We start from the raw sequence: 72,089 nt of genomic DNA, 5'->3' as shown, positions 1-72,089 counted from the left end.
GCTGAACCTGTTCTGGACACTCATATATGAGCCTAGCCACAAAGTACTTGATATAAAGTATTAAAATATTCATGCTTGTTCCTATATCTATTTGTAGCCCGGAGATATGGAGCACTCTACCCAATGAATCCTGAAATCAGGAAATGAGCCAAATGTGCATGTCTGGAAGATATGCAATTGAAGGCCTTTTCTCCTTGACATTACAGTAGTTGGTTACATTCCTGCATCACATTGTCTGCACTGGCCTGAAGGCTGCTGAATATATCACTGTTGAGTTGCAAGAGTGAGATTAGAATTGCACAAAAGAATTACATATTGTTATGTGCCATCAAATTGCTTCAGATTTAGGTTGACCTTCTTTTCCAAAAGGTCCTGTCATTAACAACCCTGCTCAGGTCTTGCAAATTCAAGGCTATGGCTCCTTTCTTGAGTCAGTCTATCACCTATTTTCCTATTGCCTTCTATTTTTTCCAACAGTATTGTATTTTCAGCAAGTCACTCCTTCCCATCATATGTCCAAAGACTCTCTCAGTTTGATCATTTTAGCTTCTAGGAAGAGTTTAGCCCACCTATTTTGCTTTCTGACAGTCTTTGGTCAAGTTCTCCTCCAACACTAGTGCTAGAGGAGCACTTTATGATGTTTTTCTGCCAGGCCAGGTTTCTTCATTGGCCAACTTCCAGATACACACAAAATGACTGAAAATGGCAAGCAACCTTCATAGCTGCCTGTCCAAGGGATTGGCACAGCAGTGGACTGGCAAAACAGTGATGCTGAAGGACGCCAGTGCTGCACAGTAGCCAGTGAGTGGATCGGCTGGTTGTGAGGGGGAGAGGGAATGGGTCTCCATCACACTTGTGGTGCCACTATTCATATTCATATCCCCAGCGATACGAATACGAATAGCTGATGTCTAGCTGTGACTACAGATTCAAATACCCTGGGGTTGTTGTGGTTATAGTAGTGTCAATTTTAATTTTCTTTTTCTTTCTGATTACGCAACAGAAAGGCTGATTCGAATCAGTCCAGCCCTTTTTGCTCTCAAGTAAAAGATGTCCCTATGGTATGTGTTAAGTATTTCTGTATACATTGAGAAGAACTTTAGAACGTAGCCACCTTTTCTGGAACTTTCTACAGCCCTTTCAAAACCAACCAGTTTGACAGCGAACTGAAAAAGGATCAGCAGAGATGGGGCCAGATGAAGGAAAGAACAACAAAAAAAGGGGGGTGCTGTGTGCTGGAATGAGGATCACATCGCATCCAGTGTGAACACCAAACTCCCAAATCAATCCACAGCCCCTGTGTAATCACCGACTATGTGTTCACCGACAGCTACAACACAGGCTGCAATTTGATTTGCAGCAAAGTCAAATTGGAGTGATTTGGCCTTCCAGTGTAGTCACAGCTACTGTTTCTTCTTCTTGATTTCTTAGCTGCAGTCTCCGTTTTGACAGATGACCAGGCCAAGGTTTAGAAAATCGTTAACCATTTTCATTTCTTCATTGTCAACCTTGAAGTCATAATTCTTCTGCCGTCATGATTTCTCTCTTCTTAGTGTTCATCCATAATCTTAGCATATCTGCTGCAAAGGAAGGCTTCAGTCCTGCTTTCTCCAGCCTAGCGCCTTCTAGATGTCTGCCTGGGGGTGATGGGTGTTGTAGTGAAATACAACTGCTATCATTTCACTGAAGGGTGCTAAGTTGAGAAAGGCTGATTTAGGCAACTAAACTAGCCACCTTGTTACAGGACACCCTCTATTACCCTGTGGTTTATCTTCTTACTCTTCTTATTCTAGACACCTACTGCAATGTCGTGGTTACAATGTTCCTGGTTCAAATCCCCACTTGACCATAAAGCTTCCTGGATGGCCACGGACCACTTTACCTACTCTCAGCCTGACATGCGTCACAGAGATGGGGTAAGGATAAAATGTAGAGAAGGAGAGACTTGTAATTCCATTTGGATCTCCTCGGAGGAAAGGTGGATTATAAATGTAGCCAATAAAAATAGAACATCAAAGTTAATCCTCCATTTGATTGCATGTTAGCATTGTCCTGCATTAGCAACTCTCACCCAGAATAGACAACGTATTTATGGGGAAGGGGGCCTGCCTTCTGCGTTGTGCTTCTAGAGGGAAAAGAGAATAAAGTGAACAGACTGGCAGAATGTTTCAATAAGCCGATGTCTGGAATCTGCCTGGACTCGATGCCTGTACCTTGAATTAAAGACACTGCTGCCAGTCTTTTGATTTGTGGAGCCAGCCAACTCTCCCTGAGTGGCACACGATATTTCTCTTGACAGACACAGTTCTTTGGTACAACAAGCCCCTTTGGGGATTTTTTTTTGTCACTCACCACCTGCCAGCTTTTATCTTTGTTTGTGTAGGCAGAGAGACACAGGGCATCAATTATCCCTTCCTTGTGTTGCCTGTTCTGGCAGGAACTCCAGCTCTCTCTCTTTCAGCAACCAGATCATATCCTCTCTAGCTGGTTATGACTTGAAGGTGCTGCAGGAAGGACAACGAGCTCAATCCGCTGTCGGTGGTATTCTCAAGTGATGGAAGATTGACCCAAAAGGATTGGTGAGGCCAGGCTGCAGGAATAGTCTAGGGCAGGAAAAGAGTTTAGAGCTCTTTCCACTTGCCACCTTTCTTCTCAGCCAAGTGCCTGGGGTGGCATCTTGACCCTTAAGGCTGGAGGGCAGGGAACTCAAATGCCATTAGAGATGGATGGGCAAAGCCAACAGGAGGCAGTATGCCTTCCAGACGCATGGTTTTGAGTGGGATCTGGGGCTGGGAGAGAGCACTGATCCATAACATACTCCAAAAGAACTGTGTCCCCTGATAAATACTGTATCTGCATTGCCAGAGCTCGGTGCTGACCAAGAGCTGAGGCATATTCTCCCTAAACTTTTAAAAATGAGCCCTTCTTATCTAATTGGACAGCAGTTGGGGGAAGCAGTTGCAGGGACCTGACGCAAAGTTTGCTAAAACTCATCAAGCCCACTGGCCACCACCTCTTCCTTCTGATCCATGTGGAAACAAACAATACTGCTAGGTACGGAACGGAGTGTATTGCTAGTCAGTGTGAGCAAGTGTGCCAGTTCATTTATCAGCCAAACAGGTGTTTGGTGCTTCAAGGTCCCACCTCCTCCAACAGCCATGCAGCTTCCACAGTTTTGGAAGGGAGATGGAGCTGCACAAAGGTAAATAGTATAGGTTGTTACTTCCAAATGGTAACTTCCGATGAGGTAAGCACTGTGTATTTAGAAAAACGTTAAGATCTTTTTTTTTTTTTTTTTTGGTAATATTCTCTTTTTACTACACAGTAAAAGTACAGAGATCCATAGAGGAGAATTGCTTCAAGTTCCCCATAGTCCACCCTTTACTCCATAACTGGCACTTAAAGTCTCAACAACTCACTCCAAGACATTTGTAGGAGAAAGAATAAAAACATTTCTTTACTTACACTTGCCTGAAATTACAGAATTGTGCATGCTGCTTTTACTGTACACATACCTAGCAACCAACTGAACTGACCAACAGCAGACAAACAACTGCTACCAACCGAAGAAAGAGAGGGAAAGAAAACACTCAGCAGAGAGGTGGGCCTCTCTTTGAATTCAAAGGCTGGAAGAAACAATTGGTTAGTGCTGGAGAAAAAATAATCCCAGCCTGGAAAAGTCCCTCCCAGTCAAATAAACTACAGGCAGCATGCAAGGTTTCAGTTAGAACTCCAGCAGTGATTACCAAAGGCTCAGTTGCCAAAAATATCTACATGACTCCAGGTATACATTTGGTTGGTATGGAGTAAAAAGATCCACTGGGCTGGAGTGTAGGTGGTAAGGTAAAAATACCACAGGATGGGTTTCAGTTGGGCCAAAAGATAGAACTCCAGCTTCCCTTCCTCCCAGGCACCGTAGCAATGCCCATGTGAACTGGGCTGCTTTACAAGCCTTTCCTCACCCTGGGACCCTCCTGCCTCTATCTTGGCATCCTTGTTTTTCCTTTCATCTCTAGTCCCCTTCAGGCACTCCAAACAGGCTCAGTATGAAAGTTGTGTAATTTCTTGAGAGATTCTGAAGGAATGCTGTTCCTGGCAGCAGTATCCACCGTGGCTGGTGGAGGAGAAGGCACAGTACAGGTGGGCAGAGTCAGAGTCAGGGGCATACTGGTCAGACACGCAGGAATGCAAAGGAAGATTCTCACATGCATGCATAGAACACATGTGGTGCCATAATCCTCTGCCTCTAATAAGGCAAATCCAAAAAAAAAAAAATGGCTTGGTGCTCCATTTATAGAAAGTAAGTCCTGGAATTGGGCAATCACTTTAATTGGGATGCTTTTAGTGATGCAATTGTTTTTGAGCTCTCCAGAAAACATGTTCCTAAAAATCCTTCTGTTTCGCTGATGTTAAGACTGAGATTTTGCTTTGTGTTTTTTCTCCTCCAAACCTACAAAAAGGGTCTTCAAGCCTCATCTGATATTGGGAGGGGAGCAAGCCAGTCTTTTGCCTGGATGCCGCCTGAAAATTGATATTTTTGTCACCTCTGCCTCACATGGAAACTAAACTCCATTTTCATTTTGGGGGGGGCAGTCTGCCTTTAAGAATGATGGGCATTACAACCTAGCTTTGGATCAAGCTGCATCTGACCCAGTTTTTGAACTCTTAAGTCCAGGTTTGCCTGATGAAAAGTTCTGGAGAACATGAAAGTTCTCATCTGATTTGCAATATCTTCATGTTCTAGTAGAAGTATGGCCCAACCTTAGCCTTCTGTCAGTGATGGGGCAGGCAGAAATTAGCTGGTCAGGGGTCGACTGAGGCTGAACTGGTTTGGGTAGACTGAGGCAGGGCCCATTTGCCTTTACAAATGAGACTCCTACCATGTTGATACAATTTTGGCAAGGAAAATTAAGGCTCTTGTGCAGTAAACTGAGCAGAACAAATCCAGGCATGGATATCTCAGCAGCTTGCACAATGTTCATGAAGTAACAGCCTTCTGGAAAGGATCCATAATATCCGAAGGACAATATAGATAGGAAGCTCCAGTTTCACAGGCAAATGGCAACCTGTCCTAAAAGGCAGGGAAGAAGGAGCTGCCAACCCAACCTGCTTCCTTCTTGGGCAAACCATCTGGCAGTTAAGAGGACCCAAATCTGATTTTCACTTATAAAATATGTTTTTGTCACTGGTTCCATCTTGTCACTGTTGAATGACCTTTTGAGAGTTTGACCATCTTGATCAGCACATGAATGGCTACTTGATGAAGCATCCAGGAACTTTCACAAAAGGATCTGAATGAATGGGAGCCAATAGAGAGTTTGAAGCCAGTTTTAACTGAAAGGGACAATCAGAGAGGCAAGGAAGGAACATTTGGAGCAATTAGTGGTCCTGAATAGGGAGCACAGGGCTCTTCTTGTGAACTGGATGCAGTAGGAAGAATCTTCTGCCTGATATCAGAGTGCTTCCTTACTTCCCTTGGGCTTTATACTCTAAATGAAACCAATATTGCAAGGATAATGTTTTCTCTTTCAAATGAAACTCAGCCTTCCTGCATGGCCACTGAACTGTCTTGCCACCTAGTGAAGTTTGTGGGGAGCACATGTGGGACCAGCTGCTTTTATAAGGCACTAGCTCAAAATGTGGGGGGGAAATGGAGCAATCATCCTAGCAGGGACACAGATAAGGAAAGACTCATTCTTTAGAAATAAGTTGAAATGTTACTTTAATCACACAAAGACCACTTTATTACCTATTTTCTCCTCCGCAGCTGCATGTTCTCCTCAGAGGAATCTGCCTTTTGTCAAGACAGATCATCTAGCCCAGAATGATCTAATCCAGTCTTCCCCAAGCAGATGCCTTTCAGATGTTATGGACTACAACCTTCATCATCCATATCTGAGTTGGTTGCAGGCAACTCATAATTACAGTATAGCCCAGTACATCAGGACCGTGCCAGGTTTGGAAGGCAGGTCTCACTGGGCTGGTAATAACTCCTGGGTCTTTTCCTAGCCATGTCCTTGTGGTCCTGTGGGAGGATGCTAAGGACTACTGTGGAGGCCCTTGGACTGAATGATATTTTCTCTACCTGGCACCAGGAATGGGAAGACCCTTCAGGGAATAACAAACAGAACACAGAAGATAAGTCCCATACCTGCCAAGGGGCAATCTAATACCTGCCAAGCCAGATTCCACATATTTTGTGTGTCAGCCCAAACTGTTTGCTCATGCCTGCCCCTATGTTGCCTGCTGCCCTGGAGTACCAGCTTCTAGTACTCCAGGGTGTATCTAACTTTCTCAAACATAACACTTTTTAAGATGCATTTCATTATTTTTTGCATGAGATCTTCAGATTGAGAGGCCCTCTTGCAGCACCATGCTGTCAGCTACCAAGAGCTGCTGTTCTGCGCTTTCCATCATCTAAATACCAGGAACTCCATTTATAAACATTCCACTTTCTATTTTCAGAGCCACTTTCTCTTGCCTTCCAGAAAGGCAAGACAGGCTGTTACGATGTACACTTTTTGCAAGAGGCAAAACAGAAAAAACTGGAGCAGCCAAGACTGTTGCCGGCTGTTGAAATCAAGGAGGAGCTTAGGGCAGCTGCCAGTTTAAGGGCAATCATTACTTTCCGTTAAATCTGCCTTGCCTTGCCTTACCAATATAAAAGAGGTCAGATTAAAAGATGTTTACAGCCTGCCTTGCAAATAAGATTTCAGCCTTTAAACCAGTGCTTCCCAATCTTGGAGCCCCAGATGTTCTTGAACTACGAGTCCCAAAGATCCTGGCCAGCACCGCTAGTGATGAAGGCTTCTGGGAGTTGCAGTCCAAGAACATCTGGGGACCATTGCTGTAAGCTAATATGTAAGGACTGTAAAGCACCAATGCCCCCAAGTAAGAAGAGCAAAATATAATCATATATTGCTTGAGTGCTAGGTTACTGAGGCATTGATTGGAGGTAACAAGATCAAAGAAGCAAGAACCCAGGCATAGAAACTATAATAGTTTTGAACATGCTTTCTTCCACTTTACTCTCCCAACCTCATTTTCTACTTCTCCTCCCTGACTTCTACTTTTAGGCTTCTATTGAGGCCTCGGGTGCAGAACATCACATTAAGGAGTGGATTCAGGTCTTCTTTTTTTGGAGACTGGCCCAGACCCCTGAGATCTTTGTGCCTGACCCCTTCCGTGATCCACGCCATATTTTCCGAATGTCCTCAACTAAGCACAAAAACCCCACCCCACTTGGTGTACAGTATTTCACTGGCAAGGTAAGGGCAGTCTGCCTGTGGGGATCATGCCAAGAAAGAACAATAAAATAAATTATCCCTCTTCCAATCTCGTTTTAAATCCAGATTTTTATTTCCAAGGTTCCTAGGCCTCCAAATGCAACAGGGTCCTCTGGCGCTGAGGAGAAAGAAAAGGATGCTCCCATCTTGGTTTTCAAACGAAGTGTTGCCGAGTGCATCGGGTCCCTCTTAGCCCCTTTCAGATGGGGCGTCGGAGTCTGGGTGGCCGCCTATGAAGTCTCCCCTGCTGTGGGAAAGGGCACTGGGGGAAATAAAGGCAAATGGACACAGAGTCGAAGTGAAACCTGGCTGACCAGGAAATAAGGCAACTGACCAATGTGGGGGAGACACACAGAGAGAGTGAGAGAAATGAATGGCTTTTCAATAGCACCCTGAACAAAACTTCTCTCCCTTTCGGTGGAGCAACACTCTACCCCGGGGACACAGAAAGAGTACCAATTTTTATTTCCCTTTCTGTGGAGTAACACAAGTTGCTCTACCATGGGATAAAGAAATAAAACTGTTTCTCAGATCTTGTCCTAAAAAAAAAACCTTCTTGAGACTGGGAGTGCAAAGTGGTGTCTCCCTGAAAGCCATTTTCCCCAGCGCACTACAACAATCACTCAGGATCATGCCCTAAAAGATACTCCTTCTTGACAATGGTGGAGGGGTTTGGCTCCTACAGCACACATGATGGATGATGGGGCTTGTGAACACTTTACAGAACTGTCTTTTATTTTAATTTTTTTTTTAATTGCAAGACCTGTGACAGGGTAAAACCCTTACTAGTCCAGAATGCTGATGCTGCCCTATCTAGTAGCAAGCATTATGGAAATTAAGGGTATCCATGAAAACAAAGCTAACAAGCAAAAAACCTGTAGAGCCAGATGCAGATAAAAAAGATCAGGGTTAGGGGAGCAGTCTTAGCACTTCATAGCAGTCATACTAGGACCGTGATACTTTCCTAAAGAGAACAAATTTCACCAGTTGCCTCAGGGCAACCCACATAAATGGTGTCTGGGCCTCTCTAGGCAAAGACTTCTGTAGCTGAGTATCACAATTTTAAAAAAGCAACACCACCCTGCTTCTTGTCTCCACAGTGAATGACTTGGAGGGCAATAAAGCTCAGAAGAAAGCTTCAGCCAAAAGGTTAAATGCCCTCAAAGAAGTAAATGGGGGGATGGTCATACTGTATTCCTAATAATGTTAGATTGTCACATGGTATTGGGATATGTGCTTTTTTTAAAAGTGAATAACCTTCCAAAGCAGGGAAGGCTGGAAAGCTGAGGCTGGGCCTTTCCATAGTTCAGAGCATGCCTCAGTTATACCTCAGTTCCACACATTGTAGTTGCAGTAGAAATAAACACACAAGCATGCAGAGGGTGTAGGTGAGTGTACACATCATTAATGCCTATGCCATTAACACATGGCAGTAGAATCAAGATCTTCTCTATCAGGAGATAGAGGAGGGAAGCAGTTCGGAGGAATGTTATTCCGAACAAGCCTATCAACAAAAAGCAAAACAAAAACAAAAGACGAGAAAAACGTGGGTGTCCCCTTAGTTAGTCTTTAATTTAGTCTTTAACTGCTTTTATTTTAATGTGAGCTTTCGTGAAACATGTCCACTTCTTCAGACATAAAGGGGGTGAATACAGGGGCAAAACGTTCATACCTGGCTCTAAGATTAAAAAAGACAAGTTGGAAATTAAACACAAGTTGGAAATTGTGTGACCATTGAGACATTTCACACCTAGTAATGACTTAAGTCCCCTGTTTGATATTCAGTGGTTTTCCTTTGAAGCTTTGTTCTGTAAACAGGGACAAGGGATCGTTGCTCAAGGAACCCCAGGCTATAGTTAACAACAGGAGGAATAACATATGGTGATGAGTTCAGAATTCCTGGCTCTACCTTTGAAGCTTGTTCTGTAGAGGTGGCTATGGATAGTTGGGAAGAGATCTGGGATTTGGAAAATAAAAACAGATTACACGAAGTTGCCCATCATAGTTGGCAATGCCTGGATAGCAAGACTCTCATCTGGCACACAGGTCACCCGATCACGGTCTTTCTCACTTGGCTGAGAGGCACTACAATCCTCTTTACATGCTTAAAATCATTTCCGATTTTGCATCTGTTCACACATATTAGCAGATACCATTTTTTATGTGAGCCATCTTTTACCCTCCTTTTGGTGTTGTGTTAAGTGCCTGCCTCTCCCCCCCCCCCGCCCCTGCTGAAGCTGCTAACTGGCACTGAACAATTCAGCTGGGTCACGTCAACAATAGACGGATGCCACCACCATCTGCAGCGAGGGTGTTGTTAGCTTTGGCCTCTCGGGTCCTCCTGCCAAGAAAACCTTCCACGGTTTAATAAAAAGCTATTGTTTCAGGGCATGCCCAGTGACCATTCCTGGATTCCAACAGATAATAGCAGCAGTGATTTGCCGTTCATTACTGTGATGCTACAGGTCACCTGAGGACACACATAACCCAACATTTTTTTATAAGCAACCTCAATGTAGCTGAAGGTGTGGCTGAGCCGCAGAAGCGAAGTGATTTCCCCAGCGTTTACATTTGCTGTGGCAAACCCTTTCTCATAAATAACATGTCTGACCTTCTGTAATGACCCACTGTCTCTGGGAAGAGGTATCCCATCAATAAACAAAGCCTTCTTAGCCGAAAGGGAGCAGTGGGAGTGCTGCAAATGCATAAACTGTTCTCCTGTAGACCAAGCAGTCAGCCTTACCTCACAGAGTCACTTGCTTAGAGATAACCCCACAGTTATCAACCCATTTTGGCTGTTATTACTTAATCAGGGAGGGTGTTTTCCATTTTTTTTATATAAAATATATCCAACATATCTCTCAATCACACAAAGACATTATACAACCAACCCAAACATGACCAGCAGAGAAACCAGCATGTAAATAGAAAAAGGGAGACACCAGGAGATGCTAATTTCTTACTCACTTTATCATTCTGTTCTCTCCAATGTATCTCCTAATCTATATTCTTCCTCTAGATAAAAAAAAGCTGCAGTCTCTTTTTCTCCTTCTCTGAAATCTTAGCTAATAATGTCTTCAGTTCTGTCAATTTTTTTTTGTACAAGTTCCAACAGATTTGATTTTCCCATCTTAAACATTCCTTTAAAAATTAATGGCACTTTGAGGAGAGAGGGGTCTTCAAGAACACAACAAGGAAAGAAAGCCTGCACAATCATCAACTGTGCCTGCACATCTGATGTTGTTTACTGTGAATTTTAAAAAACACACTATTAAACAGAAAAGCAATAAACTTTATTGTTATATTACTAAGATTCACTCTCTGTTCTGTTTTGCAAACCCCAGCGAACTGGGCCACACCTTCACTGACAAGGATTAAACTGGATGGATCCTCAAATTAATCCTGTCAGGTAAGTCAACATTATTAAAATTCCCATATTCTAAATGTGGTGGAGAGGGGCCTGATAAGAAGATCAGAGTAGTGTATTTATCTCTGAGGTGAGATTGTCTAAGAGAGCCTCTAGCTCACAGTTTAGTCACTTACGCACTTCTGCCAGACATGAACCACAAACTGTGAATAGCCACGAAGCATCCCCAGTGGAAACTGGCAGCAAAGGTTACGTGCAGAACCAAACCAGTCCCTCTATTTGCTCTAAATTGAAATACTGTATATTTCTTTCTACTGTCTATGAAGGGGCCAGGAGGCAAGGCTAATCTGAGATAGTTTTCACTGCCTTGCCTAATCTTCATAAAATCTGACATGATCCTGTTGGTGCCACCAGTTCTTTGCCTCAGAACAGCTAAGGCAGCGAGATAACCTTTTCTGGGGGTGCACCAATGAATGCAGGGTGTCCAGCAGCTAGCTGGCTAAGGGGGAGGTGGCAGCTGCCTGAGAGGAGGGGTCAGCCAACACAGAAGGGTGTTTCCCTTACGCAGTCTTTCTTTCTTGGTGCTATCACCTGGAAAGGAGATGGTGGCAGACTTACATATTCCTGTGGCAGTTCGCACAACCTTTTCTCTTTAGAGCAGGGACGAGATTCCCGTTCTTGCTGAAGTGAAGGGACTGGAATAAATAGCATTTCTCCTTCCTTTCTTTTTCCTTCTTTTCCCCTTTTCCTTCCCGGTTTGTTGCCCTATTTTTTCTCTCTCTCTCTTTCCCTTCCTGCCATCTGGAGCTTTCCTGCTGGCTGCACAAACAAGGGCTGCCTCAACAGTGTTTCGGTCGGTGTGAGAGAAAACACAGCTGAGCTGTCTCAGGGAGCACAGGAGCACCACATGCAGCTCTTTCAAACCACGCAAGCATGTTGTTGAATCCCTCCGCAGTGGAGCTTCTACTGCCTGGATGCACACACTTCTTTGACTTGACCGCACGACCGGTCTTTCTCTTAAAACGAGCGAAAAGGCTATCCAGTAAACAGGCAGATCCTAGGGAACAAAGTGACTATGAGAAAGGAGGCCAAAGAAGGCAGAACCAAGGCCTGACTGGACCAGCCTGGGCCAATATAATCTCTCTGGAGAAGAAAGCGCAAACAGCACTGCTGCGCCTCATTCATTACCAAGAAGGAAGACCCTGGCAAAATAATAATAATAATGCGTTGGTAGAGCTAATGGCATGTCTATTCTTGTAACTATGAGGCCACTCTGTAGAATGTGCCGCAGAAGCCCTCATTAAAGGCCGCAAGGGAAGGCATGTTTGGGCTGCCCGGGCAGCAGCGCTGCCTGTCCTTGGTAAATTCCATGGAGAGGGAAGAAGATTTGGAGCACAACCAGGAAAGGCCTGAACTGCTTCCAAGCAATTCTAACCCCCCCCACACACACACACACAGAGAGAGAGAGACAGACAGACAGACAGAGAGACAGACAGAGAGAGAGAGGAAATTGCCATGGGCACACATATCTTTCACTGGTGCTGGCACAGATTGTCTACCAAAGCTGGTTCCCTTCATAATCAGACTTGTAGCCAGATAGAAATGGATGTACTGTATATAATTCATGAGAAATTATAAAGCTGGGATCCCGCCTTTGTCCAAGAATGGAATATGGGACCCTTGCCAATGATGATGCAACCCAGGAAGGTTGCTTGGGGCAAAAGGACAGCCTGCCTGCATGCAAGTCAAAGGGGCACAGAGCTTCTGTTTGCAAGTGAATGCGGAGCGGAGCACAAGCCCCTTGGGATGGGATGAAGGAGCGGTGGGATCATGGCCATGTGACAAGGTCAGAACAGGAATGTCCTCAGGTAGATTTCCACAAGATTAATAGGCAACAAAACTGTTTTTTTGAGAATGTGCCTTAAACATTGCTTCTAGAGATCATGAAATCTTGGCTTTGAACACAAACTGCCATGAAAAAAGGAGGTTTTGAAATGTGCATTTATCACAGGGTGTTAAACACTACTTCATCATTTTTTTAAAAATGTAAAATCTGCATTAGAAACAGCATGAACTTCTGATCTGCCATTGGTAGAGAAAGACAAAGAGCACTTCTTTTACAGCTTAAAATGCCCCATTGCTTCCAAATGGTATCTGTTACTCATGTGCCTCCAGGGCAGCATTAAAAAAAAATCAACCTGGAATCTTGTTCCTTGGCAGTGGCAGTAGAAGAGTTAATTTAGGTTTTTGAATAACTAAGTAATAAATCTGTGGATGTGCTCCTTGAGAAAATGCCCTTGTATTGATATCAAGAAGATCTGTATAAGCTAAACTTTATTCATAGTGGGCACATGAAAGAAAATGCATCATGAAGACCATCGGCCAAAATGGAAATTTCCCTAGACTGAGGAAAGGAGATTGGCACACGCTTTGATCAGTAGAGTAATTAGCCACCAGCTCTGAAAATAAAGAGGGCAATTGGATGACTTGTGTTGCTTTAAGCACAATGGCCTCCTCTGGCTATGGAAAATATTTCAGCTGGCTTTCTTCCCTGTATGGAAATATACTATGGAAACAGGTAACTATAAACAGATGACAATCATGTCAAGTAATGTTGATGCTCAGGTGCAGGCAAACCCCATGACTACATGAGAGGCAATGGAGCATAATTCAGGGGACTCAGTTTAACTGCAGATACCAATAATTTAAATCATCTAGTCAAAAGGTCAAAACTTCAGACTTCCATGTTTTCCCTACCAATTTTCTTATCAACTAGCCTGGGGAACTTTTGCATGTTTTTGTGGATTAAAAAAGGTATTGTCTATCCATAAAATTTGGATTTTGTTCTATTCCTATGGATCATATCTTCCTTCCTTCCTTCCTTCCTTCCTTCCTTCCTTCCTTCCTTCCTTCCTTCCTTCCTTCCTTCCTTCCTTCCTATCGACAAAATGGCTTCTACTTCAGTCTGAGAGGTCCCCAGTGGTTTGTTTACATTGGCCTCTTCTGATCATAAATCAAACTCGTTCACAGATTATTTTTTAATTGTTTTTATTTTATAAAAAATTACACAACATAGACCTTCTACCACACAAAGAAAAAATAAACAATATACAATACAATTACATAAGTGTCACCGTCACCTTCAGGGCTAGCATTAAACTTCATTCAATCCATTTTCTCTCCAAAAATTCATTGTTTCTTCCTTCAGTATATACTCCTTCCCTCTCCGAAATACATATTCCAAGAATACACTCCATATTTTCTTAAAATCATTGTTTTCGATTGGCCTCTTCTTATCTTCATATCACATGTCAATTGTCATTAACTGCCATATCCCATAATTCTCTGTAACATTCCTCCAAGCTGAATTGATTATCATTTCTTCAGTTTCTTGCAAATATCAATCTTGCAGCCGTAATCATTATTACTATTAAATTCTTATTCTCTTTCAATAGTTCATCCTTGTTAACCAAGTTCAATAAAGCAGTTAATGGGGATATTTGAATATTTAATCCAGTTATCTCACTTATTTCTTTAAAGATTTGATTCCATTCTTGCTTTCTTACTTCACATAACTGCCACATATGTATATATATCCCCTTCTCTTTTTTACACCTTGAACATAGTGATTATACACTTTATTATGTTCGTTTTTACCGGCGTTAAATACCACCTCCATATCACTTTATAGCAATTTTCTTTTACAGACATGTTCTTCATAATTCTTTGATCCCATATTTTATCCCATTCTTCACCTATTACTTCTTTATGTAGATCATATTGCCATTGCATTTTTAATCCTTGTGTACCCTGTTCGGTTTGCATTAATAATGTATATATTTGACTTACAGTTCCTTTTCTTTCTGTCTTTTCCTCTAATTTCAATATTCTTTCTATAATCTCTTCAAATTTTGTCATTTTTCTACTTTTCCCTTCCTTACTATTCCATTCCTTTGTCCACCTTTCTAACTGAATCATATTTAACAATAAAATCCCCTCTCCTCCTAAAACCTTTTAAATATTCTAACATATTTTAAAGGAAAGGATTATTAATCTTTTAAATCTCTTCTCCATTTTTTCTTTAATCAATATACCTTCCACTTTTTCTTCCTTACCCTTCATTTCTATTTCTGTCCAAATTAAATTTTTATTACTTTTAATAATATCTGGGATATGTCTAAGCTGATTTGCTATAGAATATAATTTTATATTGGGTAATCCAAGACCCCTTTTTTGTGTAACATACCAATTTTTAAATTAATCCTCACTTGTTTATTTCCATTACAATAACAATTTATCCTTATCTGCCATTCTTTCAGTTGTTTTTCTGTAATCTTTATAGGAAGCATCCAAAATATAAAATTCAATTTAGGAATTATTTTCATTTTACATAATGCCACTCTACCAATCCAGGAAATCTTTAATTTCTTATATTCTTTTATCCTTCCATTTATCTATCTTTTTAATCTATCCAAATTTATTTTAATTATTTCTTTTAAATTCCAAGTAATATCAATACCTAAATATTTCATAACATTTCCCATTTTACCTTCAAATATTATTTTCATTTTTCTTTTCATTTTTCTTTTCACATCCGACTGATTTAACAATAAACATTCTGACTTTCTCCAATTTACCCTTAACCCAGTTATACTCTCAAATTCCTTCAAATGTAGTTTAAGCCTTTCTATTGTTTCAACTGGATTTTTAACCTTTAATAATGTGTCATCAGCAAACAAGTTTATCTTACCATTTTCTTTGTTGTCTATCCCTCTACTCTGTTTATCATCTCTAATTATCTGCACCAATAATTCAATTATCATTGTAAATAATACTGGAGATAAGGGGCAACCTTGTCTTCTACCTCGGTCTAAGTACGTTGTCTCAGTTATACCATCATTAACTATAACTCTGGCTGCATTCTGTGAATACAGCTGGTGGATTATCTGCCTAAAATTGGGTCCAAACCGTAAATATTTAAATAATATCTTTAATGAACCCCATTCCACTGAATCAAATGCTTTAAATATGTCTAACAATATTACTCCGGCTTTAGATTTAGTTTCTTTAGCTAGGTACATTAAATTAAGTACCCTTCTCATTAAATCTGACATTTGTCTACCTTGTATAAATCCCTTTTGATCTTTTTCAGTATATTTCCCCATAAAACTATTTAATATCTTTGCCATTATTGCCATGCCATTCACAAATTATTAAAGTGCAATTAGGAAAACAAAAAAGGAGAATGTTCTTAAACAAAAGTGAAAAAGGGGTATGTTCTGTTTGTGCAACGGAAGCAGGCAAAGCATGGCCATCTGGATGCTGTTGCACTGTAACACTGTATAGGGGTGGTGGTCCAGCAGCACCTGAATGGGATGTGCTTTTCCCACACCTGCTTTGAAATATGCCTGCTTCAATAAACACACAGGATGTATGTCAACTAAAGGTTCATACAGTGGTTCCTCATTTAACAATGATAATTGGTTCCCAAAAAATCGCTGTTAAACGATTTCATCACTAAGCAAAACATGGTTTCCCACAGAAATGCATTGAAAACCCGATAATCCATTCCAATGGGAACGGATTGCCATCCTTAAGCGAAAATCGCCATAGGAAACATCACTAAGCAAAACATGGTTCCTCAAATGAAATGCATTGAAACCTATTCAATACATCTCAATGGGGGAAAAAATTACAACAAATTTAAAAAGAGTTGGAACAAAGTCAAATTAGTTTAACAAAGGGTTTATTAAGTGCTCTTATGATTTCAAGCATTCTAAACATTTTTTAAACATTTTTAAACATTTAAAAAACAGCCAATATGAGGCTGTCAAAACCATCATTAAGCGAAACAGGAGGACCCAAACTGACATCTCTATGCGAAGCATGGTCCCAAACATCGCTATGCGAAAATCGCCCGTAGGAACCATCGTTAAACGGAGCGCAAGATTGCTCCGAAAAAGTCATCACTAAGCGATTTCATCGTTAAACGAAGCAATCGCTAAGTGAGGCACCACTGTATCTGTCTACATCCAACAGGGTTACCAGGTCTCAGAACACTGCCTGAGGGCTCAGAGAACTGCCGTGCTTCTTCTGGTCTCTAGGCAGAGGAGTGAACTTCACAATGACGATTACTAAGGAGGAGAAAGTTTGACTTTTTAATATACCTGGTGGCTTTAACACTTGGGTGATCAGCTCCTTCCCTCTCCCAGTTAACATCAGACCCATTCTCTCTGTCTGCCTGCCTGCCTGCCTGTCTGTCTGTCTGTCTCTCTCTCTCTCTCTCTCTCTCTCTCTCACACACACACACACACACACAAATATACATTCTGCAGTTGATACCAGGACTATGCATGGGTCCATCTCCCCAGTTCAGAATTCAGCCCTCAAATCTCGGAAAGGGGGAAGCTGCTGACCATAATGTTTACACATAAACCTGATACAGTGGACCCTTGACCTACAGAATTAATGCGTACTGGAACGGTGGCCACAGGTCGAAAATTCCGTAGGTCGAGGGTCCATTTCCCATAGGAATGCATTGAAAACCCTGCAATCCATACAGCCTAAGAAAAAAATACCCCCCACACAAAAAATTAAACACCTTACCTGTCCGACGCCTTCCAGGGGTCCCCTGCTGCTACAATTGCTGCTGCCCGAGGCCTCTGAGGGCTTCCTCGCCACTGTAAGAGGCCTCTCAGAGGTCCCCCACCCCTGCCGACACAGGCTTTCACAGGGTGGACCGGGCCTACCAGGGGAGGGCTTCTCCTCGTAGGCCCAGTCTACTGCCTGGGAAAGCCTGGTAGACTGGGCCTACCACGGGAGGGCTTCCCCCGTTAGGCCCGGCCTACTCCCCAGGAAAGCCCAGCTCTGTCACTTCCAGAGTGGAACACTTTGCAGTTGTCAGACTGAAAAAATCTCAATCCTGTGGTCCACTTTAGTTCACTAACACCAAGCACTGCAATCCTTATACATTCTATTTCTTGCTTTATGGTTTCTGGTTTACCTTGCTTCAGACTTCTCACATCCCATGTTCCGATTGTATGTGTTGTGCACCATTGGACTCTTCTTCCACTTCTGTGCAAATCAGCCACTACACGTCTTTTTGGCTTTAATCTAGTTGCTCCATTAGCAACAGAGCTATTTGTACCTGTCCTTTGCTCTTCCCCAGTATGACCTGGCAGTCTCATCTTCCAGCACTATCTCTTGCTTCATTTTGGATCGTTTCATTCCCAACACCTATCTCTTTGTAAGCTGGTCTTTTATGCCTCCCTCTGTGTGTTGCTGCAGAATTTGTGACCTACCTTTGCAAAAATAGCATTCTGTTTTATGTGATACAAATAAGTTGCCTATGGTTTAGATTTCTGGCTACTGTTTCATATATATGAGCTATGTTATGGAAGCCTTTTTTGGGGTCGTAAAACAGCCATATTTCTGTCAAAGGTCACCTCCTTTGTGCAAGGAATATCATATTTTTCTGTATATAAGAAGCTACTTTTTCCTAAAATTGTTAGACTAAAAATTGAGGGTCATCTTATATATGGAAGTAAGCCAAGGAGAAAACCACAAGCAAAACTGCAGATAGATTGTCTCTGCAAACAGGCTTCCTCCAATGAGGAGCCTTTTGTAAATGACGTAATCTGATGTGCAGAAGAGGGTGTAGTAGGCAGTGCGACAGTGATTGGTAAGATCACTGAGCCCATAAAGATGTCAGAAAATAAAAAAGAAAATAAGTGAATGTCTTACTCTGCAAACTGAAAGTAATGAGTTATGCAAATGAGGCTGAATAAAGTGATTGCTCAGCTAAGTATGATGCATAATATCATAGTACTGGAATGTAAATGTTGCCTAATTATTTAAAAAGTGTTCCTTTCTCATGTTTAATATATTGGTTTCTGAATTTTTGGTTAGAAAATTGGGGGGGCATCTTATACATGGGGTGTCTTATATACATGGAAATTATGGTACAGTGGTGCCCCGTATAGCGAGGTTAATCCGTTCCGGATTAACCTTCGCTATGCGAAAACATTGCTGTACGGGGCAGGAAAAGCCTATTGGAACGCATTAAACTTAGTTTAATGCGTTCCAATAGGCGCCAAAACTTACCCCTCCAGCGATGTTTTCGCGGTCCGGCGGCCATTTTGGAGCCGCCGATCAGCTGATCGGCGGCTCCAAAATGGCCGCCGGATGACCCGAAATGGCCCCCGTCAGTGTTTTCGCGCCCTCCCCTTGCTTACCGAGGTCGCGCGGATGACCTGAAATGGCCCCCCGCAGCGTTTTCGCGACCTCGGTAAGCAAGGGGAGGGCGCGAAAACACTGACAGGGGCCCTTTCGGGTCATCCGGTGGCCATTTTGGAGCCACCGATCAGCTGATCGGCGGCTCCAAAATTGCCGCCGGACGCCCCAATCGTCGCAAAGCGAGTGCGGCGATTGGGGCAGCTCCGTATAGCGATCCCCAAAAAGGGATCGCTATACGGATTCTTCGTTGTACGGTGCACTCGTTAAGCGAGGCACCACTGTACAGTATTTTGACAATAGGTGATTGTTCACCTGCCATCTTTTAAAACAACTAGTAACTGATTAAACTCTTCAACTTTCCCTTGCATAGAAGAACTGCTAATAGGATTCCAAATTCCTTCCTTTTGCACGTTAAACAGCATTCACAGATTTTGCTTGCCAATTTAGGCTTAAAGCGTCTTAGGGATGTTTTGTTTGTAATAACAGACAGTCACTTGAGTTATTGCACTGGCACGACCTGTTCCAAGAAGAAGTCCTCCAAGTGACCTTCCACTCCTCAACACTGCCTTGGAGGCAGAACCTTTGCCTGCTCGTTCAGCATCAGACAATCCTTAGGTTGCATACATGTTGAGCTAACAGAGAATCTTCCTGCACAGCCCTTTCCTGCTCTCTTTGTTCTCCCAGAATTCTCACTTGGCCACTCTCTACACAACCCACTTTCCTAACCACTCTCTTGCCCCCCCCCCAAAAGTGCACACAAGGGCAAGGTGTGATATTAGTTTGAGTAATAAAGTGAGTTTCCAAGTGGTTCTGGAGCATGCAAATAGCAGGGCCCTAACTGCCTGGAGCTGGCTCATGGTGGGACCCTTTGGAATCTTATCTCCTAAATCATTGCTCTCTAGCCTGAGGGCTTAATTAAGCTAATCTGTGAAGGTAGAAACCTGCCTTATAACAAACCAGTCCATCTTTTGGCAGAGTGTAGAAAGTGCTGGCTTAAAACCTACAGCTACATAGCAGAGAACAACCCAAACAGGGACCTACAGAGCGGATTATTATAATAATTACAAATCTCCCTCAAATACACCACACTTTATTGTTTGTTAGCTTTACCTCAAGTGGCATAACACAGCCTCAATAAATTTAGTCAAAGACTCTGGTGTTGAGAAAGAATTTTAAAAATGCTTCTCTTTTTTTCACAAATCTTCACGTGTTTCAGAATAACAAACAAAACATATTTGCCCGTTACATAGTTTGAGATTTCGACTGGTTAACTTTTATTATTTTGACTAACTGACTGGTTACTGCCCTCAAGAATACATTGATTGGTTACACTTCACTCAGACTCTTAACTGCTGACTCCATAACTGTTACTCCAAGATGGAGAACTTTCTTGTGAGGGAGATGGAGCTCCTATGAACCACAGAATCTGCTCCCCCCCTCTCCTCTCTAGCCTATGCAGGTGTTAACACAAAATTGGATTAGATCAACTCCAGCCGGATGGGTCTACCCAGGACTTACGAATACATGGCAGCACTTTCATCCATGATTAAATCAACAGAGCCCTGCGGTGAACTGAAAAAGCATTCAGCAACAACAGACCCAGAAAAGAAGGCATGTTAGAAGAGTAACCTGATTGCCTGAAGTTTGGAGGTAGAACCAGAGGATGGAAACAGTGTCTAAACCTGTCCATCTCTGCCTCCCAAGATGACCTCTCACTGAAGCCCATTTCCTCATCTCCTCAAACACACACTATGTAGCCCTAGCACAGGCAACGTCAGTAAACAAGCATTACACCAGCATCCACACAAAACCTGGTGAATACACAAAGAACCAATAAGTGTGACAACAACTTTTGCAACAACCGAAGAGAATCCTCACAATGGGCTTCCAGGAAGGGAAAGGTGGCCTCGATGGTCATCTGACTAGAGCAGCTGTAACCACGGATGGGCAATGTTTCTCTCCATCCTGATTAGAGATGGGCACAAATTGGTCCATCCCAGTTTGTAAAGGCAGCAGCACAGATGCAGCTGCTCCCCTCTCCTGCCTCCTCTGACTCAGTCACCAGGTCCAGCCTCCATCATCTTCAACTGATCTTCCGCTCAGACAAAAGGGTGGGACGGAAAGTCTGTGCTCTTGCTCATGACTGGGAGATTAGCTGAGAAGGTGGAAAAAACAAGCAAGCTGGGCTTGGTGAGTGGCTTAGATCAGCTGATGAGGAAGGGGAGGGGAGCAGTAAGACCTGTGCTCCTGCCTTTATGAACTGGGATGAACTGGGATGAACCAAGATGAACCGGTTTGTGCCCATCTCTAATCCTGATCAATCATTCAGTTAAGCAATCGGGTTTTAATTTAAGATGATTTAGGTTTTGTGGAATAAATATCAGATTAAATCCCAATATTTCAGCTTAAATATGGATTCTGTCCACAATGTGGAATGGTATTAAGACTGGAATCAATGCCTTCATCCACTACTACTCTAAGTCCCCTTAATACAGAGCTGTTGCTTGTTCTGTGGATCAAAGGCAGAAAATGAACCCCCCTTGTCTCTTTCAACATTTTCCTCGGAGACAGTGGCCTCCAGCTTTGCAAGTGTGTGTGAGTGGACATCACGTGCAAAGAAGATGGCTTCTGCCCCGTTTCCCAGGCTAGAGTTAATGAATCATCCTTTCTGAGTAAGAAAGGTCAGAGGCAGGCTTACATTTCACAGACTAGTTTGCATTGCTCTGAAGATGCAAGGCCTGCCTGCCGCTGGTAGATTTCCTCCTCAGGATAAGTGCAGGAGGGGGGATGGGGCGTCCTTGCATGGTTGTAACTATGACATTGATATCCTAAGGCTGATTGCCTTGCACTTGAAGCAAGTGGCTCATTAGAAAGCATTTGTCAACAGGAACTGATCACAATCCATGAGTTGGCTAATCCAAGTCTGTCAGACTTTGCATTATAGTCTCTAACTGCCTGTGCTACATCTTGCCTCAGTGTTAGAGCCACTCCATTTTCTCCTGAGTTTGTCATTTCCAGAATAGAACATTTCGCAGTTGTCAGACTGAAAAGATCCCAGTCCGGTGGTCGGCTTTAGTTCACTATATGCTTATACATTCCATTTCCTGCTTTATGGTTTCCGGTTTACCTTGCTTCAGACTCTTGATGGCATTACTCTTTAGCCTCTTGATGACATTGCTCTTGGTTTCTCTGACAGAACCAAATCCCTTTGCCATGTTTAAGGTATGAATCTAACAAGGGGAGGGCTAGTATAATGGGTGTCAAATACAGAGGGATGAATCTGGGGCTCAAATCTCTGCTCAGCCATCACACCTACTAGGGGGCTTTGATCGTGACGTCACTCTCAACCTACCTTGCAGGACTGGCATGAATGCAACCTGAGATTTCCCCAGGTCTGCTGTTTTGAGATGGGTAGGATATAAATATGGTCCCTTATGGATTATCTGCGGCAAAGACCAGGAATAAGAAAAGTTATGATTGAAAGGGTTAGATGGGAGTTAAACGTAACAATTAATTTTTGTTTCCCAGAGGTCTCTGCTATGTCAGTCAATAGCTTTGAGAAGTTTTTTGGTTCATATAGAAATGGGCATTTATAAAATCTTCCCAACGTAACAAGTGTGTCTAAGGCACATGTGATGTTGGGAGCCCTCTTTGCTGCTTCCTTCAAGGACTCTGCAGGAAATATTACATGTAGATTGTCTAGACCAGGGGTCTCCAACCCCCAGTCTGTGAATTGGTCCCAGTCCGTGGCCTTGCCAGGACCGGGCCGTGGAGACAAATCTCCTGCCTCCCGCATGTTCAGATGCATGCACGCCCCTCCCACACATGCACGGCCCCTCCCATGGCCCCTCCCATGCACACACAACTCCTCCCATGGCCCCTCCCATGCTAAACTGGTCCATGGAGACAAAAAGGTTGGGGAGCACTGGTATAGATGACATGAGAGGATCCTCAGCTGCAGCTCCTCCTCGTCCAAAGATCACACAGAATGGCAGATGTGCCTCAGCTTTCATTACACAGGAATACGGGAATCAGTTTGGGCTTCTACTGTTACCTCCTTGAATTTCCAAACCGCTTCTGGTAGAGGTTATTTTTGCAACCAGGGCATGGTCTCACAGGTCTTCTAGCTGTGGCTTCCTCCTGGCTTTCCAGCCTCAAGAAGGATTCCTCTTTTGAGGCCTGACCTCACATCACTCCTATGCCTTTTCTCGTGGTAACTGCTACAAAACAACTACAGTATTCTCCAATGACTTCTTGCCTGGAAATGGTAGCTAATGGCTGCTCACTTACTCATTTTCACTCACTCACTCACTCACTCTCTCTCTCTCTCTCTCTCTCTCTCTCTCTCTCTCACACACACACACACACACACACACACACACACACACACACCACACACCACACACCACACACCACACACACACACACAAAATTTAACTCTTTCGCTGGAGTTGTTCCTGTGACAAGAACAGGGCACCTGCTCTGCCACGGAATCCCTCCTTAAAGCCTTCCCTGTTCCATCTCACCTTACAACAAATTCTGTCACTAATCGATTTAGATTCCCTCACAGTTTGGCTGCATGGCTAGTTAGCCATCCCACCACTTCCAAGATATATTTTACACTTGGTTTAATTTTTACCAAAGGAACAAAAAAAAAATTAACAATTTCTTTACCAGACCAACACTTTAAATAATCACTTCAGCCTCAAATTAGCACAACAATTTAAAAAACCCACTCCATAACCTCTGGGGAGAGGGCCCGTTATGTCACAATTATGTTGTGATTCAGAATCATGTTATATTGTAATAATACCATTTCCTCTTTTTTTAATGAAAACTTAAAGTGTTATGATAAGCTAAGTGGTGGGATCAGGACAGGGGTAATGACACAGGAAATGGGTGGGGTAAGGGATTTGATTTCAACACGGATTTCATTCCTCTCTCCCCCCCAGCAGCTTTTGTGATGTTACAAAATTGTATGGCTTGCGAAGAATTGTAGAAATTATCAGTTTTAAAAGGCCTCCCTACTCCCAGACCTGTCTAGGAAAGGGGCCTGAAGTGAGGTACCTATGAAGAAAATAGCCTAAGCATTATCTTTCATCTTCACTCTTTTCAATGCAGTGTTGAATTTGGTGCTTTTCCTAAAAATTTTTGCAACAGGCAACCTCTTGGGGTTTTTTGCCTAGACAAATTGGTGATTGTCCAAATCATTGTTGTTTGCCGCCCTGTATATATGTCACTGTCCCTGCCAGTCCAGTGGTGAGTTCCAAGGAGGAAATTGGTGAAAACAGATGTTTATTAGGGAGTCAGCCCTATTAAATACAATGTCACTTAACTGACATAATGAGTGAACATCCCTGGAATTGACTGTAAACAGTCGGCCGTTTTTTCCTCAATGACCTGTCAGACGTTTCCGCACATGAACTGTTGCAAAGATCATCAGAGAATGGTGGTAATTCTCCACTAAGGAAGTGGAATGCTTGCCAGATAAAGCAAGGTGGGATTGCTCAATCTGTCAGTGAATTTCACAAGGCTGGACAGAAACAAAACGCTCAGAGCTGGAGAGGAGGAGCTGCACTCAGATTTCAGTTCCAGCAAGTGTTCCTACACGCCCACTGCTTGACCTCGAAGTGGATGCAGATTTACTCGAAAATGACGTAGCTGGTAACTAGCAGCGTGGGGTGGAATCATGTGGACCATGACCATGTCCTCATCTTGTAAAAAAAAAAAAACCTTCATGAACTACATTCCACAACACATGTACTGTACCTGCCTTTTTGGGGGTGGGGGTGGAAGACTTTCTGGTCCCATTAGCCCCAGCACGGTTAGTGATTAAGGATGACAATACGTAGTTGTATTATAAAACCTCTGAGGGGCACAATGCTGCGAACGATACATCACTGAGGGTGACAGCAGGCTAGGCCAGATGATAATCACAGGGCCTGTGGCTAACTTGGGCCCAGGAACAAAACCCTTGGAAATAGAAAAATAGCAGCTAGACATTCCAATTACAGGCTGAGGGTCCGGGATCATAAAAGTCCTTTCATCTTTTCTTTAACACATCATGTGGCAATTTGTGTGTCCCGACACTTCAGGGGGTTGGGGGGGGGGAAGGAGTTCCGTGTAGTTCCTGCTGAGCCAAAGAACTCACAAGGTTGCTCTTGAGCATGTCATCTGGTCATAAACGTACCTCTCATCAGCAGTGAAATATAACTTTTTGGATTAGAGTAAAATGGGAGCAAGGAACCTTACATCCAAATTTCTGAATTCCTGCCACTATAGGTCACCTATCAAGTAAATACAGTGAGTGAAGATGTTCCTTTATAATATGCCATCCTCAGTGGGTATCACTAGACTGGTGGCCAGCCTCACTCGCCTTGCTGCCTTTTCTGGATGATCAGCTTTCTGACAAACAAATATTCCTTCGAGAATACATAAATGTTCCTTCCCTTGTCCTTTATGGCTCTTGGTCCACAGTCTTCCCTTGAGGCTGTGCTTGCGGTTGCAGGGATACAGCATTTCCCCAGCAATGAAAACATGGTCCTTTTCACTTAAGGAAAAACAATAATGCTTTTGTTGCTCTATGAAACGCAGGTGTGTCTGTGTAACGGTGCCCGCAAGGCAGTTTCTTGTAAAATCCACTTCCCCTCCTATGAAGTACTCTTTGAGAATATCCCTCTTTGGTTTGTCGTTGTGCATTTGGAACCTTGGGATACTCTCTTGCTTTGTAACTCTCACACAGGTAGGCTGATCCACCAACGTTTTAGAGAAGAGATGAAAGTGCATTTTCACATTTTGTCTTTTATGTTAAAGATGCTTTGATGGCCGCATACATACACCTGGTTTTGCTTCTACAAAGTAAATATAGGGGTCTAGCAGCACGGTTGCAAAAACCTCCCTTTGCAAGCAAGACAATGCCCAGATCCCTGACACTGATATAATACATACGTTGCAACATTGTGCTGGTACCAGTATTATGTCAAGGAGCAGAGCTCAACATTTGCATATTATATCTTGCAGATCAATCTACCAAAGGATCAAAGGTTCCAGAAGGAGAAAGGACTTTGATATGTTTAGGTTCATAGGCATTCTATTGATCCTTGATAGGAATCTGGCAGGTAGGGGAGAACAGCAGGGGATGGGAGAAACACACCTAGTGTCTCAAAAATAGGTCTTAGCATGTCAAAACACCACAGCTGGCTAATGCATGGTGGATAAGAGACATAACATCTCATTTGCAGGAGGACATTGAGCAGGGAGTTGGAAGGACCCTCCAACTCCATTATCCTATGGTTCTATGACATGGGGGTAGAGGGAGACCACTCCTTTGGAGGTAGTGATAAACATGTTGTGTCCCATCTAGGGCACCAAGGAGGAGGCAGTTACACCAAGCCTTTCTGTGTAGCAAGGAATTACATTTCATGACAGGAGAGTCTTGTTCTCATACTGCGATGCAGCCATACCTGGCTAGGGCTCTTCTCTCGCCTTGTTTCCATGCTCTGCTAGCTCACTGACTCTCTTTTGTCTCTTAACTTGGCAGGAAGACAGTGAAATGTGAGCCGGGCAGGAGGGTATTTGCGTAACTGGCCTGTCCCATCCACCTCCCATCCTTCATGTTGAAGGGCTGCCCTGGAACAGAATGTGCCAATGGATAGAGCGGTTTTCTGCCTCTGGGCCAAAACATGCAGCAGCAGGAACAGCAGCAGCTCACATGTCGGGCTGATGCCTTGACAGAACACCAGGCAAAGGGAAGGGGCGGGTCTGGGTTCCCAGCAGAGAGAAAGGCATGCCCAGAGAGGCAACAGCTCCCACTGCTTGGACCGGGCTCAGCTGTCTCCCGAGGCAGCTTTTTTACGGCCCAGCCATGGAAGCGCTGCTGAGATCTAAGACTTTGGCAGAGGTGAGGTTAAGGTTTGGGGACTGCAAAATGAACAAGAAACATGAAGATTAAAAATTATACGTTATATCCTCTGGCTCTAACACCAGCTGTGGTATTCCCTGTCTTCTTTCAACTAAAAGCCTTACAAAAACTCGGGCATTCCTGGAAACTATTTGTGGGTGAATTAATGAGAAGTTGTTAATGGGCCGAGATTCACCCCCAGATATCACACTGGCTCCTGTTATGCTACATTCCTTAAGAAGCCTTTCTTCTGGACAAGTGCCAGCCTCTGAGTTCAACCTCCAGCAGTGGAAAGGTATGCTGAATGGTTTGTGGGATGCTCCTGAGAATCGTTTGCACAAGTAAAGCTACCCTACCTTTGCTTCAGACATAGCTGTATTGGCAAAAGAGCTGAATGTCCTTCTCTGGCCAGCTGCAAGGCAAAGGGGCACCTGTTTACCTGCAAGAGGACAGTAGAGTCCTAGAGGCCAGGATCAAATAAAGAAAATGTATTTTTGGATAACTGAAACTGATGTTTTCTTGAAAGAGGGTTAGGTAAAGGTAATGGTTCCCCCTAACATTTAGTCCAGGCATGTCTGACTCTAGGGCGCGGTGCTCATCTCCGTTTCCAAGCCGTAGAGCCAGCATTTGTCCGAAGATAGTTTCCGTGGTCACATGGCCAGCGCGACTAGACATGGAACGCCGTTACCTTCCCACTAAGGTGGTCCCTATTTATCTACTCGCATTTGCATGCTATTGAACTGCTAGGCTTCTGTGGTTTAACCCACAGTGCCACCACGTCCCTACGAAAGAGGGTTAGGGTTCACTTATTGTAAAGGAAGCTTGTTGGTGGCTCCCACACAGCTCTACATACATTTGCATTTCTTTCTCTCGTTCCCTCTCTTAATAATGTCTTGGAGTGCCTGTTGGCCTCACCATTCTAGATTGTTTTAGATGAAGCTAATCGTTTGCCTCCTGAGGCTAGCCCTGATTTGGAAGTGGAGACAATCCTGGTTTATGGATGATCACTGTCAGAAGCGGCTGTTAGACTTCAGTGCTGTATATGCAATACTGACGTGGTAGTTGCCCTGCTAGGTCTCATATTCGTAGAGCAACTTAGGAACTGTGTGTTGCTGAGCCTTTAATTCTCATCAAATAGGTGCTGACTCCCCTGGTTGATCTTTCATGTGACTCAGACCTTTACCTTTACAATCGAAGGCTAAACAGCCAGGCTTCAGAACTACAGTTCAACGCTAAGACCTCCTCAAATGAAGGCTGAAATCCTGTTGTGCGGTTATTCAAACAGTGCAGCCATTAGAGGAGAGTTACCGTAAGTGAAAGAAGTCTCCATAAATCTGAGCCACACAGTCAATCTGCAACAGGTAATATTGATGGAGTTTTATTATTCATTTATTTTATTTCTTTGCTTCATTTTTATACCACCCATCTGGCCCAGGGCCACTCTGGGTGGTTCACAACAAAGACACACAGCAGCATGATTAAAATAGATTTCTTAATGCACAGCGATCTGCTTCCAAAGTTTACACCATTTGCATTAGCGTGCCACAGGATTTGAGCCATTTACGCAGGGGAAGCCTTTCAAAAAGTAAAGCTGCTAACTGGTTTTAGAAGTGAAGCTGAAATAGCTAAAAGGTCACCTTGGGTGATTTTTTTTTTTTTTAAATACAGGACAGAGTATTTGAGTCATGTGTATGCAGAAAAAGAACAGTAGCAAAGTGTTCATGCCTTGGAATATACTGTATACCAGTCCCTTTGCTAGATCTGGATCTTTATTATGGAATTTTTCCTTAGCTTATCTCGAGCAATAAACCCTCTCACATGTTTGCTTAAGAAGAGAGTATCTGGGATTGCCAGAACAAAGAATGTACCAGACAAAGATTTTACTAGGATGCAAATTTGAACAGGTGGGCACAAGATGTTCCAGTTAAAACAATCAAAACAAAACCTGCCTTTTGTTGACAAAGAGAAGTACCAATGGAGAGATCAAGCTGGATACAAAAGGTCACCACCCTTGTGAACCCAGCTTTAGTGGCTGAAGGCGGTCGGGAATAATCTCTGCTAGGGAATAACCAGAAAATTGTGGATTATTTACAATTTTTCTTTCAGGAATGTCTCTCTACTTTTATGTTCAGTATTTTTCTTCTTGACAGTTCTCTGCCTTTCATGGAAGAACCACTGCTGAACAAGTGATATCCTTCTGAGCAATTGATATTTATGCCTTTGATTTATTCCCCACCTCTCCTCAGAGGAACCCAAATCAGCCAGATATACATTGAACTGCAGAGTTTCAAATGAAAAAAAAATTAAAATAATAATTAAAAAAATTCTTGATGAGGATGATTGGCTATGTGGCTTCCCCCACATTATGATCATGATTATAAAATGACTTTGTTCTCTGAGTAGCGGGTGTTGTTACTAGTAGAAGAGACGGTGGTTCCAAAATATTGCTTTCCTTCATGCTCATTGATGTCCACAATCTTAATGTTCAGAGTCTTCAGTTTCCTGTTTCTGCAGCATGAACTCCAGGGGTGAGGAATGCCTGCTTTTTTTTATAGTGACCTCCTAGCCCTGACTCTGTTGACCCTGCCCTTCACTTCATCCTGCATGGATGACATCAATACCTGGGTAGGTTGGATTGAAGACACTGGTATCAGTGGTATTAGAAGTGTGTGTGAAACACATGACATAGACATGGACAAAACAAGCATTCCTGAATTTGCATGAGAAGGTTGAGCTATTTTTTCCCCCTGGACTTCAGCCTGAGTGGTTAGTGTGAAATCTGTCCACACTGGTCTTCCCAGCTCAAGGTGAAAGCAACAGGTGGCACATAATGCATGGGGGTGGTTGAACAAACTGGATCAAGACAAACCCGAACGATGCTACAATGGCTATATTGGTATCAAGTAGTAGGCATCCTTCAGTCTCGAAAGACTATGGTAATGTGCTCTGTATGGAGGACTTGGAACAGCGTCTAGTGTGGCTGAGGAGGCCAATTTGAGAGTGACAATGTCTTCCACACTGAAGACAAATCCAATCTGTCCCCTGTCCAGCTCCCTGGTTTTGCTGCTTTTGTGACTTCCTCTTTGCCTTGGCCTGCTGGACAAGGGTCTCTTCAAATTGGGAGAGGCCGTGATGTAACGCCTGCCTCCAGGCTGAACGCTCAGAGACTGACTTGACTTTAGACATTTACAGTTAGAGTCAATGTTGAAAGTGGAGCTGAAGAGATGCTTGGAAGCAGAGGACTGCGACTAACATGAAGCCACTGGCATAGAACAAGGCCCAAGCTTGTCCAGTTTCCTTGGACAAATCCTCACCAGGCTCTTGATGCGAAATTTTTGTATCAATACAAAAATGTCCAAAGTCTGGACAAGCATGTACAAGCGAGACCAGTGATGGCAGTGAGGTGCCATTGAGGGGGTCCCTTTCCCAGGCAAAAAAAAAAAAGACACCAAGAATGACCATCAGTTGGGTGGTGGTACCTTACTCCCAGAAATCAACCCCAGAGTGAGGTTGTGAGGGAAAGTCCGAAGACACAGAAGAAAGTTAGGAAACTACCAAAAAGCTGCACTTAAGAAAAGAAGGCTTTTAAAAAAGAGAAGAGAGAACAAACAACTCAAAATGTCTCCCATGAAAACCTTAATGCAGAATGATTCTGCTGCTGTAGCAAAAAAGAACTGGAGAGGGAGGATGGCATTTTCTATTCTAGAGGCTCCACGCAGGTGCCGAACCAGAATCGATCATGCTAAGAGAGCACGAAGAAGCAGACACCATGCCAGCACAGATTTCCCACAAGGGTTCCTAGTAATTCTGCCTCTCTGCTGGAAGGTGTGCCTGAGGTGTGTGAAGCTAGAGGAGCGCTTGGAAACCATGCAGGGGAGACTAAAGGGAGGGTGGCAAGCTGATAACAGCCTTTATCAAGATGTCCTTTGTTCTGGGCTCCTGAACATTGGGCGAGCATGTCCGCGTTGATCTGGGCTGTAATAAAGAACTAACAGAGTCTGCAGCACAGCAGTTTCAAGTTTTATGATTTTAAAAAAAATCACCTACAGAGCAAATGCTGATATTCTCCCTTGTATGTATTTGCGCTAGTAATTGATAATAAATAATCGCCTGGTCTTTGTTAAAAAACATTAAATAAGATTTACTGTTTAGAACACACGTCAAAGAGAATAAACTCATAGTGCTTAGACATATTGCTACTTGTTATACATGTACTTGCACGTGGCTTAGTTATATTAGTATATCATCGTTAAAACTTGACAGACATAGTTTTTCTAATAAGCAAGTAACTCTCACATCCTAACACCATTGAACATTTAACCCTGTCTGGCTCTATCAAATCCTGTCAGCCTTATCTGATGTATTTAGCCCTATCAGCTAACATCAGTCACGTATTTGTCCCTATCATGTGTTTGTCGCTATCTGAGAGACCATTGACACCTGCTTTATCTGTCTGGCTGATGCCAGACACATTCTGATTGGTTTGAATGCTTCACTATGCAAATAGGAAATTCTAGTCCTTCCCATGCACGCACGCGCGCGCACACACACACATACGGCACACACACACACACACACAGTTGTACAATTATATATACCAACAGTCCTTCCTTCCTTCCTTCCTTCCTTCCTTCCTTCCTTCCTTCCTTCCTTCCTTCCTTCCTTCCTTCCTTCCTTCCTTCCTTCCTTCCTTCCTTCCTTCCTTCCTTCCTTCCTTCCTTCCAGTGGTTCAACCAAACAGCTTTTTCCTTGCAACCTGTGATAAATTATGGTTTTGACACTGTTTCAGTTCTGGAATTTAGCCCCTTCCTGACTTGGCCAAAGCTGTCCTTGCCTTATCCTGGTAACCATCAACAAACCCTGGTTACTCCCGAGGTGCTGTTGAAGATCCACTTGCAGGCATCATTTGAGGGCCGTCTTCTTCAGCCTAGCACCCACCATGCCACTTGAGAAGGATGATGATTTTATCCCCCTGGAGAGCACCAGGCTTGGGAAGAATATTTCCGAGGGCTCCTTCTCTTTAAAACTGTATACTTGGGGGTGGAGTGGGGAATGTAAAGTTATAGTTTCGTATCCGTAAACTAGACATGCTAGTTAGTTATAGCACAAGGGAAACTAGTAGTCTTGTGGCATCTTTAAGACTAACATATGAAAGAAATGTTCTTGGGCACACAAAAGCTTATGAAAAATACATTCTAATTGGACAGTACTTTGTCCTGTGGTTTGGGAATGGGCTGGTTCACTCCTCTTTCCAGTGATCACATGACTTAGAAGCAATTTTGAACCAGTCTATCCTATATCCACGCCTATCGACACCTTTTTGGGTCCCTACCACAGGCTACTGTTTTTTTCAGTGCATGTAGGATTACTCTGTTTCAGTTTGGTTTTGGCATGTGAGATTGCTGAGACGGAACTAAAACTGATAGCTTGCTGTCATTTGGCTTAGCCGCTAGTTATGCTCCCTAGAATATTTTTTTAAAAAAACTGAAGCCTCCCATTCTCCTTGTGGAGGATGAGGTGAAGGCAAAGAGGGATATCTCCCAACTTTTCCTTTAAAGCAGAGTTCCCCAACCCCCAGTGCTAGTCAGTGGCCTGAGCCAAACCGGGCTGCGGAAACAGACTTCTCACCACACCCGTGCACGCACTTGCCCCACACATCTGATTTGCACATGCTGCATGCGCCCGTGTGAGTGCCACGCCGCTGTTTGCACATGCGCACAAGTGAGCAAACGTGCATAAGCGCTGCGCCATCGTTCGCTCATTCGCACTCTATTGTTCACACATGCCCACGATCTTGGGGGCGTGCCCCGCCTTCCCCAGCCAGTCCGTGGGGTGAAATAAGTTGGGGACCCGTACCATAGGGGATTGGTTTTATGATCCAAATAGGTGTGGCTCCTGTGCGAAATCAGTGCAGGAAGCAACTGTTGTTTTGGGATGCTATTGTTTGGGGACTGCTTGACCATCGGACCGGACCTTGATGGAAGTCATTCACAATCATTGTTGTTGAAGAGTGTATAGCATGGTCTCTGGGTCCCTCAGTTGACCGGTTCTAGTGATGCAGGTGAAAATACATATACTTGGATTTTATTTTATTTTTTAACCATGCTAGGTATAGTGTTCACGATTATCCAGAGTTTTCAGCATCTGCAAGGGGGGCGTGTAATCATTCCCCTGCAGATATGGGGGTCCTACTGTGCTTTCTGAATCAGAAACTTTACTTCTATAGTGTGTTATGCATACCCATACAAATTGCTTCCTTACCGAAATGCTGATATCCGCTCACAGCCAGCTGAACTCACACACCTACTCATGCAAATAGAATACACTAGAAGGAGCTGAAATTCCCAAAGCCTCCCATAATAATAATAATAATATAGGCACATTCAGAGTGAACACCTCTGGAGCAAAACATTAACGAAAAATCACCTTGAAAGATGATGCACGTAATTGTGAAATTCATAGAATCATAAAATAATTGAGTTGGAAGGCCATGGAGTCCAACCCCCTGCTCAATGATGTAATCCAAATCAAAACAGATCTGACACACAGTTGTCCAATTTTCTCTTGAATGCCTCCAAAATGGGAGCACTCACCACCTGTCAAGGTAATTGGTTCCATTGTTGTACTGGTCTAACAGTTTAGAGGTTTTTCTTTATATTCAGCCTAAATCCAGCTTCCTGTAGTTTGAGCCTATGATAACGTGTCCTGCACTCTGGGATGATCAAGAACAGATCATGCCTCTCCTCTGCATGACTGATTTTCAAGTATTTGAAAAGTTCTCCAAGAAACGAACAGCTCAGGCAAAAAAAATTTGAATCTACTTGCCAACGGAACTCCTGGTAGGCCCTGTCTAACCCCCTGGGAAAGCCGCCTCCGCCTCCAGAGGACTCCATGGCCTTCCCTGCCACCTATTTCAGTCCTCAAACAGAATACTTTACCTGATGTTGGTATCATTTGAGCTGCCTCAAAGGACTCTGGGAATCGCAGCCCCACCTCAAGCCCAGAGAAAAATATTGCGGGCAGTCAGGGAACTTCTTTGTCGGTGCAGGAGGAGGAAGGAGAGGCGGGGCGGCTCCGGATCGTTCACCGTTCTTGTTCCCTGGTGATTCCCTTGGCGGGCTATAGACGCAGCTGCAACAGATGAAGTATAAAACCCTTGGGTTCCTGACCCCAGTTGTTTTATCTGACGAAAGGTCTTTGGTCTTCCCTGGTAGGCCCGGTCTAACCCCCCCCCCAGAAAGCTGCATCCACCTCCAGAGGACACCCTGGCCTTCCCTGCCACCTATTTCAGACCCCAAACTGTTAGAATACTTCACCTGGTAATGGTGTTATGCCTCTGACTCTTTTCTCTCTTTGGAGTTGTTATCAATTGCCAGCCCTGCTGGTGATTTCGGTGGAGAGACACAAATGCAGCATAAGCAGCAAGTTAGAATGAACTTTCCCACCCTGGATCTCTTGCTTGGGGAAATGTCTTCTGGGGTCTTTTCCTCTCTCTTTTTTGGTTATGCTGACAGCGAGCCTCTGCTGTTTTTCAGATTCTTGTCTCTTGAGGACAACATGGCTCTACCTCAGAGAGGGGCAAAAAGTCTCTGCTGGACCAGATATTTATAAAGGTGATGAACTGCATCACAAAGTGGAATGCCAATGTTTGGTCAATGTATTGTTACCCGGCAGGCCAAACACGGGAAGCTTGCCTTGTTTTCTTTACTGGTAGCAAATTGGACACAAGTATACAGAAAACACTTGTCTTTGTTTTGGAACCATCGTTTTTAAAATTCTTTGGACTCTTGGGTCCAAAGCCTGGAAGTCAGCCCATCTAGGAGAAGGAAAATTCCGATTTCAAACCCCCACTGAGGCGCTGCCATCGCCGTCCATGCCATGAGGGAACAGGCCAGGTAGGTGGGACTCAGTCAGCCCTGGAAGGCAGCCCATCTAGGAGAAGGAAAATTCCGATTTCAAACCTCCACTGCTTTGTGGCTATATCCACTTATGAAAAAGGCTTCAGGAGTTAACCTCAAGGCAAAATCCGGAGCCAGAGTCCCGGAGGCAGTTCATGTCATTCTGTCTATTCAGCCACTCAGAATAGTCGATTGACTAGATGGGCGGGGTATAAATCAATCAATCAATCAACTCCTGCAACGTCACTGAAACCAGTTGTATTGGCTCTTGCCTTTCCATTGGACTATATCAGTGACGCAGAGAGGGGGGATTTGTTGCTTGGGTAACAGCCTATCCTCCATATTATTTTACCCAGGTTTCGTGCCCTGGAGAGGACACTCCAGCTTCGTGTACAGCGTCAAAACACTAGACGCTGTTCCAAGTCCTCCATACAGAGCACGTTACCATAGTCTCTTGAGAATGAAGGATGCCTATGAAGGAAAAGTTCTATCACATCTCACCTCTCTCCCCTTTTCTCAAGGCTAAACATGTTCAGCTTCTTCAGTATTTCCTCACAGGGCTTCATTTCCAGTCCCCTGATCATCCTCAGGGGAGTAGAAGCCATCATCCTGGACATGACTACAACAGAACTCTTCAAAACGTTGAAAGAGAGAAAATGCCTAGCATTGTGGGAGAAGAGTGAAAGTCTGAATTAGCCCCAGAATAGACCTGCAAGGGAAAAAATGGGGTGGGAGAGAAAAGAAACAGAAGAGAATGGAGAATTGTTGGGCATTCTAGAAGAGGAAAGAAAGAATCATGACAGCATTTCAGGTGGACCTGAAATGTTTAACCCTCCTGCTTTGCAGATTCTTTATCAGCAGAATTCACCATGCCACAATGATAGTTGCGTTACATTTGCTGCATTCATAGACACCTGAACCACGAGGTGCTCAGAGGCAGCCACTTTCCTCAGGCAGCAAATTTTGCAGTACCAGTGGATTTTTACAGTCTATCCAAGGCATGGATCCACATCAATTTTAATGTATGATCATCTCCAAATTATTGCCGATCTCCATTTCCTCAGTTGTGGTACTGGTGTGGGAGTTTGGACTGTGAACTTCTTAGAAGTGGCATGTTTTCTCCCCACTTGTACTCTGCAGGGAGCTGTCTATGGAGTGCTCATGGTGTTGATGATGAAGATGAGGCTTACCAGGTCTCAGATAATGAGCTGCAGTGCCAAGAATTGGCTGTGCTTCCCTGAATCTCCAGGCCAGGCAGACAAATGTCAGAAGTAGTGGTGGAAGGGAAGGAAAGAGTCTCGTTTATTGTTAAGGGGTGCTCATCATGTTTGGGTACACAACTCCAACCCTCTCTGAATGGCACCAGGGCTCCCTGGCTTCCTGCATGTGTTGGGCACATAATATATTTAGGGAGTCATATAGGGGACCAATGGTGCCTCTCCCACTCCTTCACGCCTGCAGACACATTACGTCCCCACTGTTGAAGAGGCTCCCCCCCTCTTGTGACAACACAAGGCCCCACACCATGACCTCACAGAGACCCATCCCCAACAGCATTGGGCCCCAGATATAATGAGGGGATGGGGAAGATGCTCCCATGAAAGCCCCTGACAAACAAGACAACACTTCAAAACCATTAAAGAAAAATACTTCTATTGGTTTTTGAGGCTCAACGGGTATCCTCAGTGGAGACAGCCCAGCTCAGCTCCAGCAGGACGCCTGCCTTCTGGTCCCTCGCCTCACCCTGGAGAAGAGGAAGTTTCTGGTTCTACAAGAGAAAGAGAGAGAAAAACAACAACTAAGGGGCGAGCTCATCCACTGCCACCAGTGGACGAGCAGATGCCACCAGCTTCTGTCTGCCAACGTCCACCAGTTCCCCCCCCCCGGTCCATCGTTGACGTCAGCCAGCTTCAAGCCACAGATCTCTGCCAGCCTCGAACTGTTAACTCACAAGCCCACTTAACAAGTTTGGAACTTGCCAGAAGGGCTGGGTCCCCTGCAGCCGCTACCACCACCCTCTCTGCCGGGCTGCCCTCTGGCCACTCGCCTCCCTTCTGGTCTCCTGCCCTGCCCAGCAAGCCCCTTTTATCTGCCAGCAGCGAGGTGGGGCCCCTGTGAGGTGACAAAGAAAGGGGTTGGGTTCCCAAGGCAGCAGCACCCTCGGGATTGGCTGTCCTGAAGATGATGTCAACAATCCCTCTTACCATGTGATTTACCCACAGAAGCTTGCATTTCATATGATTTTTAAATATATAGTTTTATGAGTGGCCTATAAATGTATCACCTGTCACCAATCCCTCTGATTGTTAAATCTACCCATGTTGACCTTCTGACAGGATTCTAGGCTGGCGCTCCAAAAAGCTATCTTCCAGCATCTGCACAAAAAAGGAACCTTCCTAAGCTCTGAGCTTGGAGAAAAAAATGAAAGTAATAATTGAATAAGGATGGGCACAGTAACACAATGCAGCCTTTGACCCTTTTGGGGGTCTCTCTCTCTCTCTCTCTCTCTGCCTCTTTTTGCACATTTTTTTGTCCTTGCCATGAAAAAGATATCATAAGGAGCCAATTTTAAAAAGAAACACACACCAGTATTTTAACACCATCCCTGCACTATTAAACATGCAGCTGTGTTTCAAAATGCCCCCAGCCTTTGGAACTCCCTCCCACTGGAAGCCAGACTTGCCCCATCTTTGCCATCCTTTCATATTCAGGCAAAGACCTTCTTCAGGCAATCTTTCCCTTATTGACTGGCTGCAAGTGCCAATAGAATTTCAATTAAAATGTATTTAAATAGAAAGTACCTCCTTTCTGACTCCTTTTCAGTAGTGAACACATTACTGCAAAAGTACTGCAGACAGTTGGATAGACATTCATTTCTCTCAGGCTGGGCATATAGTAGGATCCCAGTATCTGCTGGATGAGTTTCCATGCCTTCGTGAATACATCCATGTTTTCACTTATCTGTGGTCTGAAATTTTGAAAACGATTGAAAGGGGGAAAAACCCCTAGAAATAAGTATATTCACAATGTATTTACCTGAACTGGCCACTACAGGGAGCCAGAGACCATGCTATGTATTGTTGTGGTGGTTCAGTTGAGGACTTAACTGAGACCAGGCTGTAAGTATTGAAGGGAATCAGCCAGGGAGTGCATCTGGGAGCGATGACTAATCTACAGAATAAAATCAATAGAAACTGAGCTACACAATGGTGGAATTTCTTTAAAAAAATACCCTGCCTCATTTTAGAAACTATGACAATGCACTCAGCACTCCTGTTTTGCAGATTCTTTAGCAGCAGAATTCACTATGCCACAATGATAGTTATGTTACATTTGCTATGAACTTTTGGAAAACTGGATGCCTCCAAGGCTCATATCTTTGTGACATAAAGTAGAACCCTCTATCCATAGGCAAATGTCCCCAACCCCCAGTCCTGGCCTGCTGCTGGTCCGTGGCCTGAGTCAAACTGGGCCATGGAGACAGACTTCCTGCCACCCCCGTGCACACACTCACCCCGCACAGCTGATTTGTGCATGCTGTACACGCCTGTGTGAACGTTGCACCATCATTTGTGCATGCGCACGAGTGAGCGAGCGTGCATAATCGCCACACCACCGTTTGGGTGTGTACACACACTCATACTCATTCGCACTCAATTGTTCACACATGCCCACGAGCTTGGGGGGGGTGCCCCCCCTTCCCAAACTGGTCTGTGGGGTGAAAAAGGTTGGGGACCCCTACTTCAAAGGACGGAGGGGGTTAATAGGATCACCTGAGGTGTGGTGTTGTTTCCTGCCCTGAAACCATTCGATTCTTGCACATGGGTGCAAAGGGCGCCCTACATGTGACACCCTACCTCAGACCAACCCTCTTTGGGCCAATCCAATTGGCCTCCTAGTTGTACCTTTAGTCTTCAAGGTTCTGCAAGACTTCCTAGTCTCTCACAGGAGCACGGAGAGTGCTTCAGTGTATCTCCAGAGCTCACAATGCCTCAAGAATGGAGAAATTCTACCACCAGGTGGTAGAATTGAGGGATAACAGCACTGTACGGATCAGCAGGGCTCCAGATATTTCCCCTCTTTCGGTGAAGCCTATTCCAGTTTGAAAGATAGTGAAAGTAAAAGAGGATTGGTCCCCGATTGCCAGTCTGAACTGCTCTAAACATAAGATAAGTATGTTGAGGTCAGAATAAAGGGATATATCTAGATGTTGCACCTAGAACTCCTTACCAGAAGGCTTCTAAGATCATGCCTCTATTATGTCAAATTCCACTTTTGCCTTTTGCCTTGCCCAGAAAAGGGCTGGCCTTTAAGACGAAAGTCATCCAGCCACCCTAGATGAAGAGGATGCAGGCGCCATCCCATCTGCAGGAGCTCGGCCGCCAGCTTGTTGGGCTCCAGCCCTGTTTTGTAAGGAAGTGCTTCATACTCTAATTTCAGGCTGTTCTTTGGGTGGTTGAGCATCCCAAGCCAAAAGGCTAAAGTGGCTTGCCTCTTTTTCTCACACGTGGAAGAGGCTGATAACTGTGCTGCTTCACTTGAAAGGTTCGGAGACAGGCGGGGGATGCTTGCCATGATGAAGATTTAGAAGCACCTTTCCTGTCAGAAACCAAGCCTGGATTAACCATAGTACCGTTCATACCAATACTCCTGCTCTGTGTTCCTGGGGAGGGCCTGTGGGCATTTTTAATTACAGTAATCCCATACCATTCCTAAATGAACCTGGGCTCTTGACTGACAATAGTTTGTGTATATACAGTGGTGCCCCGCTAGACATCTACCCCGCATGACAGGTTTTTGCTAGATATTGACTTTTTGCGATTGCTATAGCGATTCGCAAAAAAGTGATTCCTATGGGGGAATTTCACTGGACAATGTTTGGTCCCTGCTTCGCAAACCGATTTTTGCTAGACGACAATTTTGACAGCTCCCTCCGCGCTCGCAAAACAGGTGTTTTCGGGATCTAAGGTTTGCAAGACAGCAATTTAAACAGCAAAGCGGCTTTCCTATGGCCAATCTTCAGTGGAATGGATTATCATAGTCTAGCGAGGCACCACTCTATAATGCTGTGATATAATCTGCAAGAATGAAAAAACCGGGCCCCAGGAGGTGACTGGATTGGTGGGCTGGCCAGGATTTGCTCCACAGTATGAGAGAGAGAGAGAGAGAATGTGTGTAGCAGCTCCGGAGCAGCAATACTGCTAAATTTGGGAGGGGAAAAAGATGTGGTAGAAAGGGTTTAACACTTCCTCAACTGCAATTGACTGAGTGCATCTGTTCCAGAGAAACACAAAAACCAAGCACTGCACTGCCTGCTTCATGATTCTCTAGTAAATTGTTTCAGGGTTGCAGCTTCAGGAAATCTGTGTTGGGTGCATTAGTGCAGTGAGGGTTAATGTTTCCGGGGCACTGCCAGGGAGGAGCAAGGACTATTGAATCAATTAAAGTGGCACTGACCTTTTCCCCAAGTCAACTGTGAGCCAAAGAGGCAACTTGAAGCAGTTGCTCTGGGGACTGCTCAAATTTTAAAGCACACTGGAACACTTTTGTCTATCCTCTGAAATATCCACTGAAATGATTCTTTGCATTTTGTTATTTGCTATTCATTCATTCATTCATTCATTCATTCATTCATTCATTCATTCATTCATTCATTCCTTTAACCTCTGTGCCACAACTCCACACCTAGAATAGCTTGGACAAACAGTCTGTTCTTTTCCAAACTGGTACAGGGGCCCACCCCCCTTAACTGGCTGCACAGGGAGCAGGATTTGGGTGGGTGTGATACACCTTTCTGCAGTGGGATACGACTGCTGCAGAGTGTACTACGGTTCAAGACAGAGGGAAATTCGCACAGGACTGAGCTGAAGTACAAAACAGCAAGCTAAAATAAATGGCCCTCTGGTGGTGAGTCTAAATAATTTGCTGAACTCACACAATGAATTCCAAAGGGCAGCGTAACTTAAAATTAGAGACGGGGACATTCGTATTTGTATATAAATATGAATATCCCCGCACAGGTGGCGTTAACAAAGGTCCAGCCCCATGGGGCCAGACGTCCACTCACCGATCCACCGTGGATGCGGACGGTGCAATTCTACGAATGGCTTCGCAGGGTGCGATTCTCTCGCCACTCCTGCCAGGAGTGACAAGTGCTGTGGCGCCATTCGTAGAATTGCACTGTCCACATCCTCTGTGAGTGGAGCGTCTGGCCCTATGGGGCTGGACCCTTGTTAATGCCACCTGTGCGGGAATATTCATATACAAATACCCCTATCTCTACTTAAAATATAAATCTGCCCTTTGGAATTCATTGTGTGAATGGCAAATTAAATATTGTTTCAAAACAGGCTTAACACAGGTCAAATCCCAGGGTTTTTTGTTGTTGTTGTTTCATTTTGCAGTGTGACTAGGATTGAAAAAAGGTGCTTTTTCACTGAAATGCCCATCATGATTTATGAATGGGCTCATTGACTGAGAAGTTGATAAGGGTCGGAGTCCACGGACATCTGGAGAGCTACAGGTTCCCCAACTCTGACTAGATTTGTGAGACAAGATCCATAATGTACGTGCCCTGGTGGAATGGCTGTGAGGAGAAAGGGAAAACCCAACCCATTTACTGTCTTACAGTTTTAAAAATGTGGCTACAACCACCATTTAAATATGCCATAAGTTGGCCACATGTTTAGCTCCATGGGGAAAAAAACCTTTCATTTTTTAAAAATCCTTGTAAGGAATTATAGATAAAATGTGGTTTTGGTCCAAATATGTTTTTGTTCCCGTTGTGGTATAGTGGACAGAGTGATGGACTAGGACTCTAGAGAGCAGGGTTCAAATCCCCACTCAGCCATGGAAGCTCACTAGGGGAGTGAAACTGGTAAAATCACTCCTTAAATATTTCACTTTTCTCAAAAGCCCTATTAGGATCACTCTAAGTCGGTACCAACTTCATGGCACAGAACACACGTACAAGGAATTATAGTATTTTTATTTCAGTTCCATTCTTCCTCTTTTCCAAAACTACGTTTGAAAACCCATTGCTATTGTGAACGATTAGAAGAGCCTCCAGGGAGTAGGAAGAGCATTTGGCAGAGGACAGACGCCGAAGACCAAAAACTCAATCCAGTCGAGAAAAATAAGCCACTTGCCTGATTCCTTGCTAACAAGAATTACTTTTGAGCTCTACTACAAGACCTAGAGAAGGAGGAAGCTGGTTAATATGACAGAAGCAGGGGGAACCTGAGCAAGCATAGGAAGCAGGCATTTACATGCACTATTTCCAGGTCAGGTTTCCAACTAACACAATCTTTTATTGCATTTTTCAAATACAGGTACTGAATATTTTCCACAAGATTCCATCGATGAATACAAATGTGAATGAGCAGTACACGTCCCTGATTCCCCAGAAGGTTTAAACTCTGCAGGCCTTTGGAATGATCAGATTTACCATGGAGGCAGGGGCATGTAGTACTCTTATGTTTTACGTACCTGCTTCAATGTGCTATACATACATATCTTGTGCATGCGATCAGGTATGAGAAATAACCACAGACAGTGGTAGAAATAACCACACCCAGAAAAAGAGATGCCACAGACCAGAGCTGCATTGTCAGAAGCAGAAGAAGGGAGGAAAAGCCACAAGTTGTAGCAACTGGAACATTTAACAGGTAAAAAAAAATTATAAGATTTATTTACAAGCTGGTCCACCACTTTTGAAAAACCTCCACGTGAGTCCACAAATCAGATGGTCCTCAAGATGTTTCCAGTTTTCCTTGTTAACCCCATTTCCCCAAAGGGAAGAAACAGGCTAAGCCACAGAGCAGCAGAGTTACTTTTGCTTGCTTAGCTGTAGCTAAGATCTATGCTTTGCAATTTCAACCAGAAAGCTTACATATTACTAATGCCAACCAATGCCAATACTCATCCTAATGGGTTCACATGTCCTTTCTCTGCTTTTGGACGTTTTCAATAGGTTGGCTCCACATTAAAGAGCTGAGACTTAAGCAAACTAGCAAAAGGAAATCAGAGCATGGAAGAGCTTGCTTCTATATTCTATCCGTTTGCCGCTATGCTCACTACTCATCATCTGAAGGGATAACCACATGCACAAGGAAACTGAAGATCAGGTCCAAGGATGGCTTAGAAGAAGCCTGTTCCTCCATCATTCATCTCAGTCCATGGGGAGCACCGGGTTCTCTAAGAAGATAGACAGCCGGCTCGCCACCATGTCTAGCTCATTGGTGTTGGCATACTTCAGCAGGTTGGTGTTCTTGATGAAGTAGTGCTTCAGGAAGTGCTGGCTCACACATTTGTGCAACTTCCTGACCATCCGTAGGAAACCTTTGCGGAAACACCGCCAGTCTTTGGAGCGAGGGTACTTCTCACAGGTCCAGAAAAGTACCATCTGCAGAAGACACATAAATAAATCATTACTGCGGCACAGTAGGCTTGATTCGACAGCAGAAGAAGTGCTTTAAGCCCAGCAGGAAATACATCATTGTAATATGTCACAGCTTTCCTATGGACCAACGCTATACAGAAGCAAGTTTTTAATGATATTGTGCTTGCTGACTGGGATGGGGGATATTGTAACTCAACCAATAACATGTTCCATCTCATTGCTTCCACCTGCTGCATTTGTATTTGAAGCTATGTATGTCCAGGAGACGTTAGGATTGCCAACTGGCCAGTCAAAACACACACACAAACACAAACCCTGCATGGGGTGGGGCTAATTGCTTAAAAAATAGTGGGCAGGTACTTTTAATAACACAATTTTCGGAAGTAGATTGCTCTTGCGCAGGGCTCTGCCCTACCACCAGTACAAAACTGTTGGGCTTTGTTTTGAACCCTTCCCCCACCCCAAAGCCTCCAGACCCAACATGGCCCTAGCATGCTTTGGGCTCATGCCTAAATCTCATCCAGATTTGCAAATAAACCAAATTAGGAAGCCTAAACAGGCCTCCCTTCTTATGCCTTGTGTGGAAGGGAGGGAATCTAGCAGGCTGCGCCGCCCCCTTCTCGTGTGAATCTATTTGTGCCACCAACGGGTGGTTTAGTGCTGTGAGCATAATAGAGTGACAGAAATTACTACATGCCTCTAAGCATTAATGGTACACACCACTTCTGCTTTCATTTTACCTTTCATGCTGTTTAATCATTATTTGAGGGTTTTCTGCATTGGAGCACTTAATAAGCCAGTTGCTAACTGTACTGCAAGATGCCAGAGATAGGGCATGCTCCATTCAGACCAATCTAGTACAGTACTGGCCGAAAAGGTCATACTAATTAGCAAGGGCAGGGGATGGGGAAGAGGAATCCAGTTGCTAGATCCCTAGAAAAGTAAAATAAGTGAACAAATGGGACTTGTTTATTCAATATTTATGCAAGTCTCAGTTATTCACAGCATCTACTCTCTTTAGGACTGCCCTTTGGATTTAGCTCAAGGTGTCCACTGCGTGTTCAGGAAGTAATCCCTGACCATATCAGGTGATAATAACAAAAAAGTCTTTCTGCTCCTTTCTTGACCCATGTCACCATCAGGCATGTGACACACACACACACACACACTGAAGGCATCTCTTGTGCTTTTCTGATCAAGTATCAAACCTATTTCCTCAGGTTATTCCAGCGCGGTAGCTTTGAAGGGGGGTGGCCTGAACTGTCTCACTAGAAACAAGCTTCTGAGACTCGCTCAGTGACATCATTAGTGAAACCAAAGGCGTCACTGAAAGAGCAAGATGGTCCAGACTAGGAGCCATCTGAGATGCTAAATGTCCCCAAAATAAAATACCCAGTTCCCAACAAAAGAGGGTTTCTTGAAACTTGCAAGCTTCTGTGGAATAAGAATGTTAAGTCTACACATTGGCTGAAATCCTTTGCTTAGCACAGTAAATTGCACTAGAGTAGGCCCATTGAAGCCATGGGGATTGGGTGACTCAACTCATCGATAAGTTCTTTTTTTTTTTCCCAAATGGGCCTCTTATAGTCATGAGGTACTTAAGTCACAAGTAGAGAAGGCCCATTTGGATTATGGAGGAGCTCAGTGGAGTCATCTCCTGACCTTCCTTAAATCCCAGTTTCTTCAAAACAAAACAAAACAAAACAAAAACAAATCTCAAATGGCATTAGCGCTATGATAACTGAGCTCCACTTAATGGCATGTCAAGCAGAAGGAAAATAAAAATAAAAAAGACAAAGACGGCAAGGCACCTTAAATACTAATTGCTATAATTTAATGTGACCTTTCATGGACAAGTCCACGTCCTCAGATGGCATCATTCACATTTTACCTAAAAGGTTACACATCATTCATTTTTATATCCTTTTTAAAAAACTGTTCCCTCATTGCAAAACAGCTGAACAAATAAAATGTTTAAGTATACAACCTGTTCATGTATCAGTGAGAGCTAATGTGTGGTAGTAGTGGACAAAATGTAGTTGCTGGATGTAGATGGCAGAAATTCAGGGTTTAAGCACCTTGAGCAATTAAACACTGTATCTCTTTGTCTAATTATTTCACAGGATTATTCAGGGGGCAGAGGGGGTACAGAGGTGCAACCCCTCCTCCACTGTCTGCCATTATGACAGAGCAGGTTACATGTACCATACCTCCTGCCTTAAGATTCTTAGGAAAAAAGACGTGAAAGGAAAGGCATCTCCCTTGTTTTTTCCCCCCACTTCTAGTACCTGTTGATCCTAAACAGGTCTCACAGAGTGACAGCTTTCTCTCCTTTTCCTCTTTTAATCTCACTGCTGTTAGTTGGCCGCACGCACCTGCAGGTGAAAGGAGGTGAGGATTGGCTTGCTCCCTGCGCACCAGACATCCTCTTTCATCTGCCTCATAACCCGGAAGCACCTCATGCGGCAACCGCCATCCTCATCAAGTCCCTCCATCAACATGCGCTCCGCTCGTGAGAAGCTCAGGTTCCAGTGGTAATTGGAAGAGGCCAAGAGATCAAAGCCGAAAGACTGGAAGAAGAGTGGGGAAAGGTGGGCAAGGAAGGGTCCCACGTGGTACAAGAATACAGAGATTAGCCAAGCACTTCAACCACACAGACACTGATGCGCAACAGCATTGATAGTCATTGTTTTAAGCCATTAATTTAATTACCCTTACTCAAATGATCAAGCATAAGTACTAATTTAGAGACACAGATTTAAATGTACAGCCAGGCACAACATATGCTCAGCTATGTGCTATTAAAAGTACCCTATATATGGAGCACCGAGACACAACTCCCTGATGGAGACATGAAAACAGGGAGCACCTTCAATGGGAAATACGAGATACAACACTAATTAAAACAGGAAAAGCTTAAACTTAAGAGCCATAAATCAGATGGAGTCTGGGAGTGATCATCTTCTCAAACTTAGTAGCATCAGTGGCTGATGGAGATGGAGCCCCTCCTTTTAGGGGGTGTGTACATTTCCTGTCTCCCACTAAATGAGTAGGATTTTGAGCTCACTTGCGTTTTTCATCTGTGCTTATAGCAGATGTGCTGCAAGTCTCAACTGCTAATGTGGTAAGACCCACCCTCCTACCTTTCCTCTTTTATGGGCGGAGTAAAATAGCGGGAAGGACAGAACATAGAGGTTGCTAGAATCTAAAGCCTTATGGTCTAAATCTGGCTATTTCATCCTGTCCCCCCCCCCACCCCCCGAATGCATGCATGCTCTCCAAACGTTTCCCACACTTTTTGGGGTATGTCTCAGTGTGGTTACCTTAACGTACTGTACTTTTTCCTGGGAAGGCCAGTGCTTGAAGCATCGGGGCCATTTGATTTTTCGTGGCCAACATGTTGGGATTTCGATCGTCGGCGCCAGCTCGACCTCCACCTGGAACTCCGTTGTCTCAAAAGCAATGCGAACCACTGAGCCAAAGCCTTCTAAAATGCTGACTCTGTCTGAGGAAGAGACAGCAAGAGATATTGAGAATCGCAAAGGAAGGGCTAGCCTGCTTTTTCCTACTGTCTCTGGCACTGGGACTAAAAAAAAGGGGAGGAAATCACTGCCCAGACCCTTCAGAGTCCATTATAGTTGTGCAGCTCTTAAGGGTGATCACCGACAATTCTGTGGCTTAGAAGAGAACAGCTACATGAAAGAATGGCTATTAATTACAAATGTCACAAACTGGAGAATGTAATTAACATATCATGGTGAGAATGTCAGGAGCCAATCATGTGTCCATGAGATGCTCTTTAACTCAAGTCCTTGAGGAGTTTTATATTAAGGGTGGGCAATTTGTAACCTGAATGCCATGTAATGCCTCTGTGCAATTTTTGTGTGTGTGTGTGACTCCCAGTACTTCCAATAAATATTGTTAAAGAAAAAAGTTAATGGTTTTCAGGAAACTCCTAAATCAGCTGCTTACCTCAATAGGACTAAGTGTAAATCTTTTGGAAAGGCTTTTGAAAGGCTGGGGGGATAGATCAGTGAGTTAGGTATTGAGTTCAATCCCCCACTGTGTCTCCCAGGAAAAGGGCCAGCCTGTGTGGCCTTGATCAAGCTGCACAGTCCCATTGTGCCCCCTGAAAAGGGCCACCGTATATCAGAATTGACTTGACAGCATGCAGCTATCATCATTATTATTTGAAATGGACACAATTAATTGTCAGTTTTTCTTCCATTGTTCCTTAAGCTTTACTTGTTAGCCAAAGAGTCTAAAGTCTTAATTATTTTCTGGACAGCGGTAACTGAAGACCGAGGCTTCTAATTTTCTCATAAAGTGAATCTTTATATAACAATTAAGGCTCAAGCATTTTAAAATGGCTTTTTCCTCCCCTTTCCCCCACCTTTCCAGGGGCAGGTGCCCTCCCTGGTGGGTTGCAGGGGTAGGATCCTATACCCTTCTAAACTGTTTGCATTTATCACAGACTTAAAAGCACTTGCTACTGCTTCTATCACAATAAGGAAGCGTGTACATAGTTCTCACAGCTGATTTCAATTTATTTTATAATTTATTTATTCCTAAATAAACTAAATATACTTGTTACGCTGTTATGTTATGTTATGTTTACCCAAGCCACAAGCAATTTATGACAACCCTAATAGGATTTTCAAGATATGCAAGATATGAAGGAGTGGTTTTTAACCTGTGCCATTCCTAAGTGAGATTTCTGTGGCCAAGTGGGGATTTTTAACCCAGGTCTCCTGAGTCCTAGTCATTTGTTCTATCTGCTACACCAGGGGTTTGCGACCCGGTGGCAGTCTGTGGGCTTCCCAGGACTGGGCTGTGGAGACATCTCTCTGCCCCCTCCCGCACGTATGGTGGGCATGTCACGCTTTGCAGGGGGCATGTTGTGTTCGCATGCATGCGGGGGCATGTCACGCTTGTGTGCATGTGCACAAGCATGACACACCCACCTGCGAGTGCGACACACCTGCCCACAAGCGTGGTGGTGCCCCCCCCACATGGAGCGCCCCCCCCGGTCCATGGTTCCAAAACGGTTGGGGACTGCTGTGCTGCACCATACTGGTGGTACGGTATATATAATATTTAACAAATTTTAATCAATCCTTAATTAAGTTTCTGTGGGTTTGGGTAGGAAACAAATCTTCAAACAAATAAAAGTGAATTTTATCTCCTAATGCTAAGAAATTTTATTATAACAAAATATAGAATATAAAATAGGGAAAAAATTCTATTAAATGCACATTCTTCCTTTTAGGCCACATCCCCTTTGGATGTAAAGCACAGAAATTACCTGATCTTGCTTCAAGTCAAGCAGTGATTGTCCCTTTGGAGTCGCTGCTACAGACCACAGTAGAACTGAATGTGGATTGTGTAACTTCTTCTTTATCAAGATTCTGATTGGTTTTTAGGGTGTTGTAGGTCTTCTGGCTGTTGCAGTTCTTTGGGAGGTACCATCTATAGAGCCTACAAGGCAGCGAGGCTATAACTCCCAGAAAGCATGGCGGCAGCTTCCTTTTTTGCAGATTTGCAAGAGGAAGTAGGCCCATCACAACCAAGAAGGCTCCAAGATAGGCCCTGCTCCAGGTGAGTGAAATCTAAGTGTCTGAATATGTCTGTAGGTGCTGGTCTGTGAGCTGGAATCCCCAGAATTCACACTAGATCGAATGTGGTTACATCAGTGTCACGCACAGACATCCCACCCATCTTCAGAAAAGAAGAGAGAGAACTTTCCTCTCTAGAAATCATGTACTTTTTTTCCTTTGGGGAAAATGGCTCTAAGTATGCCTCCATGTCTTTTAAAGCATTTTTTAAACTTATTAAGCCCCTTTCTTTTTTTGCACTCATAAAATCACAGTACTAAGCACTCTTTCTGCACTCAGCAATGTATGGTTTGTTCTCTAGCTCTTTCTGCAGGACTGCCCTCCACTTTGTGTTTTCTTTCCTCAACCACTGATCTCTCTCCTTCCCAGAGAGATCAATGGTTTCTGTCCTCTACCTTCTTTAATCTGTCTTTGCCTTATTTCTTCTGCTCCTTGTTAAATTCACCACCAAAAGGAACAAGGGGTGTGTGTGCCTACATGGGCATATACGTAGCTTGGTATTTGGTCCACTGCAGGGATGGACTCCTAAAGACAATGATCAGACAACATCTTTGCTGGAGCAAATCAACCTGCCCTCAGAGCCATCCTATCTGTACCTTTCTGGCCCCTGTCAGGCACTTTTACTTTTTTTGGTGTGGTATGCTTGCTCTGTTTTGGTTCATTTCCAGTGCATGTGATAACTGGAAACAAACCAAAAGCGAGCCTTCCTGCCAATTGCAGGGGGGCAGTTCTTGAATAAAAAACTTCCCCAGCTCTGTGGAGGGGGCAAGGAAGTGATTTTTTTAAAGTGTATTAGGGCAGTGCATATGTGCTGCATCACTTTTTTAAAAAAGCCAAACGGACAACTTTATCCTGGAAGTGGTAGGAGAATGGAGGGCGTTACGTTTGCCACTATCCTAAAATGGCTCTCTTCTTAAATCTGTTCATGATATTGACAAATTGACATTGGCAGGATTGTACCAAATGATATACTGACCTTATTTAGCCTGATCGAAAATCAGGCTAAATCATGTGTGTAGATAAACTCTAACAGATTAATTTTGTACTCATAATCCCACTGAACTTCTGGATAGCGCAGTGGTTTAAGTGTCTGACTACAAATCTGGAGGAAAGGAACCTGGCATATCTCTGTCAGGATTTTATTCCAGAGACTAGGGGTGACAATAAAAAAAGGCATGATTTCATATACAGTGGTGCCTCCACTTACAACCATAACTCAAAATGGTCGTAACACCATTTCCCATAGGAATATGTTGAAATGCAATCCTGGCTGAAGAAAAAAAATCACAAAAAAATCACTGCAAGACTCATTGGAAATGCGATTAATCCCTTACGGCTGGTGGGGGGAAGAAAAGCAATAAAGTGTGCAAGACCCATTGGAAATGCACAGAGAACAAAGAGGGCAGGTCGGAAATGCAAAGAAAGCAAAGGAAAAAGCAAGGGAAGCATGCAGGACGCATCGGAAATGAGGGGGAACCCAAAAGCAACCAAACTTCCCAAGACCCATTGGAAATGGGAGAGAAAAGTTAAAAAAAAAACCAAACAACCCCCCCAGGACCCATCGGAAATGGGGAAAAAAAACCAAAAAAGCAACCAACCCCCCCAAGACCCATCGGAAATGGGGGGAAAAACACTCCAAAAAGCAGCAAAAAAAAAACACCCAAGACCCATTGGAAATGGGGGTGGAACCAAAAAGCAAATAAACCCCCCAAGACCCATCACAGCACAGAAATATAACACTCCCAGCTCAAAACCACGCTGCAAAACCACCCAGAACAGTTTTTAAAAAGCAGAAAACAGCACCTTACCTTACAAGGCAGCCCAAAGCCTCCCTGCAAACACACCCACATTATTTCAGAAGCAGGAGGTGGCAGTCCCAAGCCTCCGACGCCGCCGCACACTCTCTAACTGCTGGTACGAAAGAGCTACAAAGAAGCAGCTTCGTAGCCACCTACAGTTAGTAATTAGCATTTCCCGCCTTTTTCCCCTGCCTTTTTCTGTTCGTAAGTGGAAGCTCTGGTCACAAGTAGAAGCAAAATGTTGTGGCCAGAGCTGGTCGTAACTCAAAATGGTCGTAAGTCGGAGGCCAGTCACCAGTTGCTGTTCTCCCTCTGAGCCTTTGGGATGGCTGCACTCTCATATCATGTATCAAGAAAGTGGCATGGAAATGCAACTCACAACTAGAGATGGGGGTATTCATATACAAATATGAATACCCCCGCACAGCTGGATGTAATGAGGGTCTGGCCAGGCTGACGAGTGGATAGCCCACCACAAGCTCTGGAGCAATTGGAAAAGAGAGCGGAGCCGGCGGCGGCAGCAGACAGATGAGTGGACATTATGTCCAGCTGTGCGGGGGTATTCGTATACGAACACCCCTATCTCGGCTCACAACTGCTAAGCAAGAAGAGTTTTTCCACCATGGTGGGAGCCTAGCAGCATTTTCTAACTTCAGTGTTGAAACCAACATTTCTTCCTGCTTCTTCTTTCCTTCTGATAAATGCCTGTAGCATGAGAATGAAGTGTCTCCTTGTGTTCTTTTACAGAGAAATGCCACGTACCTAGATAAACGTGTGACATATTATTTGAACACTTGCTCAGTAACTTCTTAGCCAGCCAGTGGTTTATAATCAGAAGCACAATTGGGGAGATTTGGTGGTGTTGGGCGGAGGGTGGGGTGCTCAGGAGAATGCCAGTCATGTGGAGGGTGGGGGGAGAATATGGGGAGGTTGTGAGTATCCATGGATTAAGTGTGGGAAGGAGCAACCTGCCCAAAGAGACTTAAGCCTTTTGAACCTCCCTCCCATAAGCTCACCTGCAAGATGGCAAGAAACTATTGATTTCTCCAGCAGCTCTCGGAAGACGGCAAGGATCTTGGCAGGCACGAGGTCGCCCTCAATGTTCACATCCGTTTCATGCCACTGCTGGAGGCTCTTGGAGAACTGCTCTACTTCCAGCCACTGCTGTAGCTCTTCCGGGTCCCTGACAGGAGACAGGAGCTTTGCTCCATGGGCTGTGTAGTAACGCCAGTGTCGTCTCTGGCCCTCTTTGTACCCAGACAGGCCAAGCAAGGGGACCGTGATCAGGAACTGGTTTGGTGCTAAGACCTAGGCAAATTCAAAAAGGTTGGAACAGGGAACTTAACTGGAGAAGAAGAAATGGAGTTTTACAAGGTAGTGCTTTGAAGAGGGTGAAGATACAGCAACAGCCCACCAAGGCAAGTTTCTCATTTGTACTGGTTTTTATAAGGAGGCTACTGGGAGAGGCTACTCTGGAACTGGAGTCCCAGAGGCAGTTCGTGTCATTCTGTCAACTCCTGCGATGTCCCTGAAACCAGTTGTATTGGCTCTTGCCTTTCCATTGGACTATTTCAGTGACGTGGAGAGAGGGGATCTGCTGCTTGGGTAACAGCCTATCCTCCATATTATTTTATCCAGGCTTCGTGCCCTGGAGAGGATACTCCAGCTTCGCATACAGCATCAAAACACCAGACACTGTTCCAAGTTCTCCATACAGAGCACGTTACCATAGTCTCTCAAAACTGAAGGATGCCTATGATTGACTGGGAGAGTCTGTGACAAAAGTATCTATTTCCCCCAGCCTGGAATGCTTGTATCACTGGGGTATAAAACTACAGAATTCTGAAGGCCTATTATCCACCTTCAGAACCGAAAAGGAGAAAGTAAGTAGGAAAGGCTAACAGTTTCATTAACTGTTAGATAGCTCAGTATCTGTAAAACAGGAAGTCACTCATATCTGGAGGTTGAATCATGGCAACTGGACTTCTTCCTTATTAGTTTGAAATGTTTCACTACTCATCTAAGTAGCTTCTTCGGTCTGAGGAGAGTTGGTAGGAGACCCCTGATATATCCCCCATGTTGGTTTCCCCCTGGTCTGAATAGACTCGTTAGAAGGACAAAGGACTGGTGGTGAGCGAAAATGGGTGTGTCTGAAAAGCTCAAAAGAATTTTTGGTAAACACCACATATCCGTGCACTTCCAACACACAAACACACACTAAGGCAGAGACTCATCCACCCAAAAGATCGGACACCAAAACACAACCGGAACAATATAGTGTATGTGGTCCAAAGCAAAGAGGAGTGTTCAGAGCTCTACATTGGAGAAACTAAACAGCCATTAAACAGGAAAATGGCCCAGCATAGGAGGGGCAATGGCTCAGGACCACAATCCGCCCTGTCCCTTCATTTGAAGGACAAAGGGCATTTGATGACCAATATATACTCATTTTGATAGATTGTTTGAGGGGTCAGGGAGGCCATACATGTGCCTATAGAAAATCCCTCACTCAACAGGGGTGAAGGCCTTAGATAAAATATTTCTCCTATTTATCATGCTGCCCTTTCATCCATTCCCAGGAAGATTAGAACCACACATACCAGAAAGACCACGGTTAATGACATTTAATGACCCATGACAATGGGTGGAGGATTGCAGAAGTGGGATTTTCATTCACCCCCAGTCCTTTGTCCTTCTAATGAGCCTATTCAGACCAGGGGAAGTGAAACCAACATGGAGGATATATCAGGTATTTCCTATCAACTCTCTTCAGACTGAAGAAGCTACTTAACGTTTGAACCTAATAGGGAAGAGGTCCAGTTGCCATAACTCAACTTCCAGATAACCTCACCTAGATGTCTGAGAATCTTCACAGATATATTGAAGTCACTTATAGTTAAATGAGAGGGTGACTCCATAGACACTCAGCCTGCTGTTTGGTCTGCTGTGGGAACAGACTGGTTTGCTCCTAAAACTGGTGAACAGACAATGTATTCGCTGGAAAGAACCAGTCCACCCATAAGAGCATTCCTACCCACATCTTTCTGGCTCCTGTTAGAGTCATCTACTTTTTTGGTGCAGGTAGGATTGCTCTGTTTTGGTTTCTTTCTAGTATGGGCAATCACTGGAAACAAACCAAAATGAGCCTTCCTCTTTGAATTTGCCATATTGTTAAGTGGCTCAGGGTACAATAGGACCCCCATATCTGCGGGTTCAGTATCTGTGGTTTCACTTATTCATGGTCTGAAAATATTAAAAGAAAAGAAATCCAGAAAATACATATATTTTCATGTGTATTACCAGAACTGGCCACTAAAGGGAGCCAGAGACCATGCTATGAGTAATTGCTAATGAATAATACATAGCAGGGTCACTGTTGCCATCTAGTGTTCAGTTCTGGCAATGTATATTAAAATATTTATTCTTTTTTCTCTCCCCCCCCCCTTTCACCACTCTTTCTCTATAGTGTTTGCTATTATCTGCCGCTTGGAACTAATCCCCAGTGGATATGGGGGTCCTACTGTATTGGCAAATGAAACACTGGCTGTGGGTGGGTTCTAAGCTAGACCTTTAAGAGGAAAGCAAACAAAAATCTCCCTTGTCCTCTCCCAGTTCTGGGAGGAAGTTTTCAATTTTTCTTTAAAAAATGATACAGTGCTGTCCTAATACACAATACAATTTCCCCCCAATTCTGCTCCATGAAGCTAAGGACATATTTAATTTGCCAATATCCTGAAATGGCCCCACTTCACAATATTGGCAAACTGACAATGGGGCTGTTGCAGGCCGCATAAGTTGCTTGAGGATCGTATGCCATTTGAATGCAAGGATTGCACCCAATGGCATTCTGAACCTCCTTTATTGTTGTTTAGTCTTTAAGTCGTGTCTGACTCTTTGTGACCCCATGGACCAGAGAAGGGGACGACAGAGGACGAGATGGTTGGACAGTGTCACTGAAGCTACCAACTTGAATTTGACTAAACTCCGGGAGACAATGGAAGAGAGGAGGGCCTGGCGTGCTCTGGTCCATGGGGTCACAAAGGGTCGGACATGACTTAACGACTAAACAACAACAACAACAAGCACCTACTTGTTTATCTTTCTGATAGCCCATCAACTCTCCTCCGGTACCACATTTCAAGTGAATTGCTCTTTTACTTTTCACTGTCCAGTTTTCACATCCATAGATAGCAATTGAGAATAACATAATGTGGATTATTTTAGACTTGTTTCCAGCAACACACTGAAATATTTAAGAATCCTTTTTATTTCCTTCTTAGCTACTCTTCTAAGTCTGAATATTTTGATTTCTTGGCTGCAGTCTCGATTTTGAGTCATGATTAAACCAAGAAACAGAAAATCCTTAACCATTTCAGTTTCTTCATGGTATACAATCAAGTTATATAACTGATATGTGGTCATTTGTTTTGTCTTCTTAATAATCCTGTTTGGCATTTTCTTTATCGCTCTCCCTCAATAGTTATTTTGAGGCATTGCTATTTCCTGCCAACGCTGTGAATCCCTCCCAGCTCCTCAGTTCTATGATTCTATGAAGCAAAAACCTCTGCTGATATAAACACTAATTCTTGAAGTGAATTGATACATATTCCTCTGGTGCCTTAGCTTGGGCCGTTCTGCCTTGGGTGGACCTGCTAGGAGTCCAGGCTGATAACCGTGCACAGGCTCCTGACCATAGTGCTCTCAGCAATCCCCCTCGCCCTACTAAGGTGCATCCGACAGGGGGCGACAGTCATTTACCCCTATCAAATATTGAGCCTTTTCTTCTACAGTGGTGCCTCGCTAGACAGTTACCCTGCATGACAGTTTTTTTCACTAGACATTGGCTTAACAGTGGTTCCCATGACACTGGACAATGTTTGGTCCCTGCTTCGCAAAACGATTTTCGCTAGATGACGATTTTGACAGCTCCTGCCACGCTCGCAAACAGGTGTTTTCAGGACCTAAGTTTCACAAGACAGCGATTTAAACAGCTGAGCGGCGGTTCGCAAAGCAGCTTTCCTATGGCCGATCTTCGCTAGACAATGATGATTCTTCCCCATTGGAACGCATTAAATAGGTTTCAATGCATTCCAATGGGGAAATGCTTTTCGCTAGACAATGATTTCGCTAAACAGCGATTTCAGTGGAACGAATTATCATCGCCTAGCGAGGCACCACTGTAATTGTTATTCTCTAGCAAAAAGCAGCACTGTTAATATAAAACTAATATCTCTTACTACTGAACAGATGTATTTCTCCATATCTGCACATGACATGGTGACTTTGCTCCATTTTATACTTTATAGCGTTTCGGTCCCCATTTGCTGTCATACTCCAAAATGTTCCTTGGTGTGATGGACCCTGAAGAAATTCCACAGATAACAACTTTTTCAAATGCAACTTTGGCTGTGATCACACAGGGAAATAGATCACAATTTGGACCACTTGTGGAGTGGCCTGGGGTGATCTATTTCCCAGCAATCATACAGCACATGAGGAAATGTGCTCCAGCCTGACTCTGATCTGTGCCCAAGCTGGGCCTTTTTGTAGGGCTTCCACTTTTGGGGGCAGGACTGGAGTGATTCCCTGGAAAACAGAGGAGTTTACTTCAAGAGAGTCATTAAGTCGTGTCCGACTCTTGCTGCTTCTCTTGCACAGTTTAGGGTGGCATCATTAATAAGATGCACAGTTTAGGGGGCATTATTAATTTAAACATCACCAAGACATATACAGTACTGAGAGATCACCGTATGCAAGAACACAAATGAAAAGAAGACAACTCAATTTGTTATTTGTACTGTGCATCTGCAAAGGAGTTCCACAGCATCTTCAGTAGCATCTTCAGTCATATTATAAGAAGCCCTGTATGTCCAACAGAGATGGTGGATTATGTACTATGAAAAGTCTATAAACAACACAATGAACAGAATGAGCAGTATCCTTACAAAATGCGACAAACTCTCCAGAGTTAAAGTGAATTATGTTAAAGGCGTACTGCATGCATCAGACTTTCTTTCTTACTTGCAAGTAACATACAGGTGTCTGCCGCAATCAGACCTACCTCAGACACAACTGCATTGAATCTTGATCAGGCATACAAATTTAATGCAGACATACCCTCCTATCCAAATGTACGCACATGGGGGTTAAAAAGAAGGAAGAAAATACTCCTCTGGTACTTGGAGGTGGGAAACACAACAGAAGAAACGTTTAAGCCCAGACACAGTGGGCTTGATCTAGATCAAGGTCCTGAGCAGTTAGTTACTTATAAGTAAAAAAGAAAGAAAGTCTCTGTTACATGCTGCACATTGAACTTAGCATGCAGTCTATGAGGACAGTCAGCAAAACAGGAACAGGACTTTCAGGAAGTTTTAGGTGAATAAGAGTTTAGTGAAGGTGGTAATCAGGGGGCAGAAGCGGACATGAGGAATCTGGATAGAATCTATGCATAGCGTTTATACCTGGATAGATGGGTGGAAGGGGCGCTTCCCCTGAAGCAGAGCTGACCATTTGGCCAGTAAGGCTGGCTGATCCTAAGAGAAGCAGCAAGGAAAAGAAGCAGACACAACAGAGGCAGAAAAAGAAGTTAGTTGGCTAGCTGAATAAGCAGTTAGTGTTTGCCCATTGTTAATTAGAGTGAGAGCCAAGATGGTTGCAGCTCTGTAGCTTGGAGATAGGTTTTATGCAAAACATCATACAGCAGGGGTGTGGAACTCAATCCCTGGCCTTCCAGGATTTGAATTCGTCCCTCTGGTATCTCTCAAGCATCAAGCCCTCTCTTTCATGACACCATCTTTTTTAAAAAAAAAAACTGGTTGCCCATCTTTCGTATAGGGATCCTCCTCCATTCGAAAAGGAAATAAAAAGTCCATTTTATGACGTAATATCTGGCAGTAAGAACTTTAAACTAAAACATGCCAGGATTTTTAATTCTACCATTCCAGTGGTGGTCCTGTTCACCACTGGAATGGCATCTTCAAGATCTTCAGTGACATTGAATTTGTGGCTTGGGTGGAAAAAGGTTCCTAGCCTTGTTCTATAGACACTGCTCAATCCTGCTATGTCAGTCCCTCTGGAAGGACAGAGTACTCACCTGTAACTAGGATCCTTTGAGCGGTCATCCATGAATTCACACACATGGGTACTTCTGTGCCTGCAGGAAACACTCTCGGGAACAGTCTGGAGCGTTGTCCCTCTTTTCTCTAATATACTGCTGCACACAACAGTCATTCGTTCAGTTCCCTCTGTCCCCTGCCAGGGTACAGACTTGGCTAGCATGATGGACAGAGGGGAGATTGGGAGGACTGTGTGAATTCACGGATAACCACTCGAAGAACCACAGTTACAGATGAGTAACCTGTCCTTCTTCTTTGTGGTCCCCATGAATCACACACACGGGTGACTCCTAAGCTCTTACTGGCTGGTGGGGATGTCACGCAAACAAGAAGACAACACCGCTTGACCGAAACATGCATCCACCTTTGCTCTTACATAAGGATGGCATGGATTGAGACCCAGTTGTGGCCTTTCAAATGTCCTGCAACTGGGCTTCCTTTAAGAAGGCTATTGACGCTGCCACTGCTCATGTAGAATGCCCTTTCAAAGCGTCTGATAATCGGCAGTTATAGCGAGATTGTCTTCACTACCCACTTACCTAGTCTTTGTGAAGACACTTGCTCTCCTTCCCCAGCCCCCTCCCCGATAACAAAGAAATAGTCTGTTCATTTTTCTAGTTCAGCTCTTCCTGACTATATAGAAAGCCAAGGCACACCTCACTTCTAAAGTGTGAAGAGTCCTCTCCTGCCTGGAGGTTGACGTGGAAAAGTTGGTAAAACTAATAGTTGACTTGCATGAAAATGCAAAAGGACTATAGGTAAAAATTAAATGTTGGTAAAATAAAGTCACTTCATGAATTCTAAACAATGTTTCTCACAGTGTGAAGCTGATATTTCACTAGCCCTTCTCACTGAGGTTATACCTACTCGGAACACATTATTACTGTATATGTTAGCAAACTCAAATGAACTGTGGGCAGAGGCTTAAATGGGGATTTTGTTAGCTGATTTTACACTACAGACAAAAGACCATAGAGGTGTTGGTGGTCTTCAAAGGCGCTACTGTTGTTACGGCAACAACTTTTCAATCCTGCCGCCATCTTGGGCATCACCGTTCTTGGTGTACACCATGTGCTAATCTCATTCAGGTCTCTTTGAGCCAGGCTAAAGCTCAGATCCAAAGGGCTGATGTCAGCCCTCCAAAGGTGGATGCAAAGTCGCAGAGAGAAATGAGAGAGCGCGGCTCTTTCAGAGGAGGGAGGAGTGGTGTGGATGCATAAAAGGAAAATCCACCCAAAGGGGTACAGAAATAACTAAGAACTTGATGAAGGGACAAATCCACTTCTTGATGATCTCTGCATTTCCTGACTCAAATGACCAGTTTCTTCCTCTGATTGGTGAGTCGAGACGAACAATTTCTTTGTTTTCCTTTGATTCTAAAGAAGATATTAGCATAGAAGGGCGAACTGAACTGAAGAAAAAAGGACAGTAAAACTTAAGTGTTTGTGGTAAACAACATTAAAGATTTATTGTATTTTTTCTTCAGTTTTTTAGGTTTGGAGTGATCCAACTCTGGTACTTATTTTCTCTTTCTAGAAGCTGAGGCTGACTGTGTGATCTTACCCAGCAGGTTCAGAGTCGACTTTTGTTTGCATATCCGGTGACTTTGACTGTGAAGTGCCTTGATCCTCTCTGAGTAAGCTACTTTCATTATTATCTATTTTAGACAGCATCTTAGAAATAGATAGAGCCAATGTTGAGGCCTAGTCCCTCTAAACTGAATCCATGGCCTTGAATAACTATAACCACAGAAAAGTTATGAGATGAGATTGTCTATTTTTAAGTACAATTTTCGTAAAATCCTGGCAGATCTTACAGTTTGGGTCTGCCGAGTTTCTCCCAAACAATAAAGGCATTTTTTATGTCTGTCAGAAAGCAGAATCTTACCTCCACAAAATATTCAGTATTTAACTGGGCCCATAAAGGCCATAAACCAGCAGGATTCAGACCATGACCTTTTCAAAGGTTTTCTTGGAAAATTCAGCTATCAAAAACAGGAAGGTAAGCACTGGAAAAAGATTGTAGTATATACAGATTTCTTATATTTTACAACAAAGCTCCAAACAGTCCCAAGAAATGAGACTAGTGGCAGTTAGAAGAGAACTGAAGGAATGACCATTGGGTGGAGTAGTATATTCAAAAAAGGAAGAGCAAATCTCTAGAATGTTCTTGAGAGTGTTTTGCAGAAGTACCCATGTGTGTGATTATTCACAGAGACCACGAGGAAGAAACAAGAGAATAACCAAGTTGAACTGTCTCCTTCTCCTACGTGAACTTCGTCTGTTATGAACACCCTATACCTTTCCAACTACTTTTTCCAGTCTTGTCAAGTAGGATAGCTAGGGCTGGACTCGTGGAGAAGGAGAACAGCTACTACAGAGCCATCTCTTCATCTTATGTAAAGCTCTGCTTGAAAACAACAACAACAACAGATGCCAGTTATACCCATGGTTTCTAACACCCGTTCAGATGCTACTGAGGTTCATGTCTGCAACAAGCTGTGATGACTTGAACTAGGTACCTCTGAGTCCCTGTGCACTGGATTGTCGGTTTCAGCATCTCCCTGGGCAGCTTATTATCTTCAGCCCCCAGTTGTTGCATACTCATAGGGATGAGTGTAAGAGAGCTTCCTGCTCCAGTGGGGGGGGGGGAGTTTTCCCTAAGCTTTGATATGTGCTGATAGCTGACTTTCTTCCCTGCCTCCTGATTTTGTCTTTGGTTGTGAACTCACCTTCAGCCTTGGCTCCTGCCTTTGTCTCTGACTACCACCCACACCCTAGTTGTAAGAAGGCAGCCGCCCTGTTTTTCATTGGAAGTTGCCAGAGGCGCCTGATGGGGTTTCTCTCAACCTTGTAATGGCGAGATGATGCTTTCATTTGGAATGAGTCTCGGTGCCCATTCACGTGCTGCACACACATCCCCAAAGTGAGGCCAGCCCCGTGCACTTACCTTCAAGTTCTCATTATGAACGCCGGAGTTGGAGATTGCCTGAAAACGAGCGTCCTTGTTGCTAATATCTGTGGTTAATTGTTGTATGATTTTTTGCACCTCGTCCACAGTTTTGGATACCACTCGGTGCCTCATATTCACCTGCAGGTATAAGCGAAGGTTTTATCCCGTTGCTGCAAACAAACCCAAGTACACAAATAAAGTTGCTGAACCAGGAACCTACTGGAATATGGGCACGGATCATGTGCATGAACCGGGGCATGTACATTCAAGTGTACAGGTGGATATGAATATGCATGGGAAGAGGATGTATCTAACTAGCAGCCAGCTCAGATGATCTAGTGGCAACATTAACTACAAATTAATGTAAGTAGAGCTACATCAACTCAAACAAACAAAACTAAGCCTTATAAGGGAAGCCATTCCCATGTGGAATGGTTAAGGGAGTTGGGTAGCTTTAGCCTGCAGAAAGGAAGTGTGGGAAGTGATTTGATAGCCATGTTCTAATATTTGAAAGGCTCTCACACAGGAGACAGAACATCCATTTTGTTTTTTAATCCATAGCATAGGGCCTGAACCTGTGCGTTCAGATTACACAAGATGAGATTTCATCTAGATATTAGGATGAATTTCTTGATCTTAGCTGCACTGCGGGATAGCTCCGTGATTTAGGTATTTGGCTGTGGAGCCAAAAGTTTGGAGTTCAGTGCCTCTTTGACAGGGGATTTAGACTTGATGATCTATAGGATCCCTTCCAGCTCTGCAGTTCTAAGCCGATGATAATAATTAATAGTGGGATGGACTGCCTTGATAGTTCTGGATTTTGCTTTGCAAAATAGAGATTAGATAGGTACTCATTACAGATATTTTAGCTTTGCCCTAGCAAAGAGATGGGCTCACGTTCCCTAGAGCCCCTTCCAAATCTACTTTTCTATGATTCTACAGAGACCGAATGCATTATTCCATGTGGCAATGCTTAAACATGTCCTAAATTTTAAATTTTTAAAAAAACCTCTTCTGAACATTCTTAGAGGAAACAATGTACCGCTGTTTCTAAAGTACATTTCACACACAAAGCACATTAATGCATTATGGAGTAACATGGTATGGAGTGAAGGCATTTGTAACTTTGTGGGTTTTTTTTCTATTTCTATTTTATTTTAATTTAATGTTTGCTTCACTGAAGGCAAAAAGAGGCTATCGTGATCTTCATTTGGCAGAACCCCAAACCTGATGATTATTTCTTGAATCTGCCATGATTTTGATGGCATACTTTGTCAGTGCTTCAGAAATGTATCACTTGAGAAAATAGCAAAAAAAACCTTGTACTGTGTGTTTAATTTCTCCAGATAAACTGTCTTATTTGCAATATTTCTGAACACTGGATATCCAAAATCTTCTGCAGGTTTGGTAGTTCATGTGGAAATGACTAAAGTCCAAAGAAAGAAAGAAAGAAAGAAAGAAAGAAAGAAAGAAAGAAAGAAAGAAAGAAAGAAAGAAAGAAAGAAAGAAAGAAAGAAAGAAAGAAAGAAAGAAAGAAAGAAAGAAAGAAAGAAAGAAAGAAAGAAAGAAAAGAAAAGAAAAGAAAAGAAAAGAAAAGAAAAGAAAAGAAAAGAAAAGAAAAGAAAGAAAAGTTTCACGCTTCCTGCAATATGCAAGAGATGACATTGTTACAGCTTCCTTGGACAGAGGTTAAGAGAGTTGACTGACATTTATCCTCTGTTTATGGAATGCTCAGGACTCAGTTCAAGCCTAGCATGCAGAAGAAAGTTTTGCACATGGCCAGTGTGGATTTTTCTGTGATTTTATAGGAAAAAAAAGAAAATGTTGTATTTCATGGAACTAAAAATGCGGTGACTAAATCTACCCTGAAACACAATTCTTCCATCTCTCCTGATGCACCAAACTTTCCTCTCTTGATCCTACCATACCTTCTACTAAAATACCAAAAATCTACTGGAAAGATAAACACTACATAAACTTGAACATATTCCTTAGCAACTGCATGTCAGATTTCTCATCTGAAATTCATCAGCAGAGCCAGCACTGTGGAACTGAGGGCACAGTCACATGAGGAAGTAGACCACAATAGATTAATGTAATCTATTTCTCAGCAACCACAAGATGCATGGCGGAATGCACTCCAGCCCAACCCTGATCCAGGCCCAAGCTGGGCCTTTTTGGTCCAGCTGTAGCAGGCATCCTTCAGTCTTGAGAGTCTATGGTAACATGCTCTGTATGGAGGTCTTGGAACAGCATCTAGTGTGTCTGAGAATGCCAATTGGAGAGTGGCAATCCTTTGAAGACAAATACAATCTGTCCCCTGTCCAGCTCCCTGGTTTTGCTGGTTTCGGGACTGCCTCTTTGCCTCGGCCTGCTGGAGAAGTGTCTCTTCAAATTGGGAGAGGCCATGATACACCGCCGGCCTCCAGGCTGAATGCTCAGACGTCAAGGTTTCCCATCTGTTGAGGTCCATTCCTAAGGCCTCCAGATCCCGCTTGCTGATATCCTTGTATCGCAGCTGTGGTCTCCCTCTGGGGCGATTTCCCTGCACTAATTCTCCATACAGGAGATCTTCTGGAATCCGACCATCAGCCATTCTCATGACATACCCAAGCCAACGTAGGCGGCACTGTTTAAGTAATGTGTACATGATAAAAATTCCAGCTTGTTCTAGGACTACTCTGTTTAGAACTTTGTCCTGCCAGGTGATACCAAAAATGCGTCGGAGACAACGCATATGGAACATGTTCAGCTTCCTCTCCTGCCGTGCCCAAAGGGTTCAGGACTCGCTGCAGTACAGGAATGTGCTCAGGACACAGACTCTATAGACCTGTATTTTGGTGTATGTTGTCAGCTTCTTATTAAGCCATACTCTCTCTGGAGCATGATCCAGCTATAGGGCATCAATTTTTTGTGGACGAGCTGGAGCAATTCCCCAACCAGACAGAAGTTTTGCTTTAAGGGAGATTACTTCCTTTTGTGACCCTTTTGGGGTGTTGCACCTTTACAGCCCTGAATCAGAAACAATGAGTCAAATATGGTCCTGAAAGACATCTGATAAATGGATTAATTAATACATAAAATGAAGAAACACCCTATGAAGTCAGCCCAGCAATTCAAAGAGAATAGTTTTTGTGAAATAGCCATGGTTCCCTCCTTGCCTCTTTGAATCACTCTGATGATTCTTCAGCTTATTTATTTGGGAGCTGAAAGTAAGTTCAACTGAACTGAGTATGGTTTATTTCTGATTAGGCATTAATAAAATTGCACTGATATCTGTATCTCCTCTCGCCCACTTCCACTGGCATGCGGTGCCTTTTTAAGGCTTTGTATCTGCTTTCATATAAAACCTATTCAGGTTTTTAAACTGCCATTTTTATATTAAAAAGGAAAGATCAAAATATAAAAAACATTTACCTTGGTAGCTCAAATTAAAAAATAGGGCTGCATGGAATGTATACTGTGAGATTAACAACCTCCTGCTTCATCCTCTGTCTTTTTTTCATATTTAATATTGCAGTACGGTATTGAAATACGTACAGTGAACAGGCAGAGGAACAATGCCTCCCCCTCTTATCTGATCTGTTGATCATAATAAAGAAATCAATCAGTGCATCCTCCTCTTGTGTGTTTTCTGCAATGACAGTCTCCAAACAGTAGAAAAGGAGGCAGCCTTATTTAATGGGGGCAACAACTATTTTGAATTCCTCCATATCTAAAAAGCACATCAGAATAAATCTTCAAGTAAATACTCTTCTTTCCGAAAGAAGTTTGTCTCATTTCCAAATATAAAGTGTCCTTCAAAATCTAATTTTGAAATGAGTATAATGGCTCGGAGAGGGTTCTTGTCAATCCAGTAGAGCCTTAGTTTCATTCTGAGCTTGTCACATTTCTTTTTAAAAGGAACATTATCATTAGTGTTTTGTTTTTTTTTGTTTTGCTTTGTTCTTTATGAATGCATAAGCTTTAGTGTTACGGTTGCATCACAGGAAAATTTAAGATCTCTTCCATATCTCTGAGATAATCTCTAAGGCACTTTCCTCATCTATACCTGTAAAAGTTACAAATAGGGAATTGGCATTGTTGGCAACGGAAACAAATAATTTGCTTCCCTTTTATGACACATAAAATCTATAGCCTGAGGCGAGGAAGCAACCTCCACCTCCGTTCACTAGTAACTTACAGCAGCATGTCACAAATTTTACCACATAACAGTCAATAGCATGAGCACTTCAAACCTTTTTCTAAAATATACAATTGCTGCTGTTTTCTAAAAAAAATGTTGGATTTCCTAATTCTCTGGGAGACTCCAGCGTCTAAATGACAAAAATAATGTATGTCCTCAGCAAATATCAAGCTTGGCAAAAAGATACTGGTAGCTAATCAAAGCGCCTGAACTTCCTTCAGACAACTTTGGCTGGAACTTCATGTTGCAAGTAACTTACAGTAAGTTTTTTTTATTGTGGGTTATCTGCAATGTGGAGCAAAAATCCTCCCATCACATGCATATTTAAATGTAGTGAAGTCACTGCCTACCTGCCCCCCTCGCGCGCCCCCCCGGCAAGAACAATGCTAGCCATCCAGCACTGGCCGCCTGGCAACATTGCTTTTGCCCAGGGAGTCAGTTTCCATGGTTCCATTTTTGACATCTATAGAACAGGCTGCCTTTCCACCTTTGGAGGGCTTGCTTGTCCAGCAAACCGATAGATGGTGACAACAACCAGGGAGTACACGCTGGCAGCATTTATTTATTTATTTATTTATTAAATTTATACCCCGCCCCTCTAGACCATGTCTACTCGGGGCAGCTTACAACATAAAAATATATCAATATAAAATATATATAATCATAAAAAATAAAATTACTATATTAGTTAAAAACAATTAATTTAAGAAAGGATTACCAAGATGGGGTAGGATAAGGAAAGAAGAAATTAAAAAAAAAAGACTTAGCTGACTGGAGGGAAGGCCTGCCTAAATAGCCAAGTTTTTTTATTTTTATTTTTATTTTTTTTTTATTTAGGAACAGGGATAGAGGGTACAAAAGAAAGAGGGGATAGGAAAGGAAAAATGGTTTTGGGGGATAGGAGAGCATAAAGTATAACATCATCCAATCAATTCATATTGCTAATACATATCAACTTTTTGCTTTTTCATAGTTTGATTACCCTCCTGCTTTTATCTTATCATTTAATTTTAATTTTATTCTATGTTATTCCAACATTATCTGGTAGCTGCTGCCATTTATACAATACATCCCATCGTTCAGTTTCTTTTTGAATTGAACAGTCTTTCAGCCCATCTGACAGAATATCCATTTTTTTCACTTCCCATATTTTCACCATAAAATTGTCTGGTTTCAGTATCTCTGCCTCCTTAAGATTTTTGTCATAATGCTTTTTAATTTTGGAAGCTGCATGGGTCACTGGATAACTCTCTACTGCATTCATATTACCTGGTGTCATGTCTAATACAGACGATTCTAAAGTCTGTACAACTTCATTTAAGTTTTGTTTGGCATCTACTGTCCCCTCTTTCGTCCCTTTCATCAAATCTTCTATTTTGCTAAGACCTGCATTCACTTGATAATATTAGCCTTTGTATATTAATCTGCCATTCCTTTTCTATTTCTTGCACCACTATTCCAGAACTTTGGGATTGAACAGACCAAGTCTCCATTTGTTCTTTTGAATTTTTGGGGTCCATCTCAGGCTTTGGGGTTTGTATAAATACCACAATAATCACCCCCTAGAAATCCTTCCACAGTTTCCACAATTTTATCAACAATTCAAACCCCTCATCATAAACCTCCCCTTAGATCTCCCTCCAATCTTTGTCCAAATATTGTAGTATAAAAATCAACTTTTAGCCCAGCAAATACAGTATCAATTAGAACCGTGACACAGTTATTTCTTCTTCTCCTGAGTTCAGCAAGCTTCTATTATTAGACTCACACGCGGTCTGCAGTCCAATAAACAAAACAACAGTCACAGAGTCTCAAACTGTCCAGTAGATTGTCCTTGGAGCTCGTCTTGTGATCTTCATTAACCCCTTACTGCTCCTTAGTCCAGTCGGCCACGTCAGCTCCTTCTCCCGAAAACCACCAGATTCTATTATTTATAGTTCACAAAGTCCAGAGAAGGCAAAGAGTAACGTATCCCAGCCACACTGCATCCACCGAAGTCTCTTAAATCCAGTCAGACGGTGTTGCTATCTGGGATTCTTCTCCAGAAACATAAGATTTATTTTTCCATCTCAGACTCTCGGCTTTAGAATCAGCCTGGTGTTTAAAAGTTCACTTGGAGAAGCTTAGTTTCGTTTTTGAGTCAGACTGATAAGATAAACCCGCCGCTGCATTTATTCTTTCAGCCAAATATTTTCATTCTTATTTCAGCTTAATGAGGCTGTTTCATAAATCAGAGGCTTCGGCTTACTTACTTGTTATATATTATTAGTTTATATTGATTGCTCTCCTCTCCCCCGGTAAAGGGTTCCTCGCGGCTCAGTGCCAAAAAATGGCGCCCGCTCCAGTCCGTGCACGGTGATTTCTTCAGAAGAAAGAAGTCCGGGTCTGCCTCCCTTTCTTCTCCTTCTGCTGCTCACCATCTGCTTCAGAGAGACTTCTTCTAGACTCTTCTTTGATCCCCATTTCAAAAAGGGGATCCCGGGCCGGAGGGTTCCAGCTTTTTCCAGAGAGCTCCTCTCTGGAGTTGCTGGCAGCACCGCAACAAAGCCCCGCCTCCCGAGAAAAGTGAAATATTTAAGGAGTGATTTTACCAGTTTCACTCCCCTAGTGAGTTTCCATGGCTGAGTGGGGATTTGAACCCTGCTCTCTAGAGTCCTAGTCCATCACTCTGTCCACTATACCACAACAGGAACAAAAACATATTTGGACCAAAACCACATTTTATCTATAGTTCCTTACAAGGATTTTTAAAAAAGAAAGTTTTTTTCCCCCATGGAAAAGTTTTTAACTGTTTTTAACTGTCTTTTAAAAACACCCAGCGAGGGTGCCAGCTGAATTTCTGTTGGAAGGGTGTTGGAGGGGCCACCGCCAAGAAGGCCCGGTTTCTAGTTTTTTCCTTCCGGGCCTCCCTCGGCGTCAGACCCCTTCAGCCGTCCCTGCTGGCTATGACGGGTGATCCGGGTAGATCTGGGTGGGAGAAGACGATCTGCCAAATATTGAGGTCCCAAACCGTTTAGGGCTTATGGCAGAGGGAGCCTCCCCAGCTCTCAAAGACAGCCCCTGCTACCACCCGCTGCAACTGTTTTAACCTTACAACTGTGCTCCCCAACAGCTTTTTCCTCATCCAGCCACTCGCTGGACAAGATAGACAAGCACGCTCTGCAGAAAAGGAAGGGCTCTTTTGCCCAGCTGAAGCCTTACTGTGCTTTAAAACGGCAACCAGTGTGCACAAAATTAAAGCATACTGAGGCATGAAGTGCTAAAAATGGTTTGACATTGACACTGCTTTAAGGAAAAAGCGTTCACGAGCGCATGTCCAGATAGTCTTTAGGGTGTAGTCCACTCTACAAACAGAAATAAAACCCATTGAATTGAATGGGGATGTGACTGATTACTCCCAGTGTGCATGAAGGAACTCACTGTATCACTCTTTTAGCCTGAACATTTAGTGCCAAATAACTGTGGCTTGTCCTTTTGTGGTTTGTTTTGGAGTTCAGGAGATGGCAAGGAAGGAGATAACATTATGCTCACATTTCCTCACATTCCACCCACAAAGAGAGGCGGTAGCATCAATGATCTGCCCTCTTTCCTCTATCCAGTACACAGTGATGGGCAAATACGTCATCATTATTCCACAGAAAAGTAGTGAATTACAGCCAAGGCCATTAAATATATAAAAGAAATAGTTATGCTTCAGCTTATTACTTCAAAATGTAAATTTGTTACAAATGTAAAGAAAAGTTCCAAGCACTGGTTTCAACACACCACGGAAACGGCAAGCCTTTACATAATTGTCATCTTTGCTTGCTCTCTACGCGATTGATCTGGCTATGCCTGCTCATTACCAAATGTCGCTAGTCAAGACTAGGTCACAGGCGCGCTGATCTTTCTTTCCATCATCTGAATGGATTCTGTATACATTTGTGTTCTGCATTGATTTGTGGTAGGACTACAGCTCTCTCTTGTGCTGTCAGAAGATTTGCTAAATCTATATGGAGCAACCTAAGTTGTATTTCTACGCTTGAGTTTGATATATTTACTCTCTAAAGAGAGCATTTCATGCATTTGATGAAGTAGGTCCTCAAAGGCACTTTGGCACTAAGGTGCTATAGTGACAAATTCATTTTTTCCCCTGGCTTCTAAAAACTGCATGGTACTCTGTGCTAACTTAGAAGCTTTCCATTATTAGAAGCATAATTCAGTGCCTTTCAAATAATATTAATTATTTTTCATTTGTTGCATAGATATCCCTCCTTTCCTCCAGAAGGCCCAAGGGGGGGCATGTGTGGCTCTCTCATCTTAACCTTACAACAGACCTCTGAGGTAACTGAGGCTGAGAGAATGTGGCTGGCCCAAGGCCACCCATTGAGTTTCACACCTGAGTGGTGAATCCTGAAGCCGACGTTGGTGAGTCAGAGTCCGGCATTCTAAACACTGTACCACACAGGCCCTCAGTGTTTGAAACCATTTGAACTGGGAGTGAGAAAATCGGAGGCAAACTAGAGGTGATTTCCCCAAATCTCCTTTTTTTTTCTTTCTGAAAAAAGGAAATACAGTTGGGATGATGGTGGAGGGTTAGAGTTAAAATTTGGAATGGATTTGCAATGATTAAGGATGGGAGAACAACCCTGTTTCTCCACATTTTTACAACAGCCGGCCATTGAAAGCTATTTGTCCCACAGGAGAAAATAATATTATGTGCATGTTATCACTTTTGTGTGGCATATTTATTATTTATTTAGGTTAGAAACTATCTTTCTCAGAGGACTGGGACCTAGGATGACTGCAGTTTCAATCCCAATCTGAGCCTCTATCACCTTTTAAAAACCACAGGAAATTCAGCCACAGATTTCCTGATGTCTCAAAAAAAAGGCCTCATGATGCACAGGACACCCATCCCTCCGGGCATTTCCCAGGAATTACACTCTCATGAAACAGAGCTGAATACTGAGGATCAACAACACCCCATGTGAACTGAGCATACACTGTACAAAATGCACACAAATCTTCTGGAATAAGGATTCTGAATCAGTGATATGGGCAGAATACAAAAATAGTCTCAGTGGCATGCCAGGTTTTCATTACAATTCTTAATTCACATTCCCTCAGTCTCTGTGTCCTCCTGCAAGTGTGACGTGCTGTGTACCACCAACCTTATCCAATGCAGATTATTCCTCTCTGACCTTTTGGCATGATAATGTTACTGTTTCCATAGCACTATGATTTATATTCCACAGTGCCAATACTGTTTTCAATTTACTAATGACAGCTAATGTGGTATAGCAAATAAAGTGATGGACTCGGCCTCAGGAGACCTGGGTTCAAACTGCCATAAGTGATATAGGACTTAATGGCATAAACACAATGGCTGAAATCCTGTTCATGGAGCTCCACACATGTAATGTCCATTATCAATAGCAAGTTGCAGTGGATTACAGGCTTCTTTTAGGGATTTCAGGGTGCGTGTGACTTGGTCACATTATTTATGAGTTGCATGCATCCCAAAACTGCCTTTAACCTGAGGCGATTTGCCAGTGATGGTGACATCATCCCCACTGTGCATGCAGAACTGCGCAAAAGAATTTCAGCCAACAGAATTATTTTTGTTCGTTTGTGTTTACCCCAACAACGCTAAAAGGTTTACAAGGATAAATATAACAGAACGCCTGTCGATATATAAATGTTCTTTTTAGAAAAGGTGGGCTAATATGGTGAGCCCTAGTTCTTTGACATAATGGTTGGTAAGATGAACCATATATGAAGTTCACAACCAATTTCTGACAGGATTTAGGATTCACCTAGAGGCAAACCGAAGTACAAAGAATTTCCTGAAGGCAGAGGTGCTGAAAAATCATTATTATAACTGCATGGATGCAGAGTTAAAGAACTGCCACAGAAGAAGCATCTGTATTGGAATTAGGAGCCAGCAAGGCCAAAATCAGCACTGATTTCTTTGCATTTGTTCACAATAGATTTATCGCAGACAGAAGATTGGATACCAAGAGCTGCACTTCCATACTTCACATTTCAGCCTTTTCAGACTGGAAGCTGCACTAATCTGTTGCAACAACACTTGACAAAGGGCCTTAAAGACTAAGGCATTTTATTCAGCACAGGCTCTTGTAGCCTCCACCACAGTGCGCTTCGCTTCGCATGCAGTTGAGTCTACTGTGGACTCCATCTGAGGAAGTGAGCTGCAGTCTACGGGAGTCTATGCCAGAAACAACTGGTCACCCTTAAAAGTGCTATGCAACTCTTCATTGTTTGCGTTGGACTTTGTTGGCCTTTCCCAAAAGTTCAAACACATGGTAGGTTACTTAAAACCCTTTCACAACTAAGCCCAATATGGAAAAGTGTTGGAAGTTCCCAGTTTTATCCCACAGGTAAGTGACATATCTTTTGCTAGAGAGACCATCATTTGGAGATTTCAAGAGTCTGGAAATCAAATGCCATTCTGGATTCTGAATCTTTAGAAAACAGGGAAGATTAGCGTAAGCATCCTTACCTTATTCTCGATGTATTGTTCTACCGCTTCTTCTGCGAGTGGCTTCATCCTAATGACTTGTCTTCTGTATATCTCCAAGGAAAGGCCTTCCGAAGCTGATGCTGGGATGGCAACTCCCAGATTTTCACCCCCTATTGTTCTTGTCAGATACCTCAAATATCTTTGTTTCCCCTGCAAATGAGAAGAAGGGACGCGATACTTCTTTTGGTTCTGCATCGTAACTCTCACTTCTGCTTAACATAAAATCATTCTGAACTTTCCCCTCAATGGTTTCTCAGTTCATATACATACATGCATACGCACATATATACATATCAGAGCATTTTCTCAACTATGCTGAGAAGTTCAGAATGTTCTGATTACCATGCGCACTGCTTGCTTAACCAAGTTTTCTCTCGGATCAGCTGTAAAAATATTCAAATTTTACCCACCCCTTTCTCTCTGCAACGGTGTGGCTATTTTTACACATGTGGGGCTGCAGTCCACAGCTTCTGTTCCTTATCTCTCCTTTCTCTCTCTTGCTTTATTGACAGTAAATGCCACGCCACTTGGGCCTTGCCTGCCGTTTGCTTTAGTTTCTTGACTGTAAACACAGACTAAGCTGCCTCTTGATAGCTGGCAGCTGCTTGGACAAGCATACATACACAACACAAATTGTTCAGTAAAGGGAAACAATTGATCGGTCCCTTCATCAATCGAACAAGAGCGGGTGGCTTTTAGCAGAAGGCTGTGTCGTGACGGCAGGGGCGTGTAGCATATTCCATTCTCTCCAAGGCCAGAGATGCACAAAACATACAAACAGTTGGGCTCATCTTTGGAACACATTGCTT

The 72,089-nt window shown here is 43.4% G+C and overlaps 1 protein-coding gene and 2 long non-coding RNA genes across 4 annotated transcripts; 1 reads left to right on the top strand and 2 right to left on the bottom strand.

The window, feature by feature from the left end:
- Nucleotides 1–3,088: 3,088 nt before the first annotated feature.
- LOC144587155 (uncharacterized) lies at nt 3,089–11,709 on the bottom strand. Its single transcript, XR_013542358.1, has 2 exons — nt 11,272–11,709; nt 3,089–7,548 (listed from the first exon to the last, which is right to left on the bottom strand). It is a non-coding gene; the product is annotated as an uncharacterized LOC144587155 (long non-coding RNA).
- Nucleotides 11,710–19,366: 7,657 nt separating this feature from the next.
- On the top strand, nt 19,367–30,981 carry LOC144587154 (uncharacterized). Its single transcript, XR_013542357.1, has 2 exons — nt 19,367–27,083; nt 27,927–30,981. It is a non-coding gene; the product is annotated as an uncharacterized LOC144587154 (long non-coding RNA).
- A 10,994-nt stretch (nt 30,982–41,975) lies between these two features.
- MAB21L3 (mab-21 like 3) lies at nt 41,976–71,677 on the bottom strand. Of its 2 annotated transcripts, XM_078386723.1 has the most exons (7): nt 71,260–71,654; nt 60,566–60,706; nt 56,963–57,034; nt 51,518–51,809; nt 46,411–46,592; nt 45,463–45,657; nt 41,976–43,090 (listed from the first exon to the last, which is right to left on the bottom strand). In XM_078386723.1, exons 1-7 carry the CDS (start codon nt 71,473–71,475, stop codon nt 42,857–42,859), a joined length of 1,332 nt encoding a protein of 443 aa, XP_078242849.1. In that variant the 5' UTR covers nt 71,476–71,654; the 3' UTR covers nt 41,976–42,856. The 2 variants fall into 2 exon arrangements, with proteins under 2 accessions (XP_078242849.1, XP_020645229.3); XM_020789570.3 differs by lacking the exon at nt 56,963–57,034 and having other exon boundaries at nt 71,260–71,677.
- Nucleotides 71,678–72,089: the final 412 nt, after the last annotated feature.

The sequence above is a fragment of the Pogona vitticeps genome, chromosome 2 (genome assembly GCF_051106095.1).
Source record: "Pogona vitticeps strain Pit_001003342236 chromosome 2, PviZW2.1, whole genome shotgun sequence".
Taxonomy (NCBI): Eukaryota; Metazoa; Chordata; class Lepidosauria; order Squamata; family Agamidae; genus Pogona; species Pogona vitticeps.
This window is presented reverse-complemented; position numbering and strand designations above follow the sequence as displayed.

Bases quoted from the DNA above. Each gene is read 5' to 3' on its own strand.
- MAB21L3 (XM_078386723.1), bottom strand. From the start codon at position 71,475: ATGCAGAACCAAAAGAAGTATCGCGTCCCTTCTTCTCATTTGCAGGGG. The intron at 46,593-51,517 runs GTGAGCTTATGG...TCTCTTCCTCAG, and splicing joins AGTTTCTTGCCATCTTGCAG to ACAGAGTCAGCATTTTAGAA. The intron at 45,658-46,410 runs GTAACCACACTG...CTCTTCTTCCAG, and splicing joins AAAAAGTACAGTACGTTAAG to TCTTTCGGCTTTGATCTCTT.